Raw genomic sequence first — 72089 nt, 5'->3', positions numbered from 1 at the left:
TCAGAAACAGTGAGATTGCTAAAAGCACTGAAATAGACTACCAACCATTACTGATCACATATCAAGCAGGCCCCTCAAAACACTGAGGAGCATCACAGCAAGGTCCCCACCACTACAACAAACTCCTTGTGGAGAAACGTTGTGACCTCCGCAAACTCAAACGCCAGGCGACCATGTCAAAATCTCCAACAATCAAAAAAAAGTACCAAGTGGAAGCAAAGAAATATGCAGGTTGGATCAAATTCTACAGAGCAACATTTTACCAACATGATTCAGAGGTGATGTTAAGGAAGGTCAACAGCAAAAACTCTAGAGAATTCTGGGACCTTGTAAACGCAGTTGACAAAAACACATGCCCATCAACAGCCAACACGGTGAGTGAGGATAGATGGAATAACCATTTCAACAGCCTTTTCCAGAGTCACCTGAAAAACTCAAGCCACGTAACCCCCCGGGCCCTATTCCAAGGGACGACTTCTCCAACAAAGTTGACATAGCAAGAGCAATTCAAAAACTAAAATCATCCAGAGCCCCAGGCCCAGACGGGATAACGAACATCGACCTGAAAAACCACTAAGCTGTCTGGGCATCCTTCATCAGCATCGTCTTCAAAGAAATAAGCCTAACAAAGACAATACCCAGATCCTGGACTTTGGCGACAGTCATCCCCATCTACAAAAAGGGAGATAGATCTGATCCCGCCAACTATCGCCCAATAGCTCTGCTGGACACGATAGTAAAAATCTACGGTTCGTTCCTGCTAGAAAGCTTCCAACGATGGGCCACCCCTTCCAAGCTGGCTTCACAAAGAACATAGGGACAACAGTAAATATTATGCTACTGAGCATAATAAAAAGTAAATCAAGAGCACAACAAAAAAAGGTCTTTATGGCCTTTCTCGACCTAACCCAAGCATTTGACAAGATCGACCGTGATCTACTATGGTCCAAACTAGACACATGGAACTGCCCTAAACAGATTCTAGAACCCATCATCACCCTTCACAGAAAAACCACAATAAGAGTGAAGCTTAACCAACAAGGCACCGTCACCGAAGAGATCCTGACCAACGGAGGAGTGAAGCAAGGCTACCCTATGGCGCCCGTGCTATCCACAGCCTTTCTTGGAGACTACAAAGAGACCGGCGAAGATCTGAGAACCTTCCCACCCAAAATAGGGGAGTCCCAGGTCCCAAGGCTACTTTATGCTGACAGCATCATCTTGATTGACCAGACGCCGATCGGACTCCAACACCAGCTTGACAACTTGGCCAGCTACATATCAAAAAACAACCTCGAGATCAACAAAGAAAAAAACAAAATCTTGATCATCGAAAAAACTACAACAAAAAAAAGAAAATCCCACCACTGGACCATTGATAACATCAAAATTGAACTCGTTAAAGGATTCAAGTACCTTAGGGTTATGATTGACAGCTCAGGCAATGAGTCGAGTATGCAGACTAACCTTTGGGAAAAAACTCCCAAACTCACTTCCCAGGCCAAAGCGGTGGACAGAAAATTCAGACGCTTTCGCTGCTGCCAGTGATAAAATACTATAAAGCAAAAGTGATTCCATCTTTGACATATGGAGGCGAAGCTACCCCGACAATCCTGTCAAGTCTCTGGGCCAAACTTGAAGGACACTTCTGGCGAGAAGTGCTCCGCCTTCCAAAGTCAACATCCATGCCAGAAATAAGGAGAGTACTCAGGCTACTATCGCTAAAAGCAGTAGTTGACCGGAGCGAAATGTCCCATACAGAAAAGTGATCATGTCAGACGCAGCTCCTCAATACAAGCTATTAAATCAAGAAATCCACGCAGGAGGATGCAAGATGCTATCAACTTGGGCAGTTAAGAAAAAACTTCAATTGGAGCAAACAGGCTGTAACGAGGAGGACTATGCGAGTTAAGAAAAAGCTAAATGAATTGGACTGGATAGAAACCCAAGACAAGGCTGTCTCAAACAAACTACTGGCCCATCGTCCAAGACAATGTAAAAAACTTGGTTAGGTGCAGTCCGTTATCCCAGCCATATCACCCAGCCGCCACACTCACCTAGGAGACGGCCAGCCCCCTCATCCGGTGCAAACATGCACCAACATAGAATTCCAACCACAGAAACCCCGGGAGGGACTGCACCTAAAAATCCAGGCAGATGCCTCACGCCATTGCCCCTCTGGCACCCCTTGCCCACCGGCACAATTTGTTTAGTTATATTACCAACAGGCACCTCCAGTTCATGCCATTGCCCATCTGGCAGCCATTCCCCTGGCCAACCAGCATACAGCCAATTGACACCTTAAAGCAACCAGCTGGTTGGTACAGCACTGCCCCACCGCCACACGCGGAGCCTCCAGAACATCTGCACCCAAGACCAAATACAGACTTACGGATATACCAATATCAGGGACAGACCCTCAACACGCCACCAACAACCTGGTCCAAACAACCCCCCAGGCACCATCCCACTCCGCAAACAAGCAAGCACCACACAGTACTACTTAACCTTGACTTTATTAAACCCCCCCCCCCTTCCCTCACAGGGCCCAACAGGAGCCACTGTACTTACAGGACAAGCTACCCACAGCATTCTACCAGGAACCCACAGGGGGCACCAGACCTGAAACAATAGGTAAGAGGCCGCAATCCTCACACATGACTAAATTGGAACCCACCAACCTCTTGCTAAACCTTTCCTCTCCTTCCTTCTTTCTCCCTCTGCTTTAACATTGGCTGATAATGCATTGAATATATTGTGTCATGTTTATTATGTATCTCTCCTTTTTCGAACACGCCACTATCACTCAACACCACTCACTGTACACTAATGAAACAATTTATGTCACAACTATGTCACAATTGATCATCTCACATGGTTTTGAATACGTATCAGCCTTGATAAAGACCTACGGGTCGAAACACGTGTCGGCTGACAACAAGGGGATGCAAGAGCCCCAGATGTACTACATGTGTACTACAAATTGAAGAAGAACCTACCATTTTCACAAATAAAAGCAACATTATATTGCAGCAAACAGCGTGAAAGAATATTTTCTTTGAAATACAAAAGCAAAATAGCCAGGAACAACCCCCCCCCCTCCGTATAATTAATATACGTACGCTGAAACGCAAGATAGATCAAGTCATCATATAGGCTAGCTACAAGTAGTGAATAGTATGCAGAGAGAGCCACCCATGTACAGAAACAGAAAATAAGGAAGCCAAAGAACCATGAAGAGAAAATTAAAGGCTGTGTCACAGTAGAATAGCAGGTTGTTGGAGCTGCGTGGGAGGCTGTCTGGCCTGAAGTCAAGTACTGGGAACTCGAGGTCAGCTATTTAAGCTGAAGAGGAACATGTGTGCGGAGGATGAATCCTCTCATGCTAAGGTGCAAGAAAGAACACAGAAGATGGCAAGTCTTAAATCATTAAAACATTTAAAAGCTTGCAGAAAGAACAGAATCGTGGTCTCTTGTCACATGGCTGAAAATAGGGCTTGAACTTTGCGTTCTAGACACGATAGCGAGTGCTAGAGAGCTAGTCATAATTGTCCACCTGATATCTGACAGCCAATAACAAACCTTGCTCCTATATTGTTGTATATCTAGATGTGTCCCTTAACCAATCTCAGCCCTTGGTAGGTTTTTCACTATTGCCACCTAGCATGACGTCATTCTGACGCACAAAGAAAGTATACAATTGTATTTCATGTGGAGATCACTGAGAGAATGAACGTACCTCCGTTGATGTTCATTGTAACCTCCCTGTTTTAGATAATTGCTAATAAAATAGCAACTTGCCATCTTCTTGAGTTTGTCTAGTTACTTGGATTATTCTGGTGTAATCCCATCCAGTATCAGATGCACGTTTCCAAGGACCATAATCTCATGTGGCAGCGTTGCAGATGGTTTTGATCTAAACTAGTTTGGCTTCAGAGTTCCGGACGATCAGGCATCCTCTGCCATTAGCCACAAGATCGTGGAGTTTCCTGTGGAGAGCGGGTGATAGAAATAAACCTGCAAGAAAAACCGAGACAGTGGGCAGGTCCCTCTTTGCAGAAATCCCTGCTCGGTTTCCACGGGTGCTCCGCGGATGGATGGTGAAGTGGTCAGATTGCAGGAGGAGTCGTTCCCGAAGGCCTCAAGTCGATTAAAGAGTAAGTAAAGTAAGGGAAATGGCAATATAAAGGGGCGGGATTGTGATATTTTATCAAAATAAGTTGGGTTATGGGAATTTTGTATAGATAAAGGAACAGCTAGGTAATCCTATTTCAAGGGAGATAGAAGAAGATGTCTCACATTCCATTTGGAATATTAAGAGAGAGGAAACCCATGGTCAGAATCATGGAAGGTGACATCTTACGCTCCGTATGGGGTAGTATAATTGGAGGCATAGGAAAAATACCTCTTACTATAAATGTTACAGGGAAAAGAGAAGGTGATCGCTGGGATTTTTAATGTGCACTGTGTTATTGTTTTGATTATTATTTGATGTACGTAGTTTTGAAAAGTGATAAATTGTGAAAATGTGGAATTGAAGTTGTTTTTTGTTAAGTGTAGTAAACGATTGGCGCCAGTAAGAACACAGATAGGTTGTTGAGACAAAAGAGGATTGAGTGACGATTGAGGGTGCTTGCTGATGTTAATTGTTTTTGTGATTAAAAGGGGTGACAAATAAGCTTTGAGATAAGTACAGATTTATTAAATATAACAAGGTAACGATCTGGTAAGTATCTACAGTTAATTGTGACTTGTCATTATGAAGGATACTCCTCTTATGCACCTTTGTAAAACATTACCACGAAATGCGCCCAAGCTCAAACAGTACAGTGCAGAATGGGTAAAGGGCATAACTGATAAAATGTTCACGCCATGGCCACAATGGGGATCATTGTCAAAGGCAGTATTACAACACATGACCACATACATGCACGCTGCATACACAGGAAAGAAATTAGAGAAAAGACTGGCCGTTTTAGCACGCTAATCAGTTTAAAGGGGAGGGCATTGAGCTCCTCTTACTCCGCCTGAAACTAAGAATGTAGATGCAGAAGAGACAGGATTTTATCCTTTGAAAGAATTAAAAGCAGCAGTGGGGTATAGTAACCCAGTATATGCACCCCCCGCTTAAAGTAGTGATAACAGTCTAGAAGAGAGTAATAAGAAGGAAGACGCGTGTAGGTTCACACGAGATAAAGAGGAGCAAGGTGAGAGATCGAATATATCAACAGATACAGACAAGGAAATTAATATATTTATTTATCTATTGTTTGCTTGTTATACAATAAGAATATACTGTTTCAAAGCGCCCACAGGGCAGGGAGGGAGGGGGGCTGGAAATACATTACAACACAATACTAAAAGCAGAGAGGGAAGAGTATTCAGAAAATGTAAGTGAAGCAAGTAAGAGCGACGAGGGGGTAAGTGCTGGGGAGTCTGAGATCATGGGTGAGCCATGGACGAAGTGCTAGTGCGAGGGTCCAGAGCAGAGTGTGCAGATGCAAGTGCTTGGATAGACAGGAGCTGGGAAGAATTGGTGTGGGAGGTCAAGGCCCGAAGATGCATAAGGGCCAAGAACACCAATTCAGCAACTGTGGGATTAGCAGAGGAGAGAAGGAGGGAAGGAGGAGGAAAAGAGGAAAGTCTTAAGGAGCTTCTGGAATTTGAGGAGCTCCTGCTCAAGGCGCAGGGGGAGGGAGAGGCTATTCCAAAGCAGGGAGCCCTCAGAGGAAAGTGAGCAACCCCCTGCCCTCTGTTTAGCAAAATGCTTTACACACAAAGAGTTGGTTCCAGAGGAGCGAAGTGGTCTAGAGGGATATATAGTGAGATAAAATTGAAGATAGTGTGTTCCCCTGGCCCAGACAGCCTTGTGGATGATGCAGAAGGATTTGAATTTAATCTGTGCAGCAACCGGGAGCCAGTGAAGACATTTTAGTGCAGGAGAAATGTGGTCCCTGGGCTTAAGGCCAAGGATAACTCTCACTTCCTTATTCTGGATAAGCTGAAGGGGTCGCAGAGTGGAAGAAGGAAGATTCAGGAGGAGTAGTCAAGTCTAGAGAGAACCAGGGCTTGAGTCACATTGAGCCTTTGAAGGAAAGTGAGAACAGGTAGAATTCCTTTGAGAAGGAACTGCTGATAGTTGGACTTCTTGGCAAGGGAGGAGTGTGAGGGGGGAAGGAGAGAGAGGAGTCGAAGATGACCCCAAGGTTTGTGGCTTCAGCTGAAGGTGCAGGGGGAAAGCCCAAGAAGGAAGGTCATAGTGAAAGGAAAGGAGGGAGCAGGGGTCCCAATGGGAAGGATCTCAGTTTTACAGACGTTGAGGCAGAGATCATTGGAGGCATACCAGGAATGTATGGTGGATTAGCAGTCAGGGATGATGGAGGGTGAAGGAGGGTCAGCAGGGAGTCTGAAGAAGAGCTGTTTGTCATCTGGATAACACTGGGAGTTGGAGGAGAAGACGGAGATGAGGCATGCAAGGAGAGCAATGCAGATGCTAAAGAGCCAGGGGGAGGGTCTAGAGCCCTGGGGGACACCACAAGTGGAGATGGAAGTAGTAGAAGAGAAGGGGCCCAGGATGACTTGGGAAGAGCAGTTAGTGAGGAAAGAGGACAGCCAATCCAGTACCCGTTCCGAGATACCAAGTGTATCGTGGAGCCTTTGTATAACGATGGAATGGTTAACTGTCTCAAATGCAGAGGAGAGATCGAAAAGGATAAGGACAGCTGGGGAGTTGGAATCCAGAGATGCGAGCAGTTCTTCACAGGTGTTCAGTAGAGCAGTTTCCGTGCCTTTGGATGCTTGGAATCCAGATTGATGGTCATGTAGGCCACCAACAAGTTCAGTGTGAGAGTTAAGTTGGGGCAAGGCCAGCTTCTCAAGTAGCTTCCCCAGGAACTGGGTGATGGAGATGGGGTCAGAGGAAGTTTTGTTCAGCGGTGGGCACACAAGGGAGTGCTTAATGGGGGAGGGAAAAGATACAGTGAACAAAAGAGTGATTGCAGAAATCAACTAGAGCAGGGGCAAGAGAGACATTATTATCCTTAATGGTCCTGGATGGGCAAGGGGAGACCTGTTTAGAAGAGTCCTTCATGGAGCAGACAACTATGGGAACTTTCTTAGGTGTGACAGGAGAGATGGAGGAAAATGAGGAATGAGGGCCGGTCTGGAGGGGTGTGTGGGGTGGGTTGTGAGGGAGTGTAGAAAAGGTGGTCAGAATGTCCTGAGTTTTGGTAGCAAAGTGTGAGGCCAGTGCATTGCAGAGGGCCTTGGAAGGAGAATGGGAAGAGGAGACTGCAGAGGGGTTGGCTAGTTCCCTGCAGATTTTGAAAAGTTCAGCTGAGTTATTGGATAAGCCGGAGACCCTGCCTGAATGTGGACTCTTTTCTTTGCATGAATGGCAAGTCTGTATTGCCTTTGGAGCAGGTGGCAGGCCAGTTTGTCAGAGGATGAGCCTGAGGTTAGCCACTTCCATTCTGCTGCCCTGCACTTTTGTTTCAGCGCTGCACGTTCGGGGTCGTACCAAGTGTTACACTTTGAGGCAGGTTTCAGACAGAACCTCATGACTGGGACAATAATGTCAAGAGTGTTGGTGATGGAAAGATGGAGGTTGCTGTGGGCAGAGTCAGTGGTAGAGTCAGAGGTGGCGGGATGATGAGCGGTGAAGGTAGAGGCGAAGGCAGCCGAGTCACTTGTTTCATTGGTGTTAGTGAACGAGGTACGAGTGACTTTTGGGGGGGGCGGTCAGGGGGCCTTTGGGACCCAGAAGCAAGTAGAGGAGAGAGTGGTCTGACTAGGAGAGAGGGGTGACTAATGGGGGGGGAGAGAGAGCGGTCATAGTGTATGAGCGCATCCAGAGTGTGTCCAGCTGTGTGGGTTGGCCCAGAAGAGAGATGGAGAGGGAAAGTGAGGAGCAGAGGTTAGGGAATAGAATGGATGTGAGCCCAGGGTGTCCAGTTGAATGTTGAAATCACCCAGGAGGTGAAGGTTAGAGGTTGAAGAAAGTAAAGAAGAGCAGAAGTCAGCCCATTCAGAGAGGAATAGGGAGGTAGCGTCTGGAGGCTGATAGATGGCAGCAATGTCAGGGTGGAGGTAGCAGAGGTGACCAACTTGCAAACCAGGCTTTCAAAAGAGGAATAGGTCTGGGTAGGTAAGATGGAAGCAGGAACCCACTCAGGGAAGATTAAGGCAACCAACCCCCCCCCGCCAGTGCAGTGAGGTCGAAGCTTGGAGATGATCTTGAAGCCGTCAGGGAGGAGGGAGTCAAATGCAGTGACTGAGCTGGCATTGAACCAAGTCTTGGTAAGAGCGGAATGTTGATGTCAATTTCTTCAAGAAGGAGACAGATGACTGAGGAGTGTTTGTTGGCTGTGCGGGCGTTAAGAGTCACCAGTTGGAGGCGGGCAGTGCTTTTGAAGGTTTTCTGAGGTGGGGTACAGGGGCGTGGCACACCATTCAGAGGAAGGGGAGAGAGAGAGTAGAAGGGGGAGATGCAGGCAAAGGAAGCAAGTTAATGAGAGAAGGCAAGATGCGGTCAAAGAGAAGGAGGTTGGGTTGTGGACCCTGAACAAGAATGGCACCAGTGTGATAGACATTAACGAAGCAATGAGAGGATGCAAAGCCAGCCAAGAGGACTTCCCTCTTGGTGCCACCGTTAATAGAGAAATCTGAGGAAGGAGAGAGAGTGGAGATGAGATGGGGGTTGAAAGATCACGAGAGGGGACAGAGAAAAGGATATCAGTGAAAACCTCTCTAGAGGAAGCAATGACATAGGTGTCTGCAATGGGGAGTCCAGGGTTTGCACTCAGGATATCTTTTTTGTGCTTTTTCCTGCCGGACTTGGAGAGAGAAGGGGGATAGGTGATAGTGTAGCAGTTAGAGAATATAGGAGAGATGGAGAGATCCATAAGAGGGCTGACATTTTAGCCAAGGAATGAGGGAGGAGAGGCAGCACTGCACAGTTCTGGCTGAACTCACTAAGGGGCCTAGTAGATTGAGTCGGAGAGAGTAAGTAAAACCGAGCCTGCAATAGAATTACATTTGGAGAGTGGCAGTGATATGTAAACAACTATACACACATAAAATTGATTTTAACCCTTTAAGTGCCACTGACGAGCCGGCTCGTCGGTGGAAACCGCTCCAGGTTGCCACCGACGAGCTGGCTCGTCGGTTTTGGCACTTTGTTTTGCTCGATCCCTGCAACGCAGCAAAACTGTAACCCAACCCCTGGGCTATGTGAGGGGGAGGTCCCCCATCACTGCCAGGGGGCTGGATCACCTTCAGTTTCACGTCGGCATAAAGCACGTTGGTGTGAAACCGAAAGTAATTTTCACTGCAGCAGCCATTTCGGGCTGCTGCAGTGAAAATACAAGGTGAGTCTTCACCTTTCTCTGCCTCGATCTCCAGCTGTATTTAAAGCCAGAGATCGAGGCGGGTATCGTTGGAAAGAGGAGATTTTCCCCTTTACTACGATACCCATTGTGTGGCATTGCTGCCCGCGGAACGGCGCAGGGTGCGCGATCCGTGGGCAGCAATGCCACTGGATCAATTCAGATCTGTTTGTGACACGGGGGTTGGGAGGGCTGCTTACTAGGTAAGCGGCCCTCTTCCCCCCGGGGCCCCAAAGCATGGGGCCACAGTGCCAGGGACCCCTGGGGGCAGATGATCACTGCCCCCAGGGGTGAAAAAAAATATGAAAAAAAAAAGGTGTGGGAAGGTGGCGGTGGGAGGGGGTTGAGGCCCAGGGGGCCCACTAGGCCACGAGGGATAGAAGAAAAAGTGGTGTCCCTGGAAAGGGGAGGTTCTCCTCTTTCCAAGGACACCACTTACATGACGCATTGCTGGTCACGGATCAGCGCACAGCGCTGATCCGTGACCAGCAACCACTGGACCACCATGGAAACGTGTGAGGTGGCGGGAGGGGGGACTGCTTCAAGTAAGCAGCCCTCCCCCCCCCAGCCCCCAAAGCATGGGAGCACATATGTGCACAACTCTGGGGCAGATGGCTGATCATCTGCCCCCAGGGAAGGGGGCAAAAACAAATAAATAAATAAATAAATAGAACGGGGATGGGGATGAGAGGCCTGGGATTTTTTATGGCCCCAGGCAGGAGTACATGAGGTGGCCCCCCCATCCAATTTAGGGCAACCAGGAATTAGTGTGCAGGCCCCCCAAAGGATGGGGCCTGCAGTTTAGCCCCGCCCGGGGGCAGATGGCTGATCATCTGCCCCAGGGAAGGGGGCAAAACCAAAAAAATAAATAAAAACGAACATTGCAAAAGGGAATTTTGTGTGGGATTTGGGGGGGCACTAGCCACCAGGGATAGATTTTACAGAAATGGGGGGTGGCCCTCTCCCCCTCACCCCAAGGGGAAATCGGGACACCCCTTGTAGCCCTCCCTGGGGGCAGATATCTGCTCCTAGGAAGGGGCATCTGACCCCAGGGAGGGCTGCATGAGATGCCCCCCTCTTATCTGCCCCCAGGGAGGGCTGAATGAGATGCCCCCCCTGCATTTGGTGTGGGGGGTAGAGGGTCATCCCCATTATATTAGAAAATTACCTGGCGGTTTAGGGTGCCCCTCGCCAACAACAGATGTCATACCTTCTCGCGTTCCCACAGGCGGCCCGACGAAAAAGGTACCTCACATGTGTGGGTGCTCCTACCGGGGGTGCAAAAGGAAAAGGGTAAACCCGCTGGTAACCCCAAGCCTTTCGCCACAGCACATTTTGTTCATGTGGGCAACCTACAGATTTGGGTCTAGGGTGTGGAAGCCAGCAAGGAAAACAGGGAACCCCATGCATTTCCCAAAAGAGGACACCCTAGGCCCAAATCTGTAGGTTGCCCACATGAACAAAAAGGGCAGTGGCGAAAGGCTTGGGATTCCCAGTGGGTTACCCTTTTCCTTTTGCACCCCCGGTAGGTGCACTCACACATGTGAGTTACCATTTTCATCGGGACATGTGAGGTCTGACTTGCGCGAAGCGGCCTAGAATCTACTACCCAGGAACCCCGGCAATGTCCAAATTTGGGGTTAAAAAACTCAATTTTCAGACATTTCACTCTGCTCAACCACCGAAACATGCCGCCAACAACAGATGTCATACCTTCTCACATTCCCACAGGTGTCCCAACGGTACCTCACATATGTGGGTTCACCCATCTAGCCGCAAAAGGAAAAAGCTAACCCAATGGGGGCCACAAAAGGGTTTGGGGAGATAACCTGCAGATTTGGGCATAGGCTGTCCAAGCCACCGAGGAAAACTGGGAACCCAATGCATTCCTGAAAAGAGCGCACCAGTAGGAATCCACAGAGGTCCAACTTGCGCGAAGCGGACCAGAATGTTTTACCTAGAACCACCAAAAAACTGAAAAATGTGGGTTTTTTCCCACATTTCGGACTTTGCGGGGGTGTCTGGGTAATAAATTCTGGGGCGATTTGGGCAAATCATACCTCTGCGGATTCCCACGGGTGTCATATTTTCGGAAATGCATGGGGTTGCCTGTTTTCCTTGGTGGTTTGGACACCCGAGGCCCATATCTGTATGTTGTGCCGGTCGGCAGAGCGTCTGAAATTCCGGTCTGAAAACAGACTTTGGGTTACTTGTGGTTTAGGCTTTCCCCTTGGCGGCCAGCTAGGTGCACCCACACATGTGAGGTACCGTTTTCATCGGGACACCTGTGGGAACGCGGGACGGTAGGCCATGTGTTGTTGGGGGCGTGTTTCGAAGGGTGAGCCGAGCGAAATGTGCGGAAAATGCGTTTTTTCCCACATTTCGGTCTTTGCGGGGGTGTCTGGGTAATAGATTCTGGGGCGATTTGGGCAAATCATACCTCTGCGGATTCTCATGGGTGTCCTCTTTTCGGAAATGCATGGGGTTCCCTGTTTTCATTGGTGGCTTGGACACCCGAGGCCCATATCTGTATGTTGTGCCGGTCGGCAGAGCGCCTGAAATTCCCGTCTGAAAACAGACTTGGGGTTACTTGTGTTTTAGGCTTTCCATTTGGCGGCCAGGTAGGGGCACCCACACATGTGAGGTACCGTTTTCATCGGGACACCTGTGGGAATGCAGGACGGTAGGCCATGTGTTGTTGGGGGCGTGTTTCGATGGGTGAGCCGAGCTAAATGTGCGGAAAATGCGTTTTTTTCCCCACATTTCAGACTTTGCGGGGCTGTCTTGGTAATACATTCTGGGGCGATTTGGGCAAATCATACCTCTGCGGATTCCCACGGGTGTCCTCTTTTCGGAAATGCATGGGGTTCCCTGTTTTCCTTGGTGGCTTGGACACCCGAGGCCCATATCTGTATGTTGTACCGGTCGGCAGAGCGTCTGAAATTCCCGTCTGAAAACAGACTTGGGGTTACTTGTGTTTTAGGCTTTTCCCCTTGGCGGCTAGGTAGGTGCACCCACACATGTGAGGTACCGTTTTCATCGGGACACCTGTGGGAACGTGGGACGGTAGGCCATGTGTTGTTGGAGGCTTGTTTCGATGGGTGAGCCGAGTGAAATGTGCGGAAAATGCGTTTTTTTCCCCACATTTCGGACTTTGCAGGGGTGTCTGGGTAATAAATTCTGGGGCGATTTGGGCAAATTATACCTCTGCGGATTCCCACGGGTGTCCTCTTTTCAGAAATGCATGGGGTTCCCTGTTTTCTTTGGTGGCTTGGACACCCGAGGCCCATATCGGTATGTTGTGCCGGTCGGCAGAGCGTCTGAAATTCCGGTCTGAAAACAGACTTGGGGTTACTTGTGTTTTAGGCTTTCCCCTTGGCGGCCAGGTCGGTGCACCCACACATGTGAGGTACCGTTTTCATCTGGAAACCTGTGGGAACGCAGGACAGTAGGCCATGTGTTGTTGGGGGCATGCTTCGATGGGTGAGCCAAGCGAATTGTGCGGAAAATGCGTTTTTTTTCTCCACATTTCGGACTTTGCAGGGTTGTCTGGGTAATAAATTCTGGGGTGATTTGGGCAAATCATACCTCTGCGGATTCCCACGGGTGTCCTCTTTTCGGAAATGCATGGGGTTCCCTGTTTTCCTTGGTGGCTTGGACACCCGAGGCCCATATCTGTATGTTGTGCCGGTCGGCAGAGCGTCTGAAATTCCGGTCTGAAAACAGAATTGGGGTTACTTGTGTTTTAGGCTTTCCCCTTGGCGGCCAGGTAGGTGCACCCACACATGTGAGGTACCGTTTTCATCGAGACACCTGTGGGAACGCGGGAGGGTAGGCCATGTGTTGTTGGGGGCGTGTTTCGATGGGTGAGCCGAGCAAAATGTGCGGAAAATGCGTTTTTTCCCCCACATTTCGGACTTTGCGGGGGTGTCTGGGTAATACATTCTGGGGCAATTTGGGCAAATCATACCTCTGCGGATTCTCACGGGTGTCCACTTTTAGGAAATGCATGGGGTTCGATGTTTTCCTTGGTGGCTTGGACACCCAAGGTCCATATCTGTGTGGTGTGCCGGTCGGCAGAGCGTCTGAAATTCCGGTCTGAAAACAGACTTGGGGTTACTTGTGGTTTAGGCTTTCCCCTTGGCGGCCAGGTAGGTGCACCCACACATGTGAGGTACCGTTTTCATCGGGACACCTGTGGGAATGCGTGACGGTAGGCCATGTGTTGTGTTTGTGTGGTTTTCATAATGTTTTGACCCATTTGCTTGTGCCCTTTGTCACACAACCCTTTAATTTCCCAAATGTGACCTACATTTAGTCGCTGCTTTAGGCACCATACTCTTTTGTAACCTGCACAAGTCACCTACTCTTGAAAAGGTCTGCCTGTGCTCTTTCAAAAAATGTATGCTTGCCGTTCCTCACCACATTGGTTTTCCCGATTTACACATGCTAAGTGCGTCTGTTCAGTCCTTGAGCGTAAAACTCCTGTGTACCATGGCTCAGTGTTTGGCTTGTGGTATTGCTTGTTTTGTAAAACACTACAAAAAATGTGTGCTTTCCTAACTGCAAGAGTCAGGGGAATGTAGCGGAGCATTGCTTTTCTCATTATTCATAGAAGCCATTGCCGTACCAAGCCAACCATGTCCAACACATTCCTTTTTTTCGGTCATTTTCCCGCTTTTCCCCCAATTTATGGTATTTTCCCCTACCTAGTGTTTGCCTGACCTACGCAAATCACCCCTTCCTAAACTTGGAATTTTGTCTACTTTTCAGAAATATATGGCTTTTCATCCTCCAATTCGGCTTTCCTACCCTTTTCTCCCAATCCGTCCATGCATGTCCAATTGACAAAAATGGCCAAAATCGCCTACCTCTCACAAAACAGTTGATAACCACATCAAAATATTTTTTTTTCGTTTCCATTCAAACTGTTCCTGAAAGCCAGGAAATTGGGGAACTCAGTACAGCAAACCATTTGTTCCTAGCTCTTACAAGCAAAAAACCACAGGCTTCTTTGCACATCATTTTATTGGCATTTCTTGAAAAACCCCAAAATGTTCGCCCTTTTTGCTTATTTTCTCTCAACCTCTACAGCAACCTAGGATTCCTGGGTGGCGTTACGACTACCTACATGTGGGAAAGAAAGGAGCCAAATTTGGCCGAGATATCTCATGTAACAAAAACGTTACAAGCCATTGAATGTCCACATACAGAAATCACCAAAACAGGCCCTGGCACTGGGGAGGAATGCAAACACACCCAAATTCTATTTTTAAAGCACACCCCAAAATCGACTTGAAACAAAGGCAACAAACAGTGCAATGCAGATGGTGTACAGGAATGCAAAAACACCCAAATTACATTTTTAAGGCACACCCCAAAATCAACTTGAAATGAAGGCAGCAAAAAGAGCAATACAGATGGTGCAGAGGAATTCAAAAAAACCCAAATTCAAATTTTAAAGCACACCCCAAAATCGACTTGAAATGAAGGCAGCAAACAATGCAATGCAGAAAGTTTCCAAGTAATGCTAAACACAAATGAGAGTAATAAATGCAGTGAAAGGAATGAAGTTAGTTAAGGTGATGATGGAGGAGGTGAAAAGCACTGCAAATGTGTCAGAAGAGTTAGTTAGAAACTCACTTTCATGACTGCAGGGATAGTGGAGGCCCTTTGAACAAGTAGCAGTGGAGTAGTCCAGGAATAGTCCGGGGGAAGGATCATGGCTAAAGATGAAAATCTGTGGCTATCCAGGCCCTCCTCAGCCCGGACAGGCACAGACAGGGCCTTTGATGTGGTCCGTTGTTGCTGGAGCCGGCTCCCGCCTCTTGGTGGCCGTGATTGGCTGAAGAGAGGGCTGTAGCCAATCAACGGGGCCAGGCTGAAGACAAAGGAAGGCTCACCAGATCGATGCAGGAGCGTCAATCTTGGAGAGTGGTACGATCCCAGGAGAACATGGGAAATTAATGGAAAAGCACTTTTTCCTCTTCAAAGGCAGAACGGATGTAACTGCATGCTAGCCACTATGCTTTACAAACACTTCTTGAGCAAACCGCTCCAATTGCAGTCCGTGTCATGCACACAGTGTAAAAAGCACAGAAAAATGCATAATGCCTTCTCAAAAAGGCCCCCACTACAAAATAATGCATGGTGATGTGGAAAAAGTTAGAAGCCCGGATTGCTTACCTTCCTTGAGCTGAGGAAGAGGCAGACGGACTGGAAGCAGCACATACCTCATCTGCTTTCTCATTAAGAGATGGAAAGGAGAGAAGGATAGGGCTGATGAGGTAACACTTGTACAGAATGAATGGATGGGAGGACATATATTACTCAAGTTAGATGGGAAAAGCACTGAGGAGGTTAGGCAAAAGGAAGACAAAGACGAGCAAGAAAAGAACGAGAGAAGCAGTTTATGGAGGATAAACAAGGAAGGAAAAACAGAAAACGACGGGAAAGTTATATAGAGCAGAACAAGAGAAAGACGAAAAGCAACAAGGAAGAACAAAGGAAGTATGAAAGTCGGAAGAAAGAAAAGGAAATATGGGATTGGAGAGAAAGAAAGAGAGGGGGAGAAGAGGCTCAATGAGTGAAGGAAAAAAGATTAAAGAGAAGAATAACAAAGAGAAGAAATTAGAAGGGAAGCCCGAAAGCAGGAAGAAGAGAGGTTAAGAAGGGATACGAGAGAGCAAAGGGAAGTGGAAGAAGGTATAAAACAGAATAGAAGGCAATGAGATCTTGACACTAGTCTTGCTCTTAAAGAACAAATACGACAGAGCAATGAAACACAGGGGCGATGGGAAACGATAAGACATTTTCCCAAAAAGAGAGTGGCTCAAGAAATACCTAAAGTAACACAAGAAGAGTAAAGATATGATGCAGAAGGTATTGGAGAGAGGATCAATAGGTTATATCAGCAAATAAGACAGAACAGCGAGTATAGGTCTCAGGGGAGCGGCAGATGATCCCCAATACCAAAAACAAGCGATGAGGAGGAAAACATGTTCATTAATGAACGCAGAGCATTGTCTTTGAGTAGATTAGATTTAGATAGGGAAGAGGAGGATGATAGTCACATCAGTTGGGGTGTAGCAATGTCAGACGAACAAAGGGAGCCAGGTCATAATATAGAAGGGAAGGGTGCATGCGCCCCTTGGGAAGTCAAAGTCTCGATAAGAGGTAAGATGGTCAGATCTGGAACACCCTAAGGCAAGAACACCAGATCCTATACCATATCCTGAACATTGCCAACGACGATTGTGTAGTGTGAGAGGAGAATCCCCATCCTATATGAGTAGGTTAAGGTTGTTACCAGCACGAAGACAAACAGGGGCGATTACTCCTGCATTGAATAACCGAATAATGGGTTCCAGTTATGGGATGGGGTTCATACAATTCCCATTGTTAGAGAAGGGGAGGCAAGACCGCAAAATATTCCATTGTCTTAGATGGATACGGATAACTTAAAATGCAAGTTAACTAGTTTGACTTCAGGGGCTGGGAAATGAATATACGAATTAGAGAAAATGACAGGGGGAAATGGTTGTATGTCCTAAAATTGCAGCAAAAAAGGCCGTGTATACAAAATATCACAGCAAAAATGCTGTGGTTTTGCCGCCACAATCATGTAAAGGATGCAAGGGACACCCCTGCAACGCCCAGACCAATTATACCACTTAAGTGGAGCGGGGGACAGCCCCGCAACCCCCGCTCCCATTAAATGGTATAATGGGGTACACCTTTACCGGGTCAAATCACACCATTTATGCTGTCAATTACACAACTAATAGAGATACAAGGAAGAGCCCCAAAAAAAGAGCAGGAGCTATGGAGACATAGGCGGCGTTCTTTATCCCCCACAGAAGCACTATGGAGACAGGAGAGCACTGGAAATCCAGTGATGCCAGCGGCATTACTAAAAGTCGCACTTGAGCAGCTGCATTACCCCACGCATAGAACCCAAGTAAGTCTTGGTGCCACTATTGCAGAGGACTGGTTTGTTCCCAATCTATTGTAGCATGTTGCACAGTTCATTGTGAATTGCATCATTTGTCAGAAGTGTACAGCTGGGCATACACTAAGAACAATCAGGGAAGTAATACCCCATCCAAATGGCACATTTTAGAACGTGCTTATTGACTACGTTGATATGCTGCAGACATGTAATGTATATAGGTATCTGTTGGTGGTGGTGTGTCCCTTTTCTCGATGGATCGAAGCTGGTCCTTGTAGAGACATCCTGATGCGACCTGCACGCAAAGTTCTCAGTGCATGATGGATTTCCGAGATGTGGTGTGTGCGAAGTATTAAGGCCCGATAATGGCCCACATTTTTGTCAGTGAGCTATTTGAACAAAAAGGGCTTTTATTGAACATAAAGCATACATTTTCTTTTGCTTATCAGCCACAAACAAACGGAATATGGGAGAGGTTCAATGGGCTCCTCAAAGAAAGAATAGCAAAGATTAGATTAACTTTGAAAAGGGGATGGCTATATTGCCTACCTCTAAGCTTGCATGCCCTTCGAAATCAGCCAGGTTCAGACCATCACCTTCCGACCCCATGAATTTGTAACAGGATGCTGCATGCGGATGCCTCTAATGCTCCCATCTAGAGTTAGAAGTGATGCCCAGAGTGTAGCGCAGACTCTAGGTGACGAGATGCATGATTACTTGACATGTATTACTACCAGTGTTTTGTTCATTTCAGATCAAGACAAGCATCGGAGGAAGGGGTTGAGGAACATGGAAGAGGACTGCCCAGTAAGTGATGCAAGAGAATTATTGCCAAGACGCTCATGTATCCTTCTGTGGGACAAGACAAAGTAATACTTGAAGAAATGAAAAGGATGAATTGCTCTGACAAAACTGAAAAAACTGGAATGCCTGGATGCTGACAGCACACAGAGTTGTTGATCTATGGGCTAGTGATTACAACCAAAGGACGGGAAGATGGGATGATGTCCTGTGCAGCTCATCTACTGAGGAAGGAAACAGTGCACGAAGTACAGACAGTGAACGATGAGTGCCTAAAGTCATGGGCCAAGAACTCTAAGCTGCTCACATGGGTGGATGATGAATAAGCATCAGTTGTTGTAGTACCATTGACTAATGCAACAATGTGCTTTTGAAGCAAAGGTAAAGTCTGAGTTGGAGAGAATAAAGGATGCAAGAACAGGAATGAGGAGAGGGACTGCTGTCTTAATGGATCGACATTGGGCCTGTGGATTCAGATCATATGCGAAGTTGCCCTGGAACTAGGGAGGGGTGTGTTCCATTGTACTTATCCATGTTCCAGCCTTGGTGGTTCCCCAGAGTGACCTGAATATCAAGGGATTTCCAAAAGTGGATGAACACCTGAGAAAAAGAAGGTCACTCGCACTCCAGTGGATGAAGAGAGAGAATGATTTCTCAGCTTAGTCAATAGTCGCTTACAATGATATGATGTGATTGGTTATTTATAACGTGCGGAATACCCAGAGGTTTCTAAGCGCGGACCCGGGGATCGACCTGTGTTGCTCCATATCGTCTTGCTTCCAAGGCTAGTACGCTGCCCCTGAGCTATCCTCCCGAGACAATGAGATTCCGGATGAGCACAAGTTGTTCAGCAAGACTGCTATGCTAATGACATCTATATTTTTGCCTGGACTCCAAGCAGTAATGAATGCCAAATTAATGCAGATCACCAGATGGGAGCTGCTACAGACAATCAATGCCACAATAAAAGGATTTCACGGCATAAAGGAAGAGTTGAGGGCCATAAGGTTAATGACCCTCCAGAACAGGTATGTCCTCATCATGATTACAGCGATGTAGGAGGTGTATGTGCCAAGGTCGGGCCATCTTGCTGTACTTTCATACTATCCCATGACGGTGAGGACGGCACTCTAACTGATGCTATAACTATGTTGACAAAACTACATACAAAAATGGAGGAAGAGACAGAGGCTTTTGTAGATGACGACTGATTCTCATTTCTGTTTGCATAAATTCCCAACTGGATGGCAAATGTGTTAAAGTTCCTTGGAGCAATATTGGTAATGATAATGTTCAGATTCTGTGTTATAAGGATAATAATGCGACAATGGCAGAAAACAGCAAAGAAAGCAGTGGGAATGAAGATAATGATCGATGTGAAGGATGAAACAGAAGACAACGCGCAGACTGAAAGTACCACTAGAAACCACATAAAAGCAAATATTGAAGGAACTAAATTCCTGTACCCAAGAGATCATAAAATAATGTGGGACATTGGATCTTCTGTACCCCAAGGGGAGAATGCAATTATATGACCTGGAGTGTGGATGAACACATCACAAATGCAGGAATCCTGAGGGTGGTGATGAAGATATGAATACCAAAGCAACCCTCCTTCAAGAGAAGATTCAAAGAAGCAGGAAATCTTGAGGAGGCAGTCATGGACTCGACCAGAGGTGGGAATGTTGAGGAGCAGATGTACACATCCGCAGGAGATCCTACCCCCCTAGCTCCCCTTGGAGGATACAGTATTTCCCCATTCAGGGAATCCATCCCCATTCCCATTCGAGCCCCCATAGGGCTCAATAGAAATGCGGACCATGCTAACAACGGGCCCGTTAGCAACAGGCCCCTTGTTAGCATGCTGGTCCTTTACAGGCTCCCACTAAAACCAGCCGCCCTTAGTGGGACCCACTAAAGGACCTCGTAATGTGGCTATAAGGGGTTAACGGCACCGGCACCTTTACCGGCACCGTTAATCCCTTACCGCCAACCTTGTAATGACCCCCAATGTATGAATCCTAGGGGGGAAATGACGAAGTAAAGCATCAAGTGAACCTTAGAAGTGTAAAAGAAGAAGATTACATGTTAGAAAGTGCTGCAGAAATCAGAAGCAAAATGAATGGTCATACACTGACGTGCAAGATAAATCAAGTCATCGTATAGGCTAGCTAGTGAATAGAATGCAGGTGGAGCCGCCATTCTACAGAAACTGAACATTGGTATCATGAAATAAGTAAGCCAAAGAACCATGAAGAGAAAATGAAAGGCTGTGTCGCAGTAGAATAGCTGGTTGTTGGAGCTGCGTTGGGAGGCTGTCTGGCCTGAAGTCAAGAACTGAGAAGTTGAGGTCATCTATCTACGCTGAAGAGGAACATGTGTGCACAGGATGAATCCTCTCACATTACGGTGCAAGAAAGAACACAGAAGATGCCAAGTCTTAAATCATTAAAATATTTTAAAGCTTGCAGAATGAACAGAATCATGGTCTCTTGTTACATGAGTCAAGGCTAAAAATAGGGCTTGAACTTGGAGTTCCAGACACGATAGCGAGTGCCCTCACTCCCGTTGCATTCCTAGGACAAGAATACTCTGCAAGGTGAAGTACAAAGAGAATTTCATGGCAGAAGGCATGGGTGATGAGAGATGTTGGGCTAATTGGGTGGTAGGGCAGATCTCTGTCCTATCTACTTGCATCTGGGTCCTGGTTTATGTGCTGCTAATTGAATTGAATGTTCCAGACATGAAACAAGCGTGCCTAACCAATTGTATCAGTCCATATAACGAAGGACCTCATAGCTTGAGAAACCAATGAAACACTGTGTAACTGATTTTTCTTAAATGACACGTATGAAGAGGTAGTCATAAATTGTCCACCTGATATCTGACAGCCAATAACAATCCTAGCTCCTATATGATTGTATATCTAGATGTTTCCTTTAACCAATTCCATCCCTTGGTACGTTATTCACTATTGTCACGTAGCATGATGTCATTCTGACACAGAAAGTAAGTATATAATTGTATTTCATGTGGAAATTGCTGAGAGAATGAGATTAGGTCCGTTGATGTTTGTTGTAAGCTCCCTGTTTTAGATAATTGCTAATAAAACAGCAACTTGCCATCTTCCTGAGATTGTCCGGTTATTTGGACCCAGAATTATTCTAATGTAATCCCATCCCGTAACAGATCCACGTTTCCAAGGGCCATTAACTCACTGTATTACTCTGCAAGGCCCCTTGCGGGTGCTTCTGACCATAATTACAGAACCGAAGTTTCTGTAATTACTAGCATGCACTGCTATGAGCATAGCTTGGCCATCTTCTAGATTCTGTTTACACTTCTTTGATCTCAACCAGATTCTATCAGAATTATTACGTTCTTTTATTTCTTCGCTAATATAGATGGCAACAAGGTCTATTTATTTAGCTGTCGAGTCGACTTTCTCAGCTCTTTCTTTCTATAGGCAGTCTCTGCATCGTATTTATGACTGTATGGGATTTAAGTGTGTGCCTTCTTCTCCCATAGAAATTCCACAAAACAGTCTGGTCTGTATAATTTCACACAGTTCGGATTTCGACCTGACTCAATTGCTTCATGCAATTTTGTATTGAGACCTTCCCCTCCCTCTCAAATGTTGCAATCATATTAGCTCCCATGTTTACGACTAGATCTATACAAATACAGCTTTTTGTTTTCAGCTGATCAAAGCTAAATATTGCGGTTAGGGTGTTATGATTGCTGGAACCCATTTATTTAATAGTTAGAGTTTCACAGCAAGTGAATAATTCTGCAGATAGTATAAGATAATCTAATATTGAGCAGGTTCCCCCGTTTGACCAGGTCGCTCTAGGCACTAGGTCACCCCTTACTGAACCATTCACCAGTTGCAGGTTCCAATCCACCAGGAATTGAAGCCATATTTAACCTTTACGTTTTCCACTTGAAGCCTTATTTAAGCTGTTCACCTTTCCAAGACAATGTGAGTTAAGATCGCTTGCTAATAGCACCCCATCTGAGGGGAACCTAATGTTTTCTTCTGTGAAGACATTGGATAAACCCTCCAAGAATACTGACAAGTTGGAATGTGCGGGATTCCAGTAAACATTAATGACCATCAGGGATTTCATACCTTTACTTGTTTCCAGAAATATTCTAATGGCCATTATCCCCTGAGTGTTGATATCCACCCTTTCAAATCTAATTATAGAAGACTTTTGTGAAGCGATAATTATGCCTCTTGATGGTCTACCCCCATTGGGGCATTTAGCTAGTTGGAAAGAAATCTAATTTAAAACTCCTCTGCAGCCACGTTTCTTGGAACAAAATCAGATCATGGCTGCCGAAGTTAAAATCGCATTACTTTATCTTTAAAAGAGCTAAAACCCTGCATGTTCCAACTTATAAAATGAATTCCTGATTTAGCTTAAGCAACTCCCCCTCCATGTTTCGTTTCTGAAATACTTGGGTCAGAATGTCTGGGAAGAGGACCCAGATTTTCGTCTTTCCATCTTCCCCAGAGCTACATTATCCTTATCCCCCTTCTCTCCTTCAACTCATCGGTGTTGTTTTTAGCCCCTCGTCTTTCTTCTGCATATTGAGCAGAATATGAGTCTCTAGTTCTCCTCTCGGACGGGAAGACTAAAAGCAACTTCTATGCCCAGTTCTTTAAATTCAGTCACGCAGTCCATTACTGCCATGGCGCTCATCTTTGTTTTTTAGGTCAGCTCTGCTATGTAGGTAGCTTCTTTGTATTGAAAACCTATGCTCTCAATATCATTTGTCAAGAACAGGTAGTAGTCCGGAATTTCTTTCATGAGTGACAATATTAAACTGCAATTTAGTGCTCTACCTCTTTGTTTAACTGTTTTAGTCAGACTTGCGGTTTGGCAAAGGGTTTAGAAATGTCAACGGGCTGGCTCTCCCATTGGCCATGTATTCTGTTCTAGGGGATGGATTAGTGGAATGGCCATTGATTCATTCTCCTCCTCTATTGAGTCTGGTATTGTTTGAATGTCAGGTGGAGCACGATGAACTTGTGGGATCGAAGGCTGACCCCCTTGTCTTTGCTGATGTCGACTTCTCCTCTTGCACTCCAATTCTTGGGCCGTTAGTTAAGTTCTTACTTTTCCTGCAAAATATCGGGGCTAGACGTAATAGGCTAGACTCCTGAATCAATGGCTGCTCCGTTTGTGAACCAGTGGTAATTATGCCCTGGACCCATGCTTCGCCAACGGTCTCCAACTCATTTTCCAAGTCGGTCTTTTGGCCGGATGACTTGAGTCTCTTGCTTTTCTGTTTTTTCCCTTAATTTCCTTGTCAAAAAAGTTTTTCCTACGCCCTTTTCTCGTTTTTCTCGTTTTTCCGTGAGTGTGAGACATGTTGGTTTCGGGGCTTGTGCGCTCAGTATCTATTGCAGACTGTAGGTTTTTAGATTTCTTTTTCTTTCCTCTCTTCTTCATATGTTTTGCTTCCTCATTCTCTCCAACTACTCAAGAGCTTTGAGGCTATTCTGTTGATCTTATTTGTTCAGATATCTCACTAGATTGTTCCTGAGCTAACCGGACGAGCCTGACAAACTCCTCCAACACAGATTGGGAAAGAGGTGTATCGGCCATTGAGAGATCCTCAATCTGTGTCCCAGAGGTCGCAGGATTTTTATTATTTTTAGGCGTCCTAGCCGCATTGATGTCTTTTAAGTCTTCACCTCTGATTGCGCCCAGTTGGATATCAAGGTTACACAGACTTTCATTAAATGATCCCTTGGTTAACACCTGATCGTTATGTGAGGAGATCATAGTGTGCAGGGAGCCCATTAGAGAGGTATTAATCACTTCCTTTAGGCCCACCATGGAAGCGTTGCAGCAGTCCATTTCTTTTGACATTTCCAAGAGAATGCCTGTATGCGTTTCAACTTCACTGTTCAAGAGTTCAAAGACATTGACCTTTGAGTTTAAAACAAAATTCAATGTCATCAATGGGGACTCAAATGGCCCTTTACTATACAGGGGACTAGGGTCGTCCACACTCTCAATTGTATCTCCTTTGGTATTCATTGGCTCTTTCGCAATATTTGTTCCAGTGTCCATTTCTAGTGACGCTGGTACTTCTGCATCTTCAGCAAGAACTTTATTTTGATTTAACAGATCCCCTTGTGGAACCCCAAAGGCCTAATGGGATTGGCGGCCATAGTATCCACTTCTCCTAGGTTCCGTGCTCTTTTGCTGGGGACAAGATTTGTTATTCTTCTTTTGATAGATGATGTCGAAAGTGTGAATTACAGAGTGTTTTTGACTAGGTCCTTCAGGATGCAAGTTTGCAGAGGTGACTTTAGGGGTTGTATCTGGCTATAATCTCCTGAGGACAGGTCTAATACTCGGGTCCCACTGAAAGCTTCTCACCCATTCCTCTCATGGCCTGGGACTACCCCGGCGTTCCTGTGCACTGCTCATTGCAGCTTGTATGGGCCATCCATCTCTGGCCTCTTAAGGTCGCCTTTCAGGGTTTCACTCCTCAGAAAAGACTTGCTAGTCATCCAGATGATGCCTCAAACAATTTAACCTTGTTTGAAGGACTATATTGCGATTATGTGGTTAAAGGCAGTGTGAGTAGTTGAGAGAGTAGCCTGTCGGGGGTTCAAAGGGTATCAGTACCCCTGCAGTTGCTACCGGAGCGCTTACTTAATTCTATGGCGGTTGCAAGGTTGTCTGTTTCATTTACTTGAACAGTCGTTGATTTACTTAAACAGTCGAAAAGTCGTGCTGTAATTGGCCACATTGCAGACAACGACTACTGGTCCTCTATTGGACTGATCTTAATTTAGGACCGCAGTGCTAATGAAGTGGGCTTGGACTAAGGGTTTAGGTTAGGCAGCGTAGGAGACCAAAAAACCAAAGAACCTCAAGCGGTAAGCCTCTAAATAAAGGAAAAAGGGGAGCCCCTGTTATTCACCTGGTTGTTAGCAAAGGCAGTTATCGGTGCTGAAAGTCAAATAAAGACTCCAAAGGGATCATACTTGCAGCCGGGGTTCGTTGTCAAACTACCAGAATCCAGAACTCATACTGGATCATCCGTTGCTTCATGGTTTCATAGTTTCGTTTTTCCAAGCGCCGACAGAGACCAAAGCACAGAAGCACAGAACACACTCTGCACTGCTCTGCTTAGGCAGGGAGTGTTTATCGAGTTAACTCGTCCTCCAGCTGGTCACAGAAACGAAAGACAGACCTTCCAGCAGTCTGTAATGCATCAAATGCACAAAACACTCAAAACACTCCGCCTCAATTTAGTATCCCACTTAAAGTACTGAACGGTGTGCACCAAATGCACCTATTACGCGTGCCCTGTAAGTTCCTTTCCAACAAATGAGCAATCTGGCCTTCGGCACTATGGCACTGCTGCAACTGTTACTCTGTACACATTCTGTACAGAGTAGGAGGTGGATAGTGTTTTATGATGCAGTTGACTCTACTTTTCATTGTTCCTTCTTTCATTGCTGTTTGAATTGTTCTCATTTTTGAGAGGGAAAAATCTTATTTTATTTTAAACTCCTTGCTGTCTGTATGGCTCAAACTACCCTCTACTGTGCTTCTTCTGACCCCGCATCTCATCTGCGAGGCACACACATCTTCAATATCCTTTGGACCTGGCCTTTTTTTCTGTTCCCCGTTGCACATCGCGCGGTTTCCGGTCTCTTGGTGCGTGGGCCACTTCGCACTGGGGGACTTCCGCTTGACTTTGTTCTGCTTTTGAAACGAGTCTTTGTATATAGAAAGAGGCCATTCGCTTGACCTCTTCTTTTAAATATCCGCGGTGGCGTTCGTGCTGCGCCGCATCTAACAACGGAAAGAGTTACTGACCTTTTAATAACATTAGTAAAATAAAGTTGTGAACATTAGCTGTGTTTCATATTCTCATTATCTCCCACGTGCGCATCCATATTTCGTAGTACTTAAGAAGCGTCAGCCCAGGGGTACCATGCGAACGGAGGATAATGAGATTGTAATGATGAATAACTCATGCGCACACGCAAGGAACGATTCCCCAAGTGTGTAGAGACGATGCGTGTACAACACCGCACCACCCCCTGGTGAACAGCCCGGCATGGCATAATTGCAGAGTAAAACACCAAACCATCCACTCTGGCTTGCAGGGACGAATGATTGCGGCCTAAACAACGTTGCTGGATACGTGCAAAACTTTCCTCGTTTTACTGTGGGTCGTTTGTTGCCTTATTACCAAAGGAAAGGCACTTATGATTAGTATATCAGCGGCTGGATTCCACGATCGAAGCATAATAACGTTCTGCAGACTTTCCCGGGGCACCCGCTTATCATCTAATGCACAGGATGATCACCCTGGGCACAGCCCTGTGTGGCACACAGGCTCGCAGCTGCTTTAGAGTTGAATATGATGTGGGCAAATGGTCTGAAGTGGGGAAACGCTGGGAGATTTTCCATGATCGAGTTTTCATCACAGCACGCTGTATTTGCATGAGTGTATTAGGTTAACTCCACAGGCTACACCTCCTCTCTGACGTCCTCTCTTTCCCTAGAGTCTTCAGATTTAGTTTAGTCTTGAGTGTTCCGAGAGGAAAAAAGTACCCGTACAAAAAGAAAGTGTGACCCTGTGCTGGCCTGGTGTTGGAAGAGAGGACTCTCTTGGTAAGGGTGCAGCACGGAACCCAGGTAAAGGTTTCATGCGGCCCCTTGCATTACTTTGAGGGGGGCCTCCGGGTTGATGCTTCAAGCTGGCGACTGTAATCCTTCTAGGAAGACTCTGCGCCCAGCAGAGTGGTTCACATACACATTTTTTTTTAATGAATGGTAATATTGGCAGCTAAAACCTGCAAGGCTTACTGACTGTTCTTGGTAGTGTTTGAATCTGTAATCGCTTCGTTCTAGGTTGTCTCTGTAACCAGTCCGCTTTCGACATTGGCTGGAACACCAAACTGCCCATTGGCTTTACGCCGTCTTCATAGTTTTTCCCATTTTCCGTACCGAAGGCAGGTTGCAGTAGAGGGGAATGGGGAGCTGTTAGCATTGCCAGGCACATTCTAATATTGTAATGATCAATAGCTGAACAGTTATCAAACTTTGATAGTCATTTCTCTTCCTTGAAAGCTACTTTAGCACCTCGCTATATACACCTTGATTGCTCTGACTAGTTGTGCCACGTCATCTCTCAGACTTATAAGTGGGATCTCTTTCATCAGCAACACATTTGTTTGAGGGATGAGGCAGGAATACCACTTGTCGTGGATATAAAAAACTCCTAGAGGATGAAAGTGTAGGAGGCGGTTATGATATAAGTATAATGTTATATTCATTTCATACAAGAATGGATCACCCTATGTATCGTTTAATATAGTGTGTATAGGGACATATGATCAAATTACTGTGAATACAAGCAGACATCCAAGGCCAAATGATAATGAGGTGCTATTATAAAGCACTTACGCTTAAGCAATTTATATAGAACAAATGCACATACAATATCACCCAAACTGTGTTGGTACTAATTTATCGACCTCAAAAGGATGAAATGCTGAGTTGAGGTGTTTAGGAACAGACTAAATCAGTAACTCACCCCCTGAAGTGGGCCTGAAATAAACCTTTAATGAGTCTAGCAATTATTGTATAGAATTCCAAAAAGACAAATTATTTGTTATTCCTATTCTTTCTTATTTAGGGTCACTGCGCAAAGTGTTACACTTGTGCAACCCCGTGTTATATTTTTTTTTTAAGAGGCCTGAACAAGAAATTTAGCCTGGCCAGAAACAAAGAGCCACAAGGAGCTGGCCACAGCCCAGGAGCTTACTAAAAAAAATGGATTTTTTTTTTCTTTCTTGTTTTTTAGGGGTAGCAAGGGAGACCACAGGGGTCGCATTTGGGGCCACTGGCAACCCCCAAATGACATCCCTGATTCCCCTTCGGTCGGACCCTAACCCCAGACTCTCCTTCGCCCTGCTAGAAATACGGCAGGAAACTTTCATGTTACAGAAGTAATTGGGGAAATTGTTGCAAACCAACGAGGATGAGTGTAAATACTGTGTGATGAATCCTGAAGAGTCCTCACATAATCCCAGCCTGAAGTCTCCTCCCAGGTGGCCAGGGGAAGGCAGCTGCTAATTGATACTAACCCTGTGGGTGGTAGTCGCCGGGCAGATCACCTGGGAGTAGAAGGCCCCCAAAGGAATAAACAGGATGACTCTGTTAGGAGAGATGCAGTATTTATCCTCTTCAGAAAGGGAGATTTCTATGGTGCCATAATATTCAATGGCTTGTTGTCAGAGTAAGACTTCCCTTCACAAAGCTACACACATTTATAGTAGTGAAAACTCTTGTGATCAACAGGGGAACAATACATGTGGAAATCAAAACCTTAGTACCCTGACTATTGATTCATATAAGTCTCCCTTAAATCTGGACCAACAATTGACTCCTCTAAAACCCTTCTTTGCAGATATAAATCCAATAAAGTTGATGTTTGTATTCATGGAGAAAAAGGGGATCAGTACATTGGGCTTTTCAAGTCCCACAATGCCCTAAGTACTGGGACGAGGAAGAGGGACTCAGAGGCACTAAACTGCAAATGATCCACACCCGAGTGGGACTTTTAAATATATAAAGCCTCCCCAGGTGCAGGCCATTAGAACAAGGAGATGGAATAGTTGCAGAGGTTGCCCGTCTCAGTTACAGTGGAAGAAGAAAGTAAAGGAGCCGCCGGAAGGCATGTATCTTTGAAGCGGATGCCGGTCCTGAGCGGGTCTCCAATATTGATGCCCTCAAATGCAGAGTTGCGCAGCAGGAAGTGGTGTTGTAACAAGCTTTCCAGTTGGATAGAGAGGCTCTATTGTCTGCTGTGTCCCGGTGGCCAACGAGTACCGGAGTGTCACCAGAGAGAGAAAAGCTCCTTTCCAGATCGATGCCGGCTGCAGGAAAACAGAAGCAGTCTGCCATGTGACAGGCAGCCGAACGAACAGTGGCTGCGGATCAAGTGGACGCGCGTGCAGACACTGGTGAGTTTACTATTGTCGGGTAATCCCGGTGCGCTGTGTAATCGACTGCTGGCCACTAATAGCAGTTTTGAATGCTGAACTAATGCAAAGAAGTCACGTTGGTGTAATAAGAACTTTATAAAAAGAAAAGGAATTAATGGGTATAATCATTGCTATCAAAGCCAATACTATTGAAGAGGGGGCAATATTGAAGAAGCTAAATATAACCACCTTTGCCAAAGGAAAGAGGGGGCAATACTAAAGCAATCTAACTATAGCCTTATTCTTGGCCTCAAGCCCTGGGACCTAAAATCTCTCCACTGGATTCCAGTGACTGCAAGGATCAAATTCAAGACCCTCTGCATCATCCACAAGGCCGTCTGTGGCCTGGGACCTCTTTACATCCAGCTTTCTTCCCGACCAGTGTTCTTTGGTCCTCAGGCCCCAACTCTCTGCAGGTCAAATGTGTCTCCAAGCAGAGAGTGAGACGTAGATCCCTTTCCGCGGCTGGCTCCTCCCTTTGGAATGGCCTTCCTATCCCCCTCCGTCTTGAGCCGGATATTCTAAAGTTCCAGAAACTTCTCAAGACTTTCCTTTTTTCCTCTTCCTTCCCTCTCCCCCTTCCGTGCTAACTCTCCCTCTGCCCCTACGACTGGGGACTGGTCTCTTCAGAGTCATACAGGGGACAGACCAACTCCCACCAATCCCTCCTGCATCCTTTGCCAGCACTTGCCCTCAGGCTCCCTTTCCCAGACTAGGCCAACTTGGTCCACTCTGCCCAACACACTCATCCTCCCTTTCCCCCTTTTTCCCCCCTGGCACTTGCCTTCTTGGCCCTTCTAGCACTGCCTGCCCCCTTCCCTGTGCCCATCCCACTCCTGTCCTTCTCCGTCTGCCCTCTCACCCCCTGCTCTTACCACCCTCTCAATTACTTGCACAATAGGATTGTCACAAGGCCCCTACAACTGTGTTTTGCTTTTTTTTGTTATTCTCTTGTCCCCTAACCCTCCATCTTGTCTTGTGGCACCTGAAAACACTGGTGTATATGCACCATACAAATGGCGAATGAATAAAATAAATAAATCACCATTGCCAAAGTAAAGAGGGGCAATACTGAAGCAAGCTAACTATAACCACCATTGCCAAAGTAAAGAGTGGGCAATATTTCAAAGAGCATATAAACCATGTTGGCTAAATAACAAGGGAACATTATTAAAGAAAGATAGTAACCATTATTGCCAGAATGAGGAAGAGGCAATAGTTGAACAAGGCATCAACACGCATTTCCAAGGCCAAAGAGAGGCAAATGTAATAAAGAAACACTGTCAGCAGTTACTTGATGTGAAAGTGGCAAAAGAAGAATGGAAGAAGAGAAGCTCTTCTGGTAGAAAGTATCAAGAAGAAGAGGAGCATAACCTGCATTGCACGTGGCAAACATAACAATGGAACCAATGTGTATCATGTTTTCCCAAAATAAGTTGTGAATTTCGATGTTGTTGAAAGTCAAAGACCTTTCAAAAAAGTTTCAAGTAAACCTCACCACAAAGTACTTGTATTAGTGTTAGAAGCTTTTATCCTGGCAGGCAAGTATACCAGGAGAGGCATCCTTTAGTGTTAATGCTGGCAGTTTAGTGAACCAGTAAGACATCATTGAAGTACTGCTTTGTGGTTGAAAGTTGTGGCGAAGAATAGGTGGTGAGACTACTTAAGTGTTCACTAAATTGTTGTGGAATGACCCTGACAAAACATGGTTGTTGCTACATAAGAATTGTGAAAGTATTTTGGTTTTCTTAAGGAGAAGACGTTGTGTTGAACATTTGTTTCTATATGTGGAGAGATAACACATTTTTTTTTAGCTGAACCTTTGTTAAATTCCACGTATAAGAATTTTGAAGTAAGAAGAACTTTGTGATCAAAACTTGGCTACAACACAGAACTTTCTGATTTGAACCTTTGATTGATAATCCTGCTTTGAATCTGCAGAAGGGAATTCGACACAGGTTGCAAGGATATGCAGTTATTAGATTTATGTTGGATATAACTTATTTCAGTTACATTTGAATTGCCATATATTACCTTTATGTGTTTGATGTATGTATAAGTGTGAGACACATATATAAACGGGGCATAGGCTACCCCTCCCTTCCACACCAGCAGATATGTGTGATGCACCCTACTTTAACAGATCATTAAATTGGTCTGTATTGATCAATTAGCAGATCATCGACTCTTGTTAATACAACAAATTACAATTTTATTTATCATCATACACTGTTAAAAAAAATTGCCCTGTCCAAAGGCTATAAATTACAACAAATGAACAAATATTATATACAGTAGTTTTTCGGAGCACCTGCAAGCACCATATTTACATTCATATAGTGCTATTGTGGGGTGACCCTGAACATACGGTGAGGTGATGTTAGTGTACAGTGACTCAGTGTGTTGCTATCAATTCAATACACTTTTCAGTCGACACTGGTGGTGTTTCCAGCATGGGTAGAATCTATACAGTTGTTACAGTAGTTTCTCTCATGCTTTCTTCAGGACTGGTGAAAACGGGTGACATTGGTGTTGTCTTCGTGTCCAAAACCCTCTAGGTCTGATTCTATAAAAACAATAAAAGATGATATTGAGGCTGGGTGTATCTGCTTGTTTTTCTAAAACTCTAGTGTATGGGTGCTACACATACCTGCATGAACACCGTTGGTGTGTTGGGCTGTTTTCTTTTTCAGGGTGTCTTGTGTACAACACTGGTATCTGAGTTACAGACTCTTGATCTCTTAAGTGGTTGTAGGGCTTCTTTTATCCTGAGGGCGATGTTTCCTGGCATCATCAGTGAAATTCTGTAATATGAACAGAACAGGCTCCACTTTGGTCTGGCCGTGATAAACTATTTACAAAATGGTTCACTTTTTGCCACATATAAAATGCCCCACTGTATCACATTGTCATAAATGGCATATGGATATGTTATTTGTGACCGTATTTTATTGAGCCTGTCATCTGCCTGGTCTAAGTCGCATTATTCACAGTGAACAAAAATGTAAAAAGGAAAACGTCTGGCCGCTTGCCCTTAGGACTCGTTGCTAAGCAACGGGTATGAAAACACACCAAAATGGCTATGATTACGATTTACTTATGCTGCTCATATGTGCATGCTGAATGCCGTGTGGGCATGCAGGAACATTAGCTATGGCATGCTTACTATTATCATCACAGAGGTGAACAAATCGTCCTTGTGATGGTGGTGGATCATGGAGCTATTTAGCGAGGGAGCAACCTGTGAACGCTAGCTTCAGGCCACGTTGCTAAGCAACGTGTCTCCATGTACAACGGCACAGATCTGAGTCTCTCTTCGACTGTTCCAGCTCGGATCTGTTGGCCGAGTACTGTATGAGTGCAATAGCTACTCATCCTGTTTTTTGGGACACTTCCCATCTTTAGAAACTGCTACATAAAGCTCTGGGGCGACACTCACCTCATATTTGTACTCTGGGCGAGGGCTCGGCCCCTATTTCAAACGAGTGATTGGTTGTTTGAAGGCTACACGCCCCGTTGTCATGGTGATCCTGGCCGGGTGCTGTGATTTCTACTTTAGCTTTTACTGATCTGTTGTAAACTGTCGATAAGTGATATAATTAACATCGGCCGTGTGACAATACTACGCGTACTTCGTGTGGTCTAGGAGGATGCCTATTTATTAACTTGTGTTACTAGTATGAGATGTAATGTACATATTAATTTATTAAAAACTCTAGGTATATACAGCTCTTAAGGGCTGAACATCACAATGGGGCGGGTATTTTCATCACGCATATACCGGGTATTGTGCTGATTTACAGGTGCCACTTCTCTGTTAGTAGTATGATATTAGATATCGTCACACAGAGACAAACTTAGTAGGTACTTCTACATTTTCCACTACAAAAACAAACATTTTCAACACAAAAAAATTATAATAAATAAATAACTGCAGCGTTGTCACACAGTGGTTTCATACATATACTTGTATCATCTCTTTGTTGCTTAACAAGATGTCTGAGTGTGCAAGGCTGCTAACTTCGTACATAAATTGCAGCATTATCACATAGTGGTTGCCTGCCTATGTCTGTGTACATATATTTGTATCAACTCCTTATCGCTTTGCCTAATGTCTGGGTGTATAAGGCTGTTACACTCGATCAGTCCTTATATTGCAGACAAAGATTTTATATTTAACATATAGGTTTATATACATATGTCTGCAGAGTGGCTTCAAACGAATATATGTGTCATGTGCTTGTTGTATGATTCATATTTGAGACGTGATCATACATTCTGCCCTCTTAAACTATTTAGTCATTTGTGTTCATTGTGTGGGACCTGAATATATTAAATTACGGGCGGCCCCGGGCTGTGGGGCTCTGTGTGATTATACACATTTATGTACAGAAGAGCTGGACAGCTGGACATGAGGTTCACATTTAAAAAAAAAATGTTTATTTCTTTTCTTTTTGTAGCAGGTTTTAGAAGAATATGTTCCATTCAATCGCTACGTTGAGTCCATTTCTCACTGTATCCAGATGATGGATGCATTTTTGTTCTAGCTTTCTGAGTGCTAGGTCGCGATCCCCTCCTCTTGCTTTGCTGTTCACAGTTTGTATGATGAACCATCGTAATTCTGTGTGTTTCTTTGATTTGAAATGTGCCACCATTGGCTTATCTTCGATTAGATTCTTAAGGCATGATCTATGTTTGCAAATTCGCTGTCTGATCTCGTGCTTACATTTCCCAATGTATAGAAGTCCCCCATTTTCACCAGTCCTGAGGAAAGCATGAGAGAAACTACTGTAACAACTGTATAGATTCTACCCATGCTGGAAATACCAACAGTGTCGACTGAAAAGTGTATTGAATTGATAGCAACACACTGAGTCACTGTACACTAACCTCGTCTCACTGTATGTTCAGGGTCACCCCACAATAGCCCTATTTGAATGTAAAAATGGTGCTTGCAGGTGCTCTGAAGAACTACTGTATATAATATCTCTTCATTTTTGCAATGTATAGTCTGTGGACAGGGTGGATTTTTTTAGATAAAATTGTAATTTGTTGTATTAACAAGAGTCAATGATCTGCTAATTGATAAATACAGACCAATTCAATGATCTTTTAAAGTGGGGTGCATCACACATATCTGCAAGTGTGGAAGGGGGCGTAGCCTATTTCCCATTTATATATGTGTCAAGTGTAGTCCCTCATTACATAGGCTCCTCGAAAACAAAACAAAAAAGAGGGTTCTCTACCCCATACTTTATTTAAAGTGTATAAGCGTGAGAGACAGATTCCTTTTTATTAGAGTATTTTCCTTTAGTTTATTTGATAGGCAGGGAAATCCTCTTTTGGTTCGGGATAGTGAGGCATTTGTCAAACCCTTATGAATTAATAAAATTGCTACCTGTGAAAACCTTTTGCCAAGTTTTCCGCCTCACATTTCTGACCCCTCACAACTGTAAAGAATAATGTTGTGGTGGTTGATGGCTTGCCTGCACAAATGAAAAGCAAGAGTGGACCGTAGTTTGGGGGCATTAGAATATAATTCACTGTGCAAAGCAGGTGAATTGGGAATTATTGGAGGAGTATAAGAAGTTCATTTCGATTAGTTGTGCATTAGACACAAAAGGGGGGTTGTGAATGTTGATGATAACCCTTGGGGAGAAGTTGGGGTGGAGGGGTAGAAGGACAAGATTTAAGTTGTGATGAAGTCATAAAGGCAAGCAGTGACGGTGATTATAAATGAAGGTAAACATGATATGGGAGGAGTCTGGGAGTATATTGGAATACCTGAAGTGTCACTTTCTTTATATACTGAAGTGTTTGTTATTTTTCGTTTTTTCCAAGTGGACAATGTATAGATAAATCCCCATCTACTGGCTTTAACTAATACTCGCCCGGGGCTCTCTAAAGGGACATGTGCAGTAGGACTGCTGAGACAGAGCTTTCAGGAGCCCTCGGGGTGACGGGGTGAAGCCCACCTGGTCACCATATTCTGTTTCTGCCGGCACATACTGTTTAGGGCAATGGAAAAGTATTCTTGGCCGGAAGTGCATTACAGGGCGATGGCCCTGTTCCCCTCACCTGAGGAGATGGACACCAGATATTGACAGAAGCAAGCAACCGACCAGGAAGCAGAGGATCATGTGATGATGAGAGACGGAATGGAAATGGAAGACAGACTATGGGAACATACAAGAAGGGCCATTGTCATGTCTTGGAGCAGGAGAGGTCAAACAGAAGTGATGTATATTGTGAGGTGCCAGTTCATGGGAATATATAAGAGGAAGGTGAATTGGAAGTGGGTGGGGTTAATTTGGGCGGTGGGCTAGTATGATGCTGTGTGTTTATGTGATTTACAAACCTGTAACAAATGCAATCTTGCTTTGTTCATTCTTGACAAGACTCCTGTATACCTACTGTGCTACAAACAAACGTGCACCAGATAGCGCTAGTTCTAAAAACTAAGATAGAATCAATATGGGGCATGCCTAGAGCTAGATTCCATAAAATGAGGGCAACCCCCAAAGAAGAGCATAAAGTGCTAGGAGAGGTGATTAAGCAGCCAAATTCAAGACAGTGGAACCAAAGTGTTGAGGCTTGTATTGCTGCTTTGCCACTGGACCATACTCTGATCCTGCATAATTGTCTTTTCATATTCTGGTTGCATTGTTTAACTCATTGCCTGGTCTTTTAGACCATTTTAGAGGGAGGGGTCTGATACAGGATAGAGACAATCAAATGTCACAGCCACTAGTGAGTAGATTGTGCCTTTGAGCCACAAACAATGTGCATTTTTGTACAATTCAAAATGTTCTTCTGCACATTATGAATACCAAATACATAAGCCTCTGTGTAGGGTGCATTTAAAGCTTTAATGGGCAATAGGAAAACCCAGATGAGAGTTTTTGGACTCACATCTATTACATTCTGGTTCTTATCTACTTCCTTTAATGGGTATAATGCAGCTGGAATAACTTTCCTTTTGCAAATCGTGTTTGTATAAAGGTTTCTGTAAAGACGGCCTCGCACGTTGCTTGGATGGCATTCAAGTATTTATTCTTAAGTTACAAGAACAGTAAAGACCCCCAACCTGTGCCCGGCAAGACATTGAGCCAACTGCTCACTGACAAAGAATAACATTCCAACCCAGGTGCTGGACACTTCACATTGCACCCCACGATTCTACCCCATTCCCAAACACATACATCACAACAGTTTCTTTAAATGAATATTGTTAAGATGGGATATTATGTGATTTGTTTACTTTCCCAGACAGGTTTACAGAACAGGTTATTATTTTAGCTTATGAAATCATTCACAAATAGTTGCAACTTACTCTGACAAGAAATTGGAAACAATGTGGTCAAGTGCAGGAATTGCAGAGTGTGCTAAAATCTCAGCGTCACCTCTTAATCAAAGTGTGTGATCCTGGTTAACCCATCTCATCACATAGTGTCTAGCCTTAATATTTGGAAAGATTGAAACCTGTGAAACCAGCAAAATACCCGATTCTTGGTTCCCCATAGCAGTGGGTGACAGTCAGGTTTTCCGCTTCAGAGCATCTCTGTCCTAAAGAAATAGAGTGCCTGCATGATAATTCCTCGACTTTTGTTATAGGGTTTAAACAATGAAAATCTTATATAAATAGTATGCATATAGTTAGTTACATTTGAACAACATACTTCCTTATGTAACATCCTTTAACCTTGCTTATAACACAAGCTGAGCCACGTCTACAATGTGCTCATCTCTGCCTACTGTAACCACATGACATGTTCCCTTCACTTCAGTCGTACCACTATACGTAACTGTAAATTGCCTAGTAACCATCAAACCACGTGACATCCATGCCGTGCTTTCCCTCTTTTGTCTGATGTTCCATATCCCTGATTGGGCCAGAACATAATTCTAAACTGGGACCTGCTGGGTTGCTGCAAAGCATTATGGTCTGTGTCATGTCGGTTCCAACCTACACAGGCTTCATCAGCTCTCCCCTTTGTACATCAATCTCATGGCTTCTATGCTTTCCATTTCAGGACCTAATGAAAAATCTGAAAACATTCATTCAGCACCTAGATTTAGTTCTCAGGCTACCCTCACTCATAGTTTAACTGGATATAGTGCTACTTCATACATAATAATAGTGACCACTGTTGCACACCACAAAGCCATTTGTTGTTTTGCTCATTAAGGGCAGCACTACTTGAAAACGATGACCTTGCAATAATCTCAGTGTATGCGCCAATGCATACACTTTCCTTGTAGTTTTTAATCCGTATCCACAATTATTATATGGTACGTGTATTGTTTCCAGTCCGTCTCCTGTATCCACCCTTTAGCACTTTTATATTCTTTGAGGCTGCTAATCTGAGTTCTGTGTCTATGCTGTGGTATCAGTGCCTTTTTCATACAACTTTCTTGTGGCTGCTGTTGTTATAAAGTGTCCTGTACCTATGCTAGAACACCAGTACTCCTGTTGTGGAGGTCTATTGTTCCCCTTAAAACGCCACTTGTTTATTTGTGTGGTTCCAGCAAGAATGAAAGGAGTAAGGGGATTTGAAGGGAGTACCAGTGTTTATTTTGATTGCTGCCAGAGGAGTATATCAAGCTATGGATGTGCCCGATGCCCCTGAACACCTTAAAATGGCCCTGCCTGGGAATGGGTATCAGAAAGATATGCATCATCCTGTCCCAGGTTAAACAATACAAGTTATGCCAACCCCTTTTACCCAGTGTGCCAAAATATTTAGATGGGAGGCCTGCAAAGTTTGCTTGATGTGACAATTCCTATTGGTGTCAAACTGTTGTAGGGACAGGTGTATAATTTGGAAACTGGAAAGCTGGATTCCCCACGTTACTCAATGTTCTTGATCCTAGGAAAATCACCTTCTCTCTGTGTGCCCCAGTCCACTTAACTACAGTGAGCGCCTTAAGAAGCGCAATATATAAAAACTAAACAGGAATTGGCAAAGCCGCTAGTTTTGGCTTTGGTATAGTCATTGCAAAGAGGGTGTATGAGAAAGGAGGCAAGGGGGGCAATATGGAGTGAGGGAAAGAGGTGGTGAAGGAGAGAAGGGTGAAGAAGAGCAAGGGAAAGAGGAGTAGTGATTAGCGAGGGAAAGGGTAGAGCTTTCAAAGTGCTGTCTGCACATTATTGGTCAGGGAGAGGAAGAGAGGTGGAGTGCACAGGTATACATAGAATTCAACACTATCTCATTACGATTTTGGCGGTAGCCATGCTGCTATTGGCGGCATGGCTGCCGCCAAAATCGGGTCTGGGTCCGGGTTCCCAGAATGAGGAATTACCGGGCCATTCCGAGTTCGGAGGGCCCGGTAATTCCTCCCTCTGGGAACCCGGACCCAGGCCTTCCCCATTTCTATTTCAGCCCCCATAGGGCTGAATGGGCATTGGAGGGAGCAAACAACGGGCCGATTACGAGCGGCCCGTTGTTTGCTCCCTTTTCCCTTCTCAGGACCCGCTCTGTGCAGACCGGGTCCCGCGAGGGGACCTCGTAATCAGGCGGTACGGGGTTGACGGCGCCGGCACCTTTACCGGCGCCATTAACCCCTTACCGCCTGACTTGTAATAAGGTCCTAAAGCTTTATTCAAAGCAGTTCAGGATATGTACAAATATTAATGTCAGCAACTGGATCCAGTAGAAACTATTTGGAAATAGTGAAGTGGGATCAAGTAAAAACAACTGAGGTGGTTTTGGCAGGGGTGGAATATAAGCAGAATATCAGCAGTGGCTCCATGTCAGTTGCTACTGGCCAGCTGCCAGTAGCTCATGCAAGTGAACTTCCTGTTGGCTTTTAAGAAATTGTTTTGACTGGATTCAGTTGATGTCCTGGCTTGGTGTCAGAATGTGCACAGCCAACATATTACTATATTTAGAATTACATATGACCCTGCTTTATATTATTTTGGAAGCAGTTCCTGCACACATATGGATATCAGTATGATCTAATAAAAGAACTATGCTGACACGTGCTCTGATTGAAGATATAATTAGTTTATCTAATGCCAACAATATTAAATGGCTTGCATGTGTTAGGAACTTTCTGCTGCTGTTGGGATGGTCAGACTCTATTATAACAAACAGGAAATAGTAATGAAGGAAACATTGGAACTAAAAGAACAAACGACCAAGATTTGTGAACATAGAATGGCTGAGGCCATCCAAAACCAAATATCAGTCAGATCATTTTATGCACATGCCCAATTGTTGTCTTTAAAAGATACGTACCTGAGCTTGGTTTCAAATGTTAAGGCATGTAAACTGATGATTACATTTCGCTTTAATCAATTGCTGGTGCACTTACCTGCGACCAAACAGGATCAAAATAGTAATGTTGACTGTGACGGAATAACTCAGATTTCAAGCTTACATGTGGAATTCATTTGTTCATTGCACAAGAGATCAAGGACTCACAGGGTAATTCATAGAATTTCGCACAAAAGTGGCGCACGCGGCTGGCGCACAGTGTGCGCGTGCGAATGTCTGCGCCAGCCGCGTGCGCTAAAATCAATTTCTGCGCACAGCGTATTCATGGATTTTAGCCTCCAAAACCAGCCGTGGCGCAGAATGGCGCAGCGACCCTGCAGCAGCGCCAGTTACGCCCCCAAGAACACCCTCGCGCAAGGAAAAGCCATCAAAATTCCCAATTCAGCGCAAAGGGCTGCGCTAACCCTGGACCAGTATACAGGGCTGCCAAACAGCAAACGCCGAGCGGGGAACGTGTATTACTACGGTGCGTGGGAAGTTCCACACGCAATTTCAGCAGGGTACGTGTATTTCTGGGGTGCAGGGAAGTTTAACACGCGATTTCAGCAGGGTACATGTATTACTGGGGTGCGCGGGAAGTTCCACACGCAATTTCAGCAGGGTACGTGTATTTCTGGGGTGCAGGGAAGTTTAACACGTGATTTCAGCAGGGTACATGTATTACTGGGGTGCGCAGGAAGTTCCACACGCGATTTCAGCAGGGTACGTGTATTCCTGGGGTGCGGGGAAGTTTAACATGCAATTTCAGCAGGGTACGTGTATTACTGGGGTGCGTGGGAAGTTCCACATGCGATTTCAGCAGGGTATGTGTATTTCTGGGGTCTGGGGAAGTTTAACACGCGATTTCAGCAGGGTATGTGTATTACTGGGGTGCGCGGGAAGCTCCACGCGCGATTCCAGCAGGGTACGTTTATTTCTGGGGTGCGGGGAAGTTTAACACGCGATTTCAGCAGGGTACGTGTATTACTGGGGTGCGCGGGAAGTTCCACACGCGATTTCAGCAGGGTACGTGTATTTCTGGGGTGCGGGGAAGTTTAACACGCGATTTCAGCAGGGTACGTGTATTTCTGGTGTGCGCAGGAAGTTCTACACGTGATTTCAGCAGGGTACGTGTATTTCTGGTGTGCGCAGGAAGTTCTACACGCGATTTCAGCAGGGTACGTGTATTTCTGTTGTGCGCGGGAAGTTCCACACGCGATTTCAGCAGGGTACGTGTATTACTGGGGTGCGTGTGAAGTTTCACACGCGATAGGCCCTGTGCGAGTGGGGTACGTGTATTTCGGGGGTGCAGGGGAGTGCTACATGTGAATTGCCAGTGTGGGTCCTCCCAGGTGTTCCCTCTACACCCTCCACGGCCCCTGCAGGCAGCCCACACCTCAGGGGACCACCCTGCACCCCTGGTCATGTCCCGCAGGAAGCCCATCCACCATGGGCATGCCCCCCCAGCCAAGCCACATGTCACCTTGCACTAGTGATCACCAACGCATTACCCCCTTGCACCCCCACCCCCCAGCAGTGCAGGGCACCTGCCAGCAGCCCCCCCACTCATGTCCCACTCATGTCCCCTTGCACCACCCCCCCCCAAGCAGTGCAGGGCACCTGCCAGCAGGACCCCACTCATGTCCCCCAACTCCCCCACCCCCAGCAGTGCAAGGCACCTGCCAGCAGGCCCCCACTCATGTCCCACTCATGTCCCCTTGCACCCCCACCCCCCAGCAGTGCAGGGCACCTGCCAGCAGGTCCCCACTCATGTCCCACTCATGTCCCCTTGCACCCCCACCCCCAGCAGTGCAGAGCACCTGCCAGCAGGCCCCCACTCATGTCCCACTCATGTCCCCTTGCACCCCCACCCCCAGCAGTGCAGGGCACCTGCCAGCAGGCCCCCACTCATGTCCCCCAGCACCCCCAGCAGTCAGGGGCACCTGCCAGCAGGCCCCCACTCATGTCCCCTTGCACCCCCACCCCCCAGCACTGAGGGGCACCTGTCAGAAGGCCTCCACTCATGTCCCCTTGCACCCCCACCCCCCAGCAGTGCAGGGCACCTGCCAGCAGGCCCCCACTCATGTCCCACTCATGTACCCTTGCACCCCCACCCCGCAAGCAGTGCAGGGCACCTTCCAGCAGGCCCCCACTCATGTCCCCTTGCACCCCCACCCCCCAAGCAGTGCAGGGCACCTGCCAGCAGGACCCCACTCATGTCCCCCAACTCCCCCACCCCCCAGCAGTGCAGGGCACCTGCCAGCAGGCCCCCACACATGTGCCACTCATGTCCCCTTGCACCCCCACCCCCCAAGGACAGCGGGCAAGTCCAACGGCTCACTTGTTGATGTCCCGGGCCAGGGCATCATCGAACTCCTGCTCGATGTCCCGGAGGCGGTCCTCTTCCATGGCCCCGAGGGTTCGGAGGGACGATGACATCTGGATCTCCAGGTCCCTGCGAATGGCCTCGAGGCACTCAGCCCGCCTCAGGGCCCCACGTATGGAGTTCTCCACCCTGACCATCGTGAGCCGTGCCTCTTCCGTCCGCTGCCGCTCCGCATCTATCGCATGGCCCAACCGCTGCCACATGGAAGACACTTCCCATCCAGGGTCCTCCTGCCCTCCGGCCGATGCCTGCCCCTCCGATGATGAAGGCCCTGAGCCATCATGGCTCCCACCTTGTTGCTGCTGCTGCGCCGCTGCCTGTGCCCTGGCTCCTGCTGCCTGCTCCTCCAGCTGGGGTGCAGTTGTTGAGGTGGCCACCCCTGCTGGACGTCCGACTCCCGACTGTGGCAGGGATGTGTCCTTCACCAGCCTGGCTGCAGGGTCAGAGGCAGCTCCACAGGGCACCCAGTTGACACATGGGTGGGAAGATGGCACGGAGGACGACTGGCGCATAGGGGTTCAGTTGAGGAGGGGGTCAGAACAAGGTCCAGAAAACGGAGCAATCCGGCCCTGGTGAGCTGTCCCAGTTGGTCAACGCGGTCAACGAGCCATGCGAGAAGACGTGTAGTCTCCTCATGAAAAGACTGCAGGTCAGCTCGCATGGCACGTTGACGCAACGCCACCCCACCCAGGAAAGGCTCAACCCGGTGCCGGATAGCCACAACCGCAGGGAGAGGAAGGCCAGTTGGTGTAAGCCGATCCCCTCCATGAGAACGGGTCTGGACGTAGGTATCCCTGCTGGTGCAAGATGATGCAGTCAGAGGCTGGGGGACAGGATTACACACAGGCACCTCCGCGGCGGCCTGTGCTGCCTCCTGTCCCTGCCCCTGCACTGCACCACTAGCACCAGTGGAATCCCCACCTCCAGGCCCCGTCTCTGTCCCTTGCACGGCCTCCTCCTCCACCAAACCCCCACCAACCTGGATGACTCTGTGCCATCTTCCTGCGTCGGGCCCTTCGGCTGCTGAGGAGTCCAACTCCAACCTCCGCCTCTTGGACCTCCCCTCGGCAGCTGCGACCTGGGACGCGGCACCGGACTCCTCACTCCCCGACGAGATGACAACCTGGGAGGGGAGCCGGGCCTTGCGTCTCCGGCTGGCGGTGCGATCCCTGCCGCTGTGCTCCACAGCACCCTCTCCGCCCTCTTCATCAGTCGACGCTGCAGACAGGGAGAGATAGGACACAGGCATCAGGGCACTGTAAAGTGGACTCATACACACATGACAGTTGCACATGAGTGTCATTGTCAAACTTCAGACATGGCATCACAATCCCCAACACACATGTCATTTCAAATCACACACATGAGCTATTCCACAGCCATATCGCAATAGCCAGCACCATCCATACACATACAACAGCATGAGCAGGCAAAGGTGAGCCAGACATCACATGAGACACAGGGAGTGCACTAGACATGCACACACGCCACCACACTTACATGCATGTGTACACCTCCACCAAGTGTCGCAGCGATGAAATCGGCATCCATGTCACATCTGGCAATCAGTCTTCTACATATCAGTCTCACATGCATCCATGTTGCATGACAGTTGCACACTTGTCAGATACACATACATGCACATGTACACAGTGCAGATACATGCAACTGGAACAAACATCCATGTGTGACACCACAACCTTGACAACTGACATACACAGTCATTCAAACGTGTGCTCACACATCTGCATTTGGCCTGCATGCTTACCCACAAATACACCATCCATGTGTCTCACACATGAAAGGACTCGCATGTGTCAGCCTCACGGCCTGTACATACACATCCATACATGGCCCTACAAAACCACATGTGCAACCTGCACACTACTGGCACACCACCACACGCGCAGCTTCCAATCAGTATGCATGTACACTTACCGCTCGACTCCAGACGGGTCTGCCTCTCAAGGACCTGGACGTGGAGCGCTGGGCATACGCGTTCCAGGACCCTCATTTGGTCTTCCGACAGGTGGCCCCGGCGCCCCTTAGCATCCGCTGCCTTCAAGAGGTGCCGGGCCTTGTTGAGGGTCCTGGACCTGAAGTCCTCCCAGCGCTTCTTGACATGATGGAAATCGCGGACTGCCACCCCCTCCGCGTTGATGGCAGTCACGATGTCCGTCCAGTTCCTCGTCTGTCCTTCCTTGTCGGCGCGCGACCTTCCGAAGAGGGCATCATACTGCCCCAGGACTTGCTCCACCAGGACACCAACTTCGGTGGCAGTGAAGCTGGTGGCCCTCTGCCTCTCTGGCTGGGGGTTGCCAGTGGTCTCAGATGGTGGTGTGCCCGACATGGCAACCCCAGAGGCAGGAGTGGGTGGGCAACTGGGTCCTGGGGCTGGGCTGTGGAGCGATGGAATCCCAGTCGGGAGTCTTCGGTTCCAGCAGGGGTGGTCACAGCAACAGCACCCCTGGCTGACGTGCAGGCAGCAAATGGCAGGGCACGTTGGCAGCAGGCAATCAGGCAGCAGCAGATGGCAGGTGGGAGCGTGCTCGGGGCTCTGGGGGGCAGTAATTCAGCCTTCTGGGCAGGAGCGTGGTCTTCCGTGTGTGAACGCGTGGCCAGCTTGATACGCAGTGATTTGGCACGTGAAACTCTTGCACGTCAGCGTGTAATTCGAGGAAAGGCCCTTAGCGCATAAGCGTGTCAGCGCACGTACGCGATTTCATTGGACCAAAGGCCCTTAGCGTGTAAGCGCATCTGTGACGTGATGCACACGGGTGTTTCCCTCATAGCACGTGATGACAGAGCACACGTGGAAAAGCTGCACGTCCGAGTGTCAGCGCGTGTAATTGGAGGAAAGGGCGCGTACACGCGTAAGTGACGTGTACGTGTGGGCCGGTTTAAAAGGTACATGTAGGATGCCATTTCCTTGTACGTGCTTTTTGTGGAGAGCGAGTGGATGGATTCTGTACTTTGTGACGGTTCACACGCGATTACTTCAGTGTTTCAAGTTCGCACTCCCTGTTACCTCTGACAGCTTTCATTTTTCTACTTTTTTTGGGCCTGTTTCCTCAAACAGTGTTCACTTCTCCTTTTGTCCTGTCTCCTCAGACAGCGTACAATTCTTATTTTGGTGGGGGTGTTGCCAACACGCACACGCGCGTATTTTTCATGTTCTTTTTCCAGGCAGGCGGTGAGTTCCGCACGTACTTAGCAACTGTGCTTGCCCCGTGTGTCGCGTACCCCTTCAGAGGTCATTGTAGGCTGCGTGTATTACGTGTACGCTTATTTTTGTGTTTCTGGGTGCCACAGCGTAGTGCAGGTCCATTTTTCCACGTACGTGGTCTACGAGGGGTTGCGTGCACGTTTATTTTTGTTTTTGGGCTGCCTGTGCATTGCGTGACCCGTCATCTTCCCCCAGGGGTCACAGACAGCCTTGTTAGAGCACTAGGGTACGAATTCCATCTAGTACCCTACCCCTTTGACCCCCAATTGCCCAGGACAATAGTTTACTGCTCCTCCCATACGCACAACAACATCAGTGCCATGGTTGGGAGGCGACCAAGCGGTAAGGGAAGCAAAGGTGGCCGACCTTCAAAAGGTGGACGTGGTGGGCGCGGTAGGGGACGTGGCCAGGATTTGCAGGGTGCCCGTAGACCCCCATGTGTGGAGGACCAATCAGGGACACCCATGCCCCCCCCCCATGGTTGAGGGAAACGTGGCTGAGACCATCCCAGCTCAGCCCCTGTTGGACCAGCCAATGTGGCACCTGACCTGGCACGGGATGACTCCCTGGCTGACTTCCAGGTCAGCTAGTCTAGGGCACGTGTGGCGGTGCAAGTTGTCACCAAGGCACGTGGATCTGGGGCAGCTATGTCATCTGCTGCCCCAAGAATGCAGGGTGGTGAGGCTGCAGGGGCAGCTGCAGCTCCATCCGCCCCAGCTCTGACTCTCCCTGCCAGGACAGTGTCGGTCCTGGTCCATCATACTGATGTTCCCCCTGCCAATATCACACTTCAGACAATGCCTGCACCAAGTCCTGTGGTCAATGTGCATTCGCACACTTCAACAACCCAGTCCACCGGTGATTCTGCCCCTACTGACCAGAGCGGCGTTAGCCACACTGGCTCCGCTCCACCTTCTAAAAAGAGGAAGAAGGGTGCTCTGGCACGACAGGCTGAGACCCCAGGCACGGCTACACACTCCGGCACGTCAAGGAAGCCTTGCTTTAATGACGCAGAGCTTAATGCACTTATGAGCTATGTGTTGCAACATAGCCACGAAATGGTGGTGACTGCAGGGTCCAAGACCACACCTGGTCAACGTAAGGCACACTGGCAGACCATCGCCAACGACATAAGTGCCCTTGGATTTTTGAGGCGCTCAGCTGATGATTGCTACAAGCGGTGGAACGACCTGAAACGCAGAGCAAAGAACAAGCTGGCCTCAAGTCATGCCGCTACTCTGGTGACTGGCGGTGGGTCTCCACAAGAGGACAACAAACTCACTGAACATGAGTCTGTTGCTGGGACCTTCGTCACAGAGGAACAGATCCGAGGTGTGGGAGAACTACCCGATTATGAAACATTGTCCGGTGAGTGCCCATGCGTGTGTGTGTGTGTAATGCATGTGTATGTTGTTTGGGTGACGGGTTCTGATTGAGTGGCAGGTGAGGGTGTGTTACTGAGTAGTATGGGTCACCCATGTGCTTCATCCAAAACATTCTGCGGCCTTGAATTTGGGTGTGACACTATCCCTTCTGCCCACAGTAGTAATTTAGTGCAACATTACGGCAGTTGCCCTTGAGGTGGCATCATGCAACAACATTGTTTGTATTTTTCAGTGCTCTTTCAGGCTGTTTGTTTCAATTCTCCCACTTTTGCAACACATTCCTCAGCCCTATTGTGACATATGTGACATGCTTCTGTCAGTGAAGAACCCCACATAGGCCCACATGTGTCACCTTGGTAGTTGAAAGATTTGACCATTCAGGCTGAATGAGTATTGTCCTGATCACATGATGTTTTTGGGCCTGTTTGAATGTGGAACATGCTAGTTGTTTCCTGTCATGTTGAAGTGCACAACCATTGATGTGTACATGGCCCTGCAATCACTGTATTTTTGTACACTGGATGTGTTGCAGTCTGTGGCACATGGCGTATCTTTTCACACTATGGGGGTCATTCCGAGTTGGGTGGTAAGGGAAAAACGATGCCGGTAAAGGACTACCGGCATCGTTTCCCGTTATGGCCCATTCTGACCCACCAGACCGTTATTTACGGCGCCGTAAAGTACGAGGCCATAAATAGCGGTTTAGTGGCGCGCGCCCGACACGCCATGCCGAAATTAGCGGCATGGCGTAAACCGGAGCTGATCCCAAGTAAAGCGGACATGGAAAAAACGGCCTCCACAAGACCGCAAAGTACCTTACCGCCATGGAGTAAATACCGGCATCGCCGAGAAGGTGTAAAGAACCCTGAGCAGTGTTTCCAAGAGGAACAGGTGCACTCAATCAGCACAGGTGGAGGCAATGGAGTCTGGCACAGCACAAAAGGAGCACACCCACACACCACACCCCCTCCCACACCAAGATGATACCAATTGTAGCAGCATTCCTGGAGCTGGAGGCCCTGCTTGCAAGGCAGCAACTACAACAACAGCAACAACAACAACCACAGCCCCCACCACAGAGGATACACAGGAGGAGAAGGAGGGTGAGACAGGCCCAGCATGCCCTACCGGTGCAGCCACCGTTACCACGCCAGCAGCTCCCAATCCCCCGCATCAGAGCCACCCCCTTCAACCTCACACCAGAGCAGATCCACACCCTGTACCGGCTTGACCGGGACACCATTACCACCATAGTAGACCTGATACATGACGATATAGTGAGCCGCATAGAAATCAGCACTGCCATCCCCCCTCTACTGAAGGTAGTGTCTGTGCTCCACTTCCTTGCCACAGGCACCTACCAGCATACAGTGGGGCACATGCATGGCATTTCACAGCCCATATTTTCCCGGATACTCAAACAAGTGCTGGATGCCCTCCTCAACCACACAAGGGACTACATATCCCTACCCCGGACTCCCCAGGAGATATATGACACCAAAGTTGCCTTCCATGCACTGGCAGGCATGCCAAATTGCATAGGTGCCCTCGACTGCACCCACGTTGAATTGGTGGTCCCGCATGCCATGGAGGTGCTGTATCGCAACCGCAAGCAATACCACTCCATCAACGTCCAGATGGTGTGTAATGCCAGTAAAGCCATCACACATTGCAATGCCCGATACCCCGGATCAACTCATGACTCCTTGGTCCTGCGGAACTCAACACTGCCACGCTACATGGAGCGACATGCTGGACGACGTGTCTAGCTGCTTGGTGAGTAACCTGAATGGGCTATGGCAGTGCATTGGGGCTGTGAGTAGGTTGTCTGCATACTCCACCTGGGTGGGAAAGGGGGGGAGATGCATACTCCACCTGGGTGGGAAAAGGGGGGGGGTGCATACTCCACCTGGGTGGGAATGTTCACGCCAGTGCACGATGTTCACCTCACAGCACACTGTGCCCCAAGGCAAGTGACACGGCACATGACCACATAACCACACAGTGATGAATTTGAGCCGACACCTAACACTACATGACTAACGGGAAACCTGGCCAGATACCACAACACATGCACCACTCATCGGCGGCCCTTACACACCGTAGGGGCATCCTGCACCATGCAGTGCAATAGCACCATGTCGCTGACTCCTGCATCTCAACACACAGGACAGTCATCCCTGGGAGTGCATAGAAGTGAGTCTAACAGGGATTCTACAGCGTGTCACTGGTCCTGCACCCCCATAGGATTGCTGCAAGTCACCATGGTAGGGATCCGTGCAGAATGACGAGTATGCTACCAACTACAGCCAACACCCCCTTTCACCAAGTCACGCGCAAGACATCAATGAATGCAGTCCAACACTGCTGCATGCATATACGATGCACATGCAAGAGGTGAGTGCACACCATGACCCATCATGGAGAAGCTACCCCCTCCATCATTCCATTGCACATGACACATAGCCAGGCCAGTAATGGGGTGACTGTATCCTGGGACATGTGTGTATGGCCAGTAATCACCTGCGGCCATGTAAAACTAGTACAATTCTCCACCATGAATGCACAAACACTTACCTTCATTCCACTCTCAATCAGGTGATGCTGGCTACCCTTTGAAGCCGTGGCTCATGACCCCGGTCCGCAACCCACAGAACAGGCACAAGGAGGACTACAATAGATCCCATACCCGTACACGGGTGGTGATAGAGCAGACCTTCGGCCTGTTGAAGGCACGATTTCGTTGCCTCAGCCGGTTGGGTGGGGCACTCATCTACAGATCACCATGGCATGTGTAATGCTGCACAACATGTGCATCCGTCAGAACGTGCCACTGCCCACTGACGTGGAACTGCTACCACCAGATGATGATGAGGGGGAGGAGGAAGGAATGGCAGGACAGCATCACGGTGCCGATGCACAGGAGGGACGTTCCGTGCGGCAATCATTGATCGAACAATATTTCTGACTCACAAGTCAGCTGAGGGTGTGAGGATGACGGGACATTGGGCACTGGGTGTGGGGATACATGTACACCATGCACTGTGCGACATTAAAAGACACATGCACAATGATCAATGTCCACTCTGTTTTTTAGGGATGATCAACCAGTGTATTGAATAATAATGTAGAAACGTGTACAACAAAACCTCCACCTTCACCCCCCTCCCCGACCCCCCCAACTCCCACACACACCCTCACCCCCCTCCGCTTCCCCCCCAACTCCCACACACACCCTCACCCCCTTTCCCTTCCCCCCACAACAACCCCACAATAGTCCCATCAGTGCAACATAGGCCACATGTGTGTGGCAGTATGGTCAATGTGCACTCCCAGAGCCAGGGGGATCCATGTCGTGGCGGCGCAATGTACGCAGTGACCGACGGACATGGCTGGTCTGCGTGGAGGAGCTTTGGGAGGGTGGGTACTCCCACTGGGGCTGTAGTCTGGGGGGTGCTGCCTCCAGGGCATCTGCGATCCGGCCCAGCACCTCACAGAGCCGGTTTGTGCTCGCAGTGATCACCTCGCCCAGAGCCTGAAGGTCATTGTGCCACTCCAACCTTGATTCGCTGTTGTCCCGGATGAACTCCTCAATCAGGCCCGTGAGGTGCTGGGAGCGCACTGCATCCATGGCCGGTGTGGCCGATGTGCTTGGCAGGCTTGGTATTGAGCCTGCAGCCCTTTCGGGACTTTCTGCAGGGGAAGTGGATCCAGGACAGGCAGGTGGTACTCCTTGGCCTGTGAGCCCTGGGGTGTCACTCTCCCTGGAGTTGCTGTGTGCCACCTGGCTGTATGATGGAGTGTCTGGGCTATGTCCAATGTCATTGGGGTCCTCCACGTTGGCCACGGAAATTGATGTGGGGCTGTCTGGCACATCGAGGAGGCACATGGCAGCATTCTCCCCTGCCACACTGGACTCCTCAGAGTGCACCGTGGGGCATGTGTCCGGCGGCACTGCAGGCATGGGTAGGGGTGTGGGTGGGGGTTGTGCACCCTCCATGGGGGTTGCTGGAGCAGGTGGTGTTGCATGTGTTTTCTTCCTGCTTGCAGGTATACGGTGTCCCCTGGCTCTGCCCCTGGAGGTACTGGCCCGGGTGGCTTCCTGGTCCTCACTTTCATGCCCGCTGCCTGTGGGGGGAAGAGAGAGACGGCATGAGCAATGATTTGGGGGTCAGCATTTCCTCAAGCCTATGGTATCACAATGGGATTGCAGCGTTTAGTTGACATTTGGGTGGTGAGTGGGACAGTCATCTGGGCTTGGATGGAAAATGCATGCAGATGTCTGGGTCACTCATGTTGGCGGAGTACTGTGGTGACTCACATTGACAGCCTCTTTGTGTGGTATGGCCAATATGGGTTGCAGCCTTGCACCTGACATCAGCCTGGGTCCCACTTGTTACGGGATGATTTCATTGGGGGGGGTTTCCCATACATGATGTGACAGCTTGCCCAGCCCTTGGCGGTGCCTTACATTAGGAATGCATTTACTGTCTTGACTCATGACACTCACCTCCATCAGCGGATGACGGAGCACCGCACTCCATTTCGCCAACCCATTCTATGGCTTCTGTGCCCATCATGTCCGCACACGTTTGCTCCCAGGGCATCATTTTGATGGGAGAAGCTGGGCCTCCTCCTGTCTCCAGGGCCTGACTTCGGTTTGTCCGATAGGATGGCCCGCACCCTGAGACGGAGGTCATCCCACCGTTTCCTGCAGTCCTTCGTAGTGCGGGGGTGTTTCCTACGGCACTCACCCTCTGTGCAACCAAGTCCCAGATCTCCTTCTTCCTGACGACGGTGGGCCTATGCATGTCACTGCTGAATACTATCTCTGCATGTTCGTGCAGAGTGTCCGCCAGTACCTGGAGCTCGTCCTGTGTAAAGTGCTCCTTCCTTATGCGGGCGGCACCCTTTTTCAGTGCTTTCGGCATGATGCTGGTCTCTAATGGCTATTTTTCCGATCCAAATATGCCTCCGGGCCCTGTATGAAGAGGATGGCAATGGATTGTGTTTTTAAAGATGGCCGCCGCGCTCCTTCCCGTTCCTGTGCGATGACGTATCCGTTAATTAGCGGTGACCGTAATTTATGGTATCCGTAAATTACGGTCACCGCTAATTACGGACGGCGAAGCTTCGATGGCAGTGTTGTAAAGAACGTCTCGCTTCATGCCGCTAAGGGGTTTAACGGGCCCTTTAGCGGTATGCCGCTAGGGGATTTACAGGCATGGCGGAAAGCTCGTACCCGCGAGGTCGGAATAGCCTGTAAATAGCGGCGTGGTACCAGATCGGACTCGCTCTTTCCGCCATGCCGGTAAAAACAATACTTACCGCCAACCTCGGAATGAGGCCCTATGTGTCATTTTTCATCTCTTCATGTCCATCTCCCATGGATGGGTGACAGTACTCATTCACTGACATATGGATGTACTTGTGGAATGTACCATGGCTATGGTACATGCCATCTGTGTGATGGCATGTGTCATTTATGTGTATAGGACATGCCACTCACAGGCCAATGTGTGATGGCAGTGCTACCCAGCATGCAGCAAATGTGTTGCTCTTCCATCTTGGTGTCATCAGTGTCAGACTTTTGCCTCCTGTAACGCTCACCTGATTCCCGTAGAGGCGCCGGTCTTGACTGGGCGTATACCGTATCTGCAAAGGTGATGTGTAACACACGGCTGGCTCTTTGGGCTGGACCTCTGTGCACTGTATGTCTGACTTGAAGGGTAAGATGTCTGCAGATAGAAAATATGGGATTAAGGAACTGGGTTATTGAATGTCTCTCTCTTCTTCCCTTTCTCTTCTCCTGTAGAACCCCAAAGGTTAACGCTCTCACCTTAGGTAAGTGGACGCCGTGCTCTCCATCTGCCTCGGGGCAGGGTGCTGTAACCAGTTTCTTCACTGGATAAGGGGAGCAGGCCTCTTGACTTCAGAGGACTGCTGTCCGTCGTTTACTGCACGAACGGTAAGTTTCGAGTAATTCTAATGTCTTTAAAGTCTTTAGTAATGATGTTTCTTGTTTTGCAGGGTTCCGGCGATGGCGGATGCCGGGCTGAAGTGAGTTGAAGATGGAGCCCGTGTGATGAATAGAAGCGCCTGGAAGCACGTAAGTAAGCGCTTGTTGCCTGCTTCACGATGCGCTCTAACTGTCTTTTTATTTTGCAGGTACAAGTTCGGAGCGGCTGCAGGGTGCCGGAATACCCACTGGGTTAGATGTGGAAAGGAGTAATGGCACGTGAGTATTAAAGTTCCCCAATGTCTTTAAACGCACCTTGTTTTGTCTTTCAGATGCGGGATGCAGCGCCAAAGGCCTCCGGAGCGTGCGAAGAGTTGGTAAGCTTTTGTCTTTCAGATGCCGGAATGCAGTGTGAAGACCTCCGGAGCGCACGAAGAGTAGGTAAGCCTTTGTCTTTCAGATGCGGGAATGCAGCGCGAGGCGTTGGTGACAGCCGATGGACCAGGTAAGTGAAGAGCTGTCACTGAAGACCGTAATGCTAACCTGTTCTTTCTTGTCTTTATAGGTGTTGCTGAAGACTGGATTCAGGATGGTAAGCCTTTTTCCTTAGGCCCAGGATCAGATGCAGAAGACACGATGAGCGTTCTGCTGCAGAGGATGCAGAATAACGCAAAGCAAGATTCATCCATCGGGTGTGGTTTAAATAGCCTCCTGTAGTGCTTAGGTGTCTCCTTCCACAGCCACGCCTAGGTAAGAAAAGAGTTCCTGCTTTCCAGAAGAGTTCCAGTGTTCTGAATCTAGGGAGTGGCTCCTGCCCCACCCAACAGGAAAAGTAGTTCCAAACAGAAGAGGATCAGAGGCTCAACTGGCAGGCAAGTAAGCAGCATGGTCTGCTGCAGGTAAGTCCACCCAAGCATTATGAGCCCGGCGCTTCCAGCGCGGGGACTGGGCATATTTATGAGCCTGGTGCCACTGGCGCCAGGACTGGGTCCAAAAGGTCCCAATTGGGACTGGTTGGCACTCGGAACCTGGGTTATGGATCTGCTTCCAAGGGAGTTGGGAAAACCCTGACCTTTTGGAAGCAGAGATCATGACACCTCCCCTTCCAACTCTGTGACAGTGCATGCATGGGAGGGTTATAGTCATGTGGGACATGTGTAAATCATGTACTGGTTCTGTAGCTTGTCAGGCCTATTTGTGTGCTATGGTGCTAATGCCTGTTTCCATTTTTTTTCTTTCATGTTTTTGCAGGGGATGACGCACTTGATGCTGGTGAGGTTGAGGAGATGGTGCAGACCCAGGAAGAACCTGAGGCACAACCGGCCACCAGTGGGGGATGTGGTGTGGTGGTGGGTGAGAACCCACTCTTGCTGCAGACGATACTGTCAAGGGGTGTCTCTGGGTGCACCTCCCCAGACCTCTATTCAGGTGTTGATTCGGATGATGAGACCTATGTGGCGTCGCAGATAAGTGTTTCTGGAAGGGGTTCTGTTCTGTCCAACCCACCTGCACCAGGGGTAGAACCCTCTATGGGGATGTCAGTGTTGGTTAGTCAGCCTTTGGAGGTTATGGGTGCAGGGTCACACTCCACAACATCTGATCCTGTTCCTGGGCCAGCAGATCAGAGGGGGAATGCAGTCCTGCAGCCTCAGGCAGTGCCGGCACAGCAAGGCGCAGATCGCCTTGCCCCAAACAGGTGTGGTGCCCGCCGACGCGGTGGCCATACGCCACCAGGCAATACCGCATGGGAACAATCCATTTACGGTATGGCAACCCAACAGGCAGCATCAGTTGAGATGATGGCTCAAGCAATGGAGAGGGTGGCCACTTCCATTGTCCCCCCTGAAAGGCAGATGGAGCTACTACAGCAGGCAACAGACTCCATTTGCCAATCACACAGGGTGGACATGTTGGCGTCCAACAGGGACAGGCGGGCGGCACTGGAGACTCTACGCCAATCGATTTCAATAGAGTCCCAGGGCCACAGGGAAGCCTTGAGGGTAGAACTCCATCACCTCAGGGAGACTCTTGTTGACCTTGAGACTTCCACTAACTTGAGGACAGAACAGCAGCTGGAGCGGCACACACGTTCGCTCTCGGCTGAGATGCAGGCAACTCGGGAGGAGATCCGGGCATCACGTCAGGTGCTGCATGGGGATCTCCGCACTATAATCCTCCAGAACGAGACCTTCCACACCCGCATGCTTGCTGCCATGGAGGACCATACCAGGGCTTTGCGTGGGCTGCCTCCCATAGCACCACCACCTCCTGTGGCAGCAGCAGAGGGTGTTCAGAGCGACAGCAGCAGTTCTCCCACATTGGCATAGCCGTGCAGGCCATGAGCCCATGGAGGTGTTTTTTTTCCCCAACATCCACACAGGCGGCTGTTGGTGTGCACCCTGTCCTCGGACCTCCTGGGTGGCCTACTCCCCCTCTGGCCCCCACATGGACATTTTTGATTTTTGCTTTTTGCTTTTTGCTTTTTTGATTTTTGCTTTTTGATTATTGTTTGACAGTGTGTTGCCTTGTGTGGCTCCCGTGGGCATCCACTGTATTCTGGCTGGGCACATGCAGGCTTGTCCTGAGTTTGGGTTCGATGCTTGGGTTCGTGAGACACACACCACTCCTGCTTCCCGTTTCCATGGGCTTGCAAAGGGTGTGACCAAGTGACATTGATGTACACAGTGATGTTGGGCTCCCATGAGCTGCGTGGGCAGTCTGTAGTCAATACTGTGTAGACATTCCTTGTGTATATTGTAGTTGTATTGTACACTGCATGTTGGAATTATGTATGCTTCTGCTTCCATGTCTCCCTCTCAATTTGCAGGTTCATTCCTCATGTCTTCACAAGGCTGTCTACTTTGGAGATGGAGTTCATGTTGTATGCAGTACACAGACAAGTTTTGAAGCCTGCAAGACTACAGTTGGAAGGGGGCGATGTGGTGGCATATTCAGGTTGTAAGACTACGACTACTTTAACTTAGTACTGTCATGTTTTAGTTATGTTTGAGCTTGTGTAGCTGCATTGTATTGTTGGTAAGTATTTGGTCATGTGTGTTGTTAGTTCAACATTACTGGGAGCATATTGTTTTTGGCCAGTTTCCATTAGGGACACTGTACTTTGTGACACTTGTGTCAGGTTTTCGGGATTGCTTTGTTTGCTCTCACATAGCATGACATGCCATGGTGTGTTGGGTGGTGGTGCTGGGGAGGGGTTGGGTGACATGGCACTGTTCTAATGTTGTATTTTGCAAGGGGGTAATGAATTTATCAGCATATGTGTCTTTTGATGACACAGCATTGGTGGTGTTTCTGTAGGTAGGTATGCACACATTGTGACACTTCCAGGTGACCAATCTCAGGCTGGTATGGTAGTGACAGTTGACTGTCCCTTGAGTCATTATCATTGATTGTCAGATGGTATGTGCCAGGGCTGTGTGCACTCCACAGGGGTGTGATTCTAAGTGAAGTAATTAGCCACCAGCTGCGTTCGGGCTGCCTCACCCCGTGCCCTTTCCCCTCCCTTGCGCAGCGGGCGTGCATGTGGTTGGGGATATGGGGGCACAACCATGTCCACTGGCAGGCCCCGGCATGTTGCAACATTGTGCAGGACACATGCTGCCACTATGATCCTGCACACTACTGGGGGAGCGTATAACAGCTGCCTGCCAGAACGGTCAAGGGAGCGAAAGCGTGACTTGAGCACTCCGAATGTGCGCTCCACTATGCCCCGGGTTGCAATATGGGCTGTGTTGTATCTTACCTCGGGTGGCGTGGTGGGGTTCCGAATTGGCGTCATCATGTGGGTGCTCAGAGGGAGGCACTGTCCCCTAGGGAGGTGGTGATGGGTATCATTAGTAGGGTTGTGACATTACTCAGTATCTGGCATGCATGCATGTGCTGTGGCATTTATACTCACCGAGCAGCCATGTATCGCCATGCCACCCAGCTTCTATGTCCCAGTTTTGGGTTGACATTCTGTAAATTAAACTGTTGTGGGTGGACCCTGGATAGTTGGCATATACTGAGGTGATGATTCCCTTGGCATCACATACTACCTGGACGTTGATGGAATGCCAGTGCTTGCGGTTTCTATAGATGTGCTCTGAGGCCCTGGGGGGACGTAGAGCCACATGGGTGCAATCAATGGCACCTAGGACTTTGGGGAATTGTGCCACCCCGTAGAAATCCTGGACGGCAGCCTGCCTTTCTGCAGGTGTCCTGGGCAGGTATATGTGCCTGCGGACTGATGGGCGTGCAGTCATGATGGCCAAGACCAGGTGTAGGCAGCATGACTGCATGGCCTGTGACACCCCCCACTATGGCACTTGTCCGCTGAAATGATCCGGTGGCCAAAAAGTGCAGTACATTGAGGACCTTCTCCAGGGGGCTGAGTGCTTGGGAGCAGAGGGTGGGTGATGTGAGGTCATCCTCCCACTCACTGACCAGGTCGAGTATTATGTGAGGTGGAAACCTGTACCTCCCATACACCTGGTCATCAGGCATGCCAAAAAGGCTGGTTCTGGGTGTGAAAATTCTGGGCCTGACTATCCTCCTCCTGCGATATCCCACGACCACTGCTGCTAGGAATGGTATGTTCATCCTGGCATCTGAGCTTGCTTGTTGTTTGCGTGCACTTTTATGCTGCACGGGTCCACGTACGCCTGCTTCCTGCTGGCGTACGTGTTTCCGGATTAGCACGTTTTTTTTGGCACGTGCGTGTGGGCGTTCTGCGCATTTACCTCCTGTACTTCCCCGCCCACCCCAGTAACACGTACCCCGCTCGCCCAGGCCCAATCGCGTGTAAAACTTCCCACGAGCCCCTGAAGTACACGTACCCCGCTCATCCAGGCACAATCGCGTGTAAAACTTCCCGCGAGCCCCTGAAGTACATGTACCCCACTCACCCAGGCACAATCGCGTGTAAAACTTCCCACGAGCCCCTTAAGTACACGTACCCCACTCGCTCAGGCACAATCGCGTGTGAAATTTCCCGCGCACCCCCACAATACACGCTATTTATGACACAGCGGGAGTCCGTGTTTGTCGCGTACCCCTTTGCACGTCATTTGTCCTAGAGGGCCACAGTATGGGACATTCATCAGAGCTGTATATACAGGCTTTTTGTTAGCGCAGGGACGCTACCGCCTGCCTTCGTGTGGCGGACATGTGTTGATGTACATAGTTGACTTTTGGTTTGTGTCATGAGATCGCCATTTCACTGCTGGGGGGTGGGGGTGCAAGGGGACATGAGTGGGACATGAGTGGGGGCCTGTTGGCAGGTGCCCTGCACTGCTGGGGGGTAGGGGTGCAAGGGGACATCAGTGGGGGCCTGATGGCAGGTGCCCCTCAGTGCTGAGGGGTGGGGGTGCAAGGGTACATGAGTGGGACATGAGTGGGGGCCTGTTGGCAGGTGCCCTGCACTGCTGGGGGGTGGGGGTGCAAGGGGACATGAGTGGGACATGAGTGGGGGCCTGTTGGCAGGTGCCCTGCACTGCTGGGAGGTGGCGGTGCAAGGGGACATGAGTGGGACATGAGTGGGGGCCTGCTGGCAGGTGCCCTGCACTGCTGGGGGGTGGGGGTGCAAGGGGACATGAGTGGGACATGAGTGGGGGCCTGTTGGCAGGTGCCCTGCACTGTTGCGGGGTGGCGCTGCAAGATGACCTGAGTGGGGGCCTGCTGGCAGCTGCCCTGCACTGCTGGGGGGTGGGGGTGCAATGGGACATGAGTGGGGGCCTGCTGGCAGGTGCCCTGCAATGCTGGGGGGTGCGGGTGCAAGGGGACATGAGTGGGATATGAGTGGGGGCCTGTTGGCAGGTGCCCTGCACTGCTGGGAGGTGGGGGTGCAAGGGGACATGAGTGGGACATGAGTGGGGGCCTGCTGGCAGGTGCCCCTCAGTGCTGGGGGTGCAAGGGGACATTAGTGGGACATGAGTGGGGGCCTGTTGGCAGGTGCCCTGCACTGCTGGGGGGTGGGGGTGCAATGGGACATGAGTGGGGGCCTGCTGGCAGGTGCCCTGCACTGCTGGGGGGTTGGGGTGCAAGGGGACATGATTGGGGGCCTGTTGGCAGGTGCCCTGCACTGCTGCGGGGTGGGGGGTGCAATGGGACATGAGTGGGGGCCTGCTGGCAGGTACCCTGCCCTGCTGGGGGGTGGGGGTGCAAGGGGACATGAGTGGGGGCCTGCTGGCAGGTGCCCTGCACTGCTGGGGGTGGGGGTGCAAGGGGATATGAGTGGGACATGAGTGGGGGCCTGCTGGCAGGTGCCCTGCACTGCTGGGGGGTGGGGGTGCAAGGGGACATGAGTGGGACATGAGTGGGGGCCTGCTGGCAGGTGCCCTGCACTGCTGGGGGGTGGGGGTGCAAGGGGACATGAGTGCGGGCCTGTTGGCAGGTGCCCTGCACTGCTGGGGGGTGGGGGTGCAATGGGACATGAGTGGGGGCCTGCTGGCAGGTGCCCTGCACTGCTGGGGGGTGGGGGTGCAAGGGGACATGAGTGGGACTTGAGTGGGGGCCTGCTGGCAGGTGCCCTGCACTGCTGGGGGTGGGGGTGCAAGGGGACATGTGTGGGACATGAGTGGGGGCCTGCTGGCAGGTGCCCTGCACTGCTGGGGGTGGGGGTGCAAGGGGACATGAGTGGGGCCTGTTGGCAGGTGCCCTGCACTGTTGGGGGGTGGGGGTGCAATGGGACATGAGTGGGGGCCTGCTGGCAGGTGCCCTGCACTGCTGGGGGTGGGGGTGCAAGGGGACATGAGTGGGACATGAGTGGGGGCCTGCTGGCAGGTGCTCTGCACTGCTGGGGGTGGGGGTGCAAGGGGACATGAGTGGGACATGAGTGGGGACCTGCTGGCAGGTGCCCTGCACTGCTGGGGGGTGGGGGTGCAAGGGGACATGAGTGGGGGCCTGCTGGCAGGTGCCCTGCACTGCTGGGGGGTGGGGGTGCAAGGGGACATGAGTGGGACATGAGTGGGGGCCTGTTGGCAGGTGCCCTGCACTACTGGGGGTGGGGGTGCAAGGGGACATGAGTGGGGGCCTGCTGGCAGGTGCCCCTCAGTGCTGGGGGGTGGGGGTGCAAGGGGACATGAGTGGGGGCCTGCTGGCAGGAGCCCTGCACTGCTGGGGGGTGGTGGTGCGAGGGGACATGAGTGGGGGCCTGTTGGCAGGTGCCCTGCACTGCTGGGGGGTGGGGGTGCAATGGGACATGAGTAGGGGCCTGCTGGCAGGTGCCCTGCACTGCTGGGGGGTCGGGGTGCAAGGGGACATGAGTGGGGGCCTGTTGGCAGGTGCCCTGCACTGCTGGGAGGTGGGGGTGCAATGGGACATGAGTGGGGGCCTGCTGGCAGGTACCCTGCCCTGCTGGGGGGTGGGGGTGCAAGGGGACATGAGTGGGGGCCTGCTGGAAGGTGCCCTGCACTGCTGGGGGGTGGGGGAGCAAGGGGACATGAGTGGGGGCCTGCTGGCAGGTGCCCTGCACTGCTGGGGGGTGGGGGTGCCAGGGGACATGAGTGGGACATGAGTGGGGGCCTGCTGGCAGGTGCCCTGCACTGCTGGGGGGTGGGGGTGCCAGGGGACATGAGTGGGGGCCTGTTGGCAGGTGCCCTGCACTACTGAGGGGTGGGGGTGCAAGAGGACATGAGTGGGGGCCTGCTGGCAGGTGCCCCTCAGTGCTGGGGGGTGGGGGTGCAAGGGGACATGAGTGGGGGTCTGCTGGCAGGTGCCTCTCAGTGCTGGGGGTTGGGGGTGCAAGGGGACATGAGTGGGACATGAGTGGGGGCCTGTTGACAGGTGCCCTGCACTACTGGAGGGTGGGGGTGCAAGAGGACATGAGTGGGGGCCTGCTGGCAGGTGCCCCTCAGTGCTGGGGGGTGGGGGTGCAAGGGGACATGAGTGGGGGTCTGCTGGCAGGTGCCCCTCAGTGCTGGGGGGTAGGGGTGCAAGGGGAAATGAGTGGGGGTCTGCTGGCAGGTGCCCGTCAATGCTGGGGGGTGGAGGTGCAAGGGGACATGAGTGGGACATGAGTGGGGGCCTGCTGGCAGGTGCCCTGCACTGCTGGGGGGTGGGGGTGCAAGGGGACATGAGTGGGACATGAGTGGGGGCCTGTTGGCAGGTGCCCTGCACTGCTAGGGGTGCGGGTGCAAGGGGACATGAGTGGGGGCCTGCTGGCAGGTGCCCCTCAGTGCTGGGGGGTGGGGGTGCAAGCGGACATGAGTGGGACATGAGTGGGGGCCTGCTGGCAGGTGCCCTGCACTGCTGGGGGGTGGGGGTGCAAGGGGACATGAGTGGGACATGAGTGGGGGCCTGTTGGCAGGTGCCCTGCACTGCTAGGGGTGCAGGTGCAAGGGGACATGAGTGGGGGCCTGCTGGCAGGTGCCCCTCAGTGCTGGGGGGTGGGGGTGCAAGGGGACATGAGTGGCGGCCTGTTGGCAGGTGCCCTGCACTGCTAGGGGGTGGGGCTGCAATGGAACATGAGTGGGACATGAGTGGGGGCCTGTTGGCAGGTGCCCTGCACTGCAGGGGGGTGGGGGTGCAAGGGGACATGAGTGGGGGCCTGCTGGCAGGTGCCCTGCACTGCTGGGGGGTGGGGGTGCAAGGGGACATGAGTGGGGGCCTGCTGGCAGGTGCACTGCACTGCTGGGGGGTGGGGGTGGAGGGGGTCATGCGTTGGTGATCAGTAGTGCAAGGTGACATGTGGCTCGGCTGGGGGGCATGCCCATGGTGGATGGGCTGCCTGCGGGACATGACCAGGGGTGCAGGGTAGTCCACTGTGGTGTGGGCTGCCTGCAGGGGCCGTGGAGTGTAGAGGGAACACCTGGGAGGACCCACACTGCCAATTCACGTGGTGGACTCCCCTGCACCCCAGATATACACGTACCCCACTCGCACAGGGCCTGTCGCGTGAAATACACGTACCCCGCTCGCCCAAGGCCAATCGTGTGTGAAACTTTCCGCGCACCCCAGATTTACACGTACCCAGGCCAATCGCGTGTGAAACTTCACGCGAACCCCAGGAATACACGCACCCCACTCGCACAGGGCCTATCGCCTGTGAAATTTCCCACAACCCCAGATTTACACGCACCCCGCTCGCCCAAGGCCAATCGCATGTGAAACTTCCCGCGCACCCCTGAAATACACGCACACGCTATTTTTGACACAGCGGGTGTTCGTGTTTGTCACGTACCCCTTTGCACATCATTTGTCCTAGAGGGCCACAGTATGGGACAATCATCAGAGCTGTATATACGTGCTTTTTGTTAGCGCACATTTTGGCACACATTTATTTCATGCGCAGGGACGCTACCGCTTGCCTTCGTGTGGCGTATGTGTTTAGGCCTGTGCGCGTCTTCACCGGTGCGCTGGTTTGCCCTATTCGATTCCATGAATACGTGTTGTAGGCGAGCGTGTGGGCGTTCCGCGCACTTGCCTCTTGTAATTTCCCCATGATGCCCACATTTTCACGCGTTGTTCCCCATTCCGCGTGTCACGCCTACTTTTGTTATGTGCGCCGCGCTATGTGCGCTTTCGCTGTGGCCGTAGCGCACGCCGTTAGATGACCTGTGCGCCGGCGTGCGCCACGCAGATTTTCAGCGCACATCCCACATTTTACTTGCGCATGGACTTCCTTGAATCGATGTGCGCGGGTTTTGCTGCGATTTTCGCACTTGCACTGCGATTCGCACGGTTTCGCACGCTTGCGCGGGAATTTTCAGCGCACATTAATTCCATGAATCGGCCTGTCAATGTTTAGTCGCTGTCCTAAATAAATCTAAATTTAACAAACGACGAATGCCATATGATTTGTACATGGACATGAGCAATGTGTGTATTATGTTCAGACTTGAGCAGTTTTCAGATGACATTTTTATACTGTATTAATTGTGGTATATTTTATCATCAACTTATGGTACTCCCCCTTTTTACCCACGGGTGCTACCAGCAGGTTACCGCCAACCCCGTTGCACCCATACTGCCACCTGATATCCCGGCCCAGGATATCACAAGTGGCGGCGGTAACGGTTACTCCCCATTTCCATGGAGTCCAACAGGACTCCATGGAAATGGGACCACTGAAGCCCCAGCACCATTGCTAACAGGGCCGGTGCTTCAGCAAGAAACATGCCGGTAGGGGCCTGGAAACCAAGCAGGTCAGGCCTGCCAGGCAATCCGTGGCCTCTACCGGCATTCTCATAGTATGGCGATCCGGAAAGTGGTGCCGGTATGTTACTCGGAATGAGACCCCTTGTCTCGATCCTAACTCTCCTGCCAACTTTTGTCCTGTCTGTTTTCTACCACACTCTTCCAAATCCTGAAGCGAGTAGTATTCAATTGATTCACTGAGTTCCTTGAAACTCACAACCTTGGGGTCCCTCTTTAATCTGGCTTCTGACCTCTACATTCAACCAAGACAGCTCTCCTCAATGTCAGCAACTTCATCTCTTCCGCATGTCATGCAAACCGTTCATCTATTCTTTTTCTTCTCAACCTCTCTGCTGCCTTTGATACTGTCGACCATTTTGACCTTCTGTCTACATTATCTCTCCTTTGCATCAGAGATAAGGCCCTTGCTTAGTTTGATTCACACCATGCCCTTAGACAATTTTAAGGTGTCCTGGAACAGCCTTACCTTCCTACTCACCCCCTTCCTGTTAGAGTTCCCCATGGGTCTGTCCTTGGTCCACTACTCTTCACTATCTATACTTCAGCTCTTGGTGCCCTGATCTTCTCTCATGACTTCTTCTATCAGCTCTTTGCTGATGACACTCAGATCTTCTTCTCCTTTCCTTCCATAACCAACAAGCTGTTGTCAAAAATTTCAAACTGTCTCTCCACCATCAAATATTGCATGGCGACTCACTCGCTCATGCTTAACTCCCCCTTCTTCTCTTCTCTCCTGACTACCATCCTTCCGCTCGTAATCTTGGTGTCATCTTTGACTCATCTCACAACATCTTGCTCTTCATCTTCAAGCTGCCACTGCAGCCAGACTATACCTCCTCAATATCAGAAAAATCTGTCATCTTCTTCCTTTCAGTACTTCAACTAATCTCGTCCTTAGTCCTTTCTAGATCTGACTATTGTGGGAGAGAAATTACCACTCATGATTCCGGTGGACTGGTGAACAATTTATTAGTAAAGCAGTAGCAAAGCATAACCAATGGCAGCATGAGACTCCGGCACAAGTGTAACCCTCCTCCCCCACTCCGTACACCTCACTGTTATACCCAAAAGCACACATGCATTTCAATGGAAGGGGTTGTTCCAACGGGGCAAGGTCTCACCTTGAAACGTTGTTGACAGAGGACAATCCATTGTTAAACAAGACTTTGATGCCAGTTGCACTCTGCCATGTTAGTTAGTGTTATCAGGGAGGACAGCATAGCGTAATACATTTAGTCAACGTGAATATACTCCTTAATGTTTTGCACATGCTCTGAGGCAGGCAAGAGATCTTGCAATATGACTTCTGCATATAAAGCTGCTTGTTAAAAGAAAGCGAGAACATAAAACACGCTTGGATATGCCAAAAGGGAAATACATCAGAAGCGAGAACTGTGAAGGCGAGCATTCTTACACGCAAAGCAAAGGGTTTTAATGCAAAAGGCATGCACAGTACAATCTACTGCATCGCCTCACACAAGCTAGAAGCAGCGGTTTAAACATGGCAGTTCACAGTGCGTGCACAACGGCATACTGTGGTAATAGGTTACGAGAGTACATACACTTTTCAGTTCTTAAACCTTTCCTCTACAGTCCCCTCTTATGAGACCTTCACTCCAGGCTCATTACACACATACCTAATGGAACAAACATCACATCCTGGCATGTTGTAACAAATCGTGTCTTCTGTAACATGACAGTAAAGCACGTGGGCGTTTTGGGAATCTTCAGAAGAGGTATTGCATACTCGATAACAGAGGCATTTCCAGACAGACTTAATATAATCACTGCTATAAGAAAGATCTGGCAAATAGACGCACCTGGGTGTCCCAATAGACCTACAATCCAAGACCCAAAGGACCAGGAATTCTCGGTACTAATGTGCAGGAGGCTTATAGTACTTTTAATGTGTGTGAGAATGTCAGTGATGTTGCTTACATAATCTGGTATAAAAGTGCAGTATTAACTTTTTATGACTGCAGAGATGCCTCTTTGCAAGGCAAGAACAGTATCTAGAGCCATACAGTTCTGGAGCACCATAGTCCGGATGTCTATTTGTTCACGGGACAACAAAGACAAGGAGACTACAGTAGCATTTGTGATATTCTTCACTAACCGTGGCAGAGGTGTCAGGTGGTCTCTATTTATTTTAACCCTAGGGGCCGGTATCAAATATCCCATTCCTGTAACAAAGGTTCCCAATAAGTGCTTCTCATAGGACTGGGTTGAGCGGGAAAGGTTGGAGTGTGATACACTACAGGCAGAATATACCCCATGTAACAACTCCTTACCCAATTTATGGGCAACCAGGGGTATGCCTTATCACCACAGATGAAGTAGGTTCTAGAATATGTAGAAAACCCGGACTGGGAAAATGAAAAATTCCATTCAAAGGCAAAGGGGACATTAATTATTAATCACCACACTAGAGTTAGTGAACATATAATGCTGACACTTGCTAGTTCCCATGCATAGATATCCTTGGTTGATATAACATAGAAGACCAACTGTCAGTGAGGAAAGATGAATTGCTGCTGTTGAGATGCATACTTGGTCTGGGGTGGGAAAATTCAGAGGACCAGTAAAAACCAAGTGGGAATGAGCATCCTTACAGGGTCTTGGACTCACAGACAGGGTCACCAACATGAGATCCAAACAGTCCTCCCTCCACTGGAAGGGGGTGGGTGCGACAGGGAACCTGGAGGATAGATCATGTGGCACAAACCCAAATTTGCCAATTTGCAGGCATACTGCCAGGATAGGTGAACAATCGTATTTTCACTATGGACCAAGAGGTGTGCGCAGGGACCATCACTCAAATGGCACGTGGTGCAGAAGGTGTCTGCTACAGGGAGACAACAATAGATCACTACTCTCATAATCACAAAAATAACAGAAATGTAGCCAGACATGGTGCACACCAGGCCCACTGCTTGTGCCTTCTGGTCCTGCAATCAATCATAACATTTGGGGCAACACTTTATGGCCTGCGGGTAAAGTTCACTTCCATTCATCCAGACTGGTAGGATACAGGACACAGGTGAGAAGATTACGAGATGAATGGGCCGGTAATTGCCCATTCGCGGGTGGCGGTATTGCCGGGCTCCCGACCCCCATTCTGCCCAATAGGGCAGAATGGGGGTGGGAAACATGGTTGCGCTGGCACCGTTGATAACGGTGCCGGCGCAATTACAAGTTATATTCGCTGGTGCCGCACAGCCCACCAGGTAAGACCTGGCAGGCTGTCAGGAACCTGCGAGCAGAACTCGTTATGCGGCGGGATGGTATGAACGGTGCCTTACCACCACCATTCATACCGTCACCGTCCGGGTCCTAATGAGGCCCAAAGTATTTTTGAAGTATTATGGCTCCCCTCAACCCATGAATTGTGCATGTGTGAGTGTATGATGAAATAGTGCACCCAAATGTATAGGTGGCTGGGTATGCGTGTGTGCATGTACGGTGAAAGGATGCACACTTAAATGTATGGGTGGCTGCCTGGGTGTGCCTGTATGGTGAAAGTGTCCACTCTTAAATGTATAGGTGACTGTCTGTGTGAGGGTATGGTGAAAGGGTACACACAAATGTATGGGTGGCTGGGTGTGCGTGTACGGTGAAAGGTTGCAAACTTAAATGTACGGGTGGCTCACTGGGTGTGCCTGTATGGTGGAAGGGTGCACACTTAAATGTATGGGTGGCTGCCTGGGTGTGCCTGTATGGTGAAAGAGTACACTCTTAAATATATGGATGGCTGGGTGTGCGTGTGTGTATATGGTGAATGGTGTGTGTGCTTGTGTTCAGGGGCACAACAAAACCTACAATTCAGGGGGGCTAACCCTTCAAATGTTGGGAGAAGCGCTAACTTCACGTGTGGTGGGGAAGAGCAAACTTATTCGTGTGGGAGCATCTAACTTCTTTATGCATTTTAATGAGACTATTCTGGTGCAGCTTTATTGTTACAAGCAGTTAACTCTCTCCTTTAGGTCTAAAAGCACCCACTTATGAGCTGCTGTGAGAATGACTGGTCTCCTGTTTCCTCAGTACCCTTCCACTCACTCCCCTGGCATGCAAGTACTAAACCCACATCACAATTTCAATTGCTTAATAAATTTGGGCATTTGAATGCAGGTACTAACAGTGAAATGCTGTACATTAGTAATTGCTGTGCCGGGCCCTTGTTAACGGCAAAACCCAGGTACCGTTTAACCATAGCTCTCAACTCACATGCTTTTGGCGGGTGTCACCCGCCTTGTAAAAGGCTGACTCACCCGCCAAGCCTCCAGCACGCCCATTCATTTCAATGGGCGTCTCACCCGCCAAAAACAAAATCGGGTGATTTCACCCGCCTTTGCAACACAAATGGTTGAGAGCTATGGTTTAACATCTGTGTCCTTTTCTGTCCGGCAACTGCTCTGTAGGTCAGCCAGGTAAAGTCAGCATAGCCCACAATTTCAGTGGGGGATGGGGGAGTGCTGAAGCCCAGTCAGCTCAATGGTGTTGCACCACTTGTGTTTAATGCCTTGATTAATTATTGGTAATCTTCTTTACACCTAGCCCTATTATTCCTCATCCCAGTACTTGTGTATGAGGCAGTACTTGTGTGTGAGGCAGTATGTGCCTCATACACAAGTACTGGGATAAGGTAGAGGTACACGAAGGTAATGCCTGATTTAGCTACCTGTAATCTTCATTACTCCTAGTCCCACTCTTACTCATCCCAGTACTTACCGGTGAGGCAAGGAGCCTCATATGTAAGCACTGGGACAAGGAAGAGGGACATGGAGGTAATTCTGGGCCAATGAGCTGATTTTGGAGGTTGGGGTAGGGGATGGGAGGGAGAAGGGATGTGTGGGAGGGGTGGGGTTGCGCAATAAATCATAATGGTCATCCATGTCCATGCTAAGCAGGCATGATATGTGGTGTTAGTGGCTAGAGAGGCATTTTGGTGCCGCCAGTGTAGTCATTCCTCAGTTTGGTATGACTTTTTTTAACCAGGCATTTCTGATAAAGCAGTCCTGCTAAGTGTAATTACCTGGCTAGACTGGCATTTGGCTTCTGCCAGTCTAGCCGTTTCTTACTGCAGCACTGTATATTTTTCTCGGTAACTGTAATAAAATGATATGTTATGATATGATAAGTCATATATAATGCACCTGTACACAAGTGTTTTTAGACAAGACAAGGGAAGGAAAACTGAGGGAGGACAAGACAAATGATCTTACTAACCCTTGTGTCATTCAGATCGTGCAAATGCGAGAACAAGAAGTGCAAGGGGAAAAGGAGGGGGGAAGTGCAAGGGAGAGGGGAGGGGAAAACAGGGCAGCAATGCTCTGAGTAAGTGTCACCTGGGCAGCGCGGCTATGGGACGTGCAAGGAGAACAGGCATTGTAAGGTTACAGTTACAGCTCCAAACTGTGTGGTAGGCCTGGAGGCAGTGCAAGGGTGACTGATCAAGAAAGAGCCTGGACTCAGTGAGACAGAGGGTAGCCAAGCAACCAGTTGGTACAGCGGACAGTTAGGTTAGCAGGGGAGGGAGAGAGAGAAAGCAGAGGAGAAGAGGAACGTTTTGAGATGCTTCTGGAACTTCAGGTGGTCCGGCTCAAGTTTGGGAGGGTCAGGGAGACCATTCAGAGGGAGGCACCTGCAGGGGAGAAGGATCTACCCCCCACTCTCTGCCTGGAGAAGCATCTAACCCTTAGGGCTTGAGAAGGAAGGTATTTTGGAAGATAGCGTTTGATGTAGTGCGTATCCCACCCCCAGAAATCCTTGTGGACAATGAAAAGGGTCTTGAACGTGATCCTTGCAGCCACCGAGAGCCAGTGGAGAGATTTAATGGCTGGAGAGATACAGTCCCTGGCTTTGAGGCCAAGGATAAGTCTCACAGTCCTGTTCTGAATTAGTTGCAGAGGGCGGAGAGTAGAGGAAGGCAGATTGAGAAAGTGGCTGTTGCAGTAGTCCAGCCTAGAGAGAACCAGAGCTCTGGAGACAGTGAGATTCTGGGGGAAAGTGAGAAATGGAAGAGTCCCTTTGAGGAGGTGCAGCTGTTAGTGGGACTTGTTGGTGATGTCCGAGATGTGAGGAGAGAAAGAGAGAGTGGAGTTGAAGATGACACCAGGAATGAGCGAGAGAGGAGAGTAGGCTGAGGGGAGCCTGAAAGAAAGCTGAGTGTCATCCGCATAACACTGTAAGTTAGATGAGAAGGTAGAGATCAGGTGGGTCAAAGGGGCCAAGTAGAGGTTGAAAAACCAGGGTGAGAGGATAGTGCCCTGGAGAACGCTACATGTAGAGAGAGGTGGCGGAGTGAAAGGACCAAGTTGAACTTGACAGGGGCAGTCCAAGAAAAAGGAGGTCAGCCACTCCAGGGCCTGATCCATGATGCCCAGGTTCTCACAGAGTCAATTGATCAGGATGGTGTGGTTGCGGTCAACCACACCATCCTGATCAATTGACTCTAGCAGAGGAAAGTTCCAGTTTGATGAGGAAAGAAGGAATGCTGGAATCAAGGTCAGAGATCAGATCGTCACAAGTGTTCAGGAGAACAGTTTCCGTGCCTCTGGCATCTCTTAAACCAGACTGATGGTCATGGAGACAACCAACAGATTCAGTGTGGAGAGTAAGCTGGCAGTTGGCCAGCTTTTCCAAGAGTTTGGGAGAGGGGAAAGTTACAGTGGCAAAAGAATGATTACAGAAATTGGCCAAGGCTGGATCAAGGGCGTCAATGTGGTCCTTGATGGTTCTGGAGGAGCAGGCGAGCACCTGTTTCTACGACACTTCCATAGATGGGACTTGTCTAGAAACCTCGTCAGGTGTTAGAGAGAAAGAGGAGAAAGGAGGAGGAGAGGGAGAGATGGCCCAAGGGGGTCGAGAGAGGAAAAGGGAGGGAGAGGAAGAGGAGATAGTGGACACGATGTCCTGAGTTTTAGCAGAGAAGCGAGAGGCCAAAGCTGTACAGAGAGCCTGTTGAGGGAACAGGAGAGGTAGAAACCACAACAGGATTGGCCAGTTCCTAGCAGATTTTAAAGAGCTTGGCTGTGTTGTTAGGGGCCGCAGAGACGCAGGCTTGAATGTGTGCTCTCTTCTTGGTGAGTCTTATTGCTTCGACTGGCATTATGGTGCAACCAGTCTAGGCATGTCTTAATGTGGCCTGGCATGCTTTACTGTAATGCTATTATGTGTCTACACTGGTCTACATTGTGCAGCCAGTTGGACATGTTATTATTGTGGCATGGAATTTTTAATAGCAAAGTATTAATGTTCATGTGCACTGTTAGTGACTTGCATGTATTGGATTGCTGTTACCCTACACAACAATAGCAAACACTGTGGCTTTTTAGCCAATTTTTCTCAGAAAGTGTGCTGTATATTGCATTAAAACACATATTTATATCTTTATACTAGTGCAGTGTGTGGCATACCCCTTCAGCAACACGTTTGTGCGTAGTGCGCAAGCGTGGCAATCTAGGGTGGCCCAGAGTGTGGCGCTATTCGTGATTTGTTGCTGAGTTGGGGGGGCCCCCAGATCTTGTGTTACACCACTGGTCCCGATGGGTGACTTCCTATAATATTGCCCTTGTGCTCTCTATGAGTGGGGATGTCCAGATTTACACCATCAGGGGAACAGTGAATAGTGCAGCTTAATTTACACAACAAAACTGGTTCAAACAAATTCACAGGATAACAAGGGATCAGCATATGTGCATGTTGTTCAGAAATTGGGTCTATTGGGACCGTAAGTGGGGTGGACACAGGATGAGGTATTGGAGTACCTCTTATTACTAACAGCATGGTTTACTATGTCCTCAGAGTGCTGTGTCAGTGGGAAACTCAGAGCGTGATGCCCCTGTATCAATGAAACATGAAACCATTTGACTAGCAACAATGCAATCACCATATGAAGCAGCATGATATAAGTGGTGTAACAAGCTCAGCGACCCCTTGGGAATTCTATACATCAGTCATAAGTAGTGGTGGCATAGGTGAGGACCTTGCCACCCCGCTTGGTGCAGCTGGCTGTCTGTCTCGACAGTCCAACTGAGGCTGATGTGGCAATTCGGCTTTGCAGTGCCCAAACTCTTTACAATAGTTGCACTGGTTACCGTACATGTTTGAGTAATACCTTTCAGCAGTTTGTCCTGACTAGAATGACTGACGTGCTACTCTCCCTTTTCCCCGTCCCCGTCCTCACCCTCCCAACGCAGAGTGGAACCCTCCCATTTCCTGCGGAGGTTGTAAGCTCTGTATTTGCAGTGTCATGAGCTTGGCTTCTGTCGTTTCCTTTTGTCTCTCGACCTTATCATAGAAGTGCTCTGCAGCTTAAAAAACTTCTACCAAACCCTTTCCTTCGTATCCAATCATTACTGCCTTTATCCCTTCAGATGTCTTGGATGCAACCCCATAACAAACTGAGCCATCATGACTTGCAGCACTGTAAGCACAGCATCAACAATCCCAGAATACTGTTCGAAACACTGTTTTAATCGTTCAAGATATTCTGCTGGGTTGTCTCCCTTTGCTTGTTTACATGAGTTAACCTTAGCCCAATTTGACTTTCAAGGACTCATTTGGAGAAGAGCGTTCACCAGTCTATCAGTGAATGTTTTCAAATCCGTAGCAGTAGCAGATTCTTCAGCTGGCCAATTCGCATGCACCTTAAGGAAAGCAATTGTTTCTGTGGGCAGTACTGTTCGTAACAACTGATTCAAGTCAACACAAGTAGGGTGATAACAGTTGATGATGACCTGAAGTTCCTCCTGGAACTTAACATCTTTTCCTATTTTTGGGAATCTCTGAACCACATCAATCACATCAGTGGCGCTCCATGGGGCATGTACTGTAACTAGGGTATTGCCTCCTGCTGGGAGCTGTTTGAGAAGGAATATACCAGTACTGGTTTCGCTGTCGAGTTCAGGAATCCTTAGAATGTGCCTGAGGCTGGCAAAAACAGTTTACAAATCTGAGCTTGTATTTCATGAGTAAACGGGCCGGTCATCAGGTTTATTGGAGTGGACTGATGATAGGTTGGTGGTTGAGTGGAATCTGGGCTAGCTGGGCTAGCTGGTCACTGATAGGGCATGGTATTTAAGATAGCAGGGTTATAAGTGTCCAAAATATCTTCAGGGCTTTCATTTAACAGGGGCTCCTTTACTTGCTCCTGGAGCTTCTCTTGAGCGTCTTTCAGTGCTCAAGTATTAGATTCACACTTCGCTAAGTGGTTTTGGTATACCAGTCGTGGTAACTATCCTATTGGCATTGGTGTACACCTGCACCTTTTTTCTCTAATACCTTATTTAAATGTGTTATTCTGTCTAAGTCAAATGTGCCTTCCTGGGGAAAATCGTTATGTGATTTGATTGGTCTATATTTGTGCCATTGTTCCAGGAACTTGCATGATTTGGCAAATAGTGAGTAAACATGAAGTGTGCTGGACCGCCTTTAGGAGGCAGTGGCACTTGTCTAGATTGCCCTGAACCCATTCTCATGGGGGTAAGACAAGTTAGCGCTTATTTCAGATCCAGGTCTGTTCCTAATTCTGTCTGC

Source organism: Ambystoma mexicanum, chromosome 1q, assembly GCF_040938575.1.
Source record: "Ambystoma mexicanum isolate Mex_15411 chromosome 1q, UKY_AmexF1_1, whole genome shotgun sequence".
Classification (NCBI taxonomy): domain Eukaryota; kingdom Metazoa; phylum Chordata; class Amphibia; order Caudata; family Ambystomatidae; genus Ambystoma; species Ambystoma mexicanum.
Note: the sequence above shows the minus strand (reverse complement) of the source record.